The sequence below is a fragment of the Hemiscyllium ocellatum genome, chromosome 2 (assembly GCF_020745735.1).
Source record: "Hemiscyllium ocellatum isolate sHemOce1 chromosome 2, sHemOce1.pat.X.cur, whole genome shotgun sequence".
Classification (NCBI taxonomy): domain Eukaryota; kingdom Metazoa; phylum Chordata; class Chondrichthyes; order Orectolobiformes; family Hemiscylliidae; genus Hemiscyllium; species Hemiscyllium ocellatum.
The window spans coordinates 61873023-61945111 of record NC_083402.1 but is presented as its reverse complement, the minus strand read 5'-3'; the positions used below and the strand labels follow the sequence as shown (position 1 = coordinate 61945111).

Genomic DNA, 72089 nt, shown 5'->3' with positions numbered 1-72089 from the left:
GGGTACAATTACAGCCATGCATTAAAATACTAATTCTTTAATTTTAGTGTCACTGCTGTTTAATTCATTCATTCTTCATAGTTAATATTGAATTTGATTATTTGTCAGGGTAGTTGGATCTTCACTGAAGACATCTTCTTTACCATGTCACCATTTCAACACTACTCCCCTTCCCTTCGACCCTTCCCATTCAATCACAGGAGGCATGATAGGCACCTTTTTATCTCCTCTCTTCCCATTACCTGATGCTCCAAATATTACTTCCCAATGAAGTATCAATTTGCTTACATTATTTCAATTCAATATGTTACATTTGCTGGTCAGCAAGTGCTTTCCTTTTTGCAGAGTTCAAAGGCAGATTGTGTCTGGTTTAAAGAACACAATCACTCAGCCCATAACATGACACTGAGCTCAAAGTTGCTTGTCATTTTAATTCATGACCTCATTACCATTCCGACATTTCGGCCCTTAGCCTGTTCTGGTGTTCTAAAGAATCATAATGAAAGCACAAAGAAGTTAACCTCATCTTCTGATTAGATGACTCCTTGGACAGTGAAGGAGTCCATGTTTAAATGCTGCAAGGTCTGGGCTATATCCAGGCTTGGACTGACAAGTGGTAGGTAACATTCACGCTGCGTAAGTTCCCTCTCTAATTTCATTGTGGGTGTACCTATGGTGCTTCAAGAAGAAAGCTCACCATCACCCTCTCATGGACAAATAGTCACAGGCAATAAATGCTGGCCAGCCAGCAATGCCCACATTCCACAAGTGAATTTTTAAAAAGCAGTTGTTAATGCTTGAAATATCTGTTTCCCTGATTCATTTTCCATTAGAGCTGTGTTACAAAGTACTGGAACTCTGCTCTTGACCACTTTGTTAAAATCCAATGTGCCTCAAGAATTTTCATCTCCTTTGATAGTATTTTTCAATTGAATTTCTGCTTTCAAGCTCCCATCAAAGTTCTGTAACTATCTGATATCTTCTTAGTTTGTTTTGTCCGTGCTATGGTTTCTTCATCCACTAGCTCCTTTCCTATTCAAAAGATCCATATAACGTTAGTCTAGTGCCCTGCTATGTGTTATCTTCATGTCAATGAACTCATAATCATAATTATCATGTGTTCTGGAGAAGAGTCATAAGAGTTAAAATATTACCTCTGTTTCTCTTTCCACAGATGCTGCCAAATTTGCTGAATTTCTCGAGAACTTCCTATTTGTATTTCAGATCACCAGTATCTGCAAATTCTTGTTTATATTTACCTCCTCATCAAAACTATCCACTTCTGTTTTTGCCAATGACTCCTCTTACCTTCTTTTCTTACTTCAGATCACACACTCAACTTACAATTTCCACTTTTCATCAGTATTATTCTTTAACTTCTATAACTTGAAGATCATTGTGACTTTAAATTCAGCAATGAGTATCTTATTCATTTCCATGCCTGTAAATGATGCTGGACACAATCTTTGCTTATTTATATTGAATTATAAGTATGTTGATAAGCAGTTTTTCTTTCATTCATATCTTCATTGTTTTCAAATCAAAACATTTTTTGAAAGTTCTTGCAAAATGTTCTTGGTCTCACAATTTTATAAAAACTCTCCTTTACTTGATTCTTCGAGTAAAGAAGGTGTTTCTGATATAACTTTTACATTTGCATTATATAATCGCCACTTTGTCATTAATCCCATTTTTACAGCTTACCTGAAGTAGGAAACTGGCTTTACCAATATTGATCAATAGTTTATATATTTCAGGTACATCACCCTAAACCATCCAAGGATTAATATCCTCACAACAAAATTGCCTTCTCAGCAACTGTACATTTCAAAACATTAGGTAGTAGCAATTTCGATGATGGGCTGGTGCTCAAAGAGAAATGGTAATAGGATCATAAAATCATTACAGCATACAACAATGCATTTTGGCATATTGTGTCCATGCCTTGCCATTAGAATAAATCAGCTTGTCCCATATCCCCGGCATGTAACCCAGGCCTCCATTCTGCTGGGGGTATTTTGTTGAAAGCTAATTTTCAAGTGATTCTTTTCAGACTGCAAAATTCAAGTCTAATCATTGCTCATAGCTCATTCCATTTACACTTAGAGTCAATTTTATTGGTCTTCTCGGTACCCTTTCCAACTTGTATATTTTTTGAGGAACGGTGACCTTAGCTGAACATGGAACAGTTTCACCCCAGTAGGATACTATGTTTGCAATAAATACATGAATACACTTTGTTTTATTATACTTCCAAGATGTTTGTGCCTTGAGGAGTTTTTTTTATGTAAAGTTAGTTGACAAATCAAAATGTTATTGTTGTGTAAAATACCAGTCTGCTTTTAAAATTATGTCAGGAACCCAATTCAAATAAAATATGACTTAGCATGATTCCAACCCATAGGAGTGATTTGACCAGTGTGTTGGGAAACTCTGGAATAATGGAACTGGTCATTTGTAATAGTTAATGGCCTGCCATGGGACAAAAATTCTCCAGCTAATTTCAAACTGTCAGGGTTACAGCAGTACAAAGTATATTGCTTCCAGATAGAAAAGATATGATTTGAATTGTGGATATCTGATATACGTCCAAGACCACTGACATTTTGTTTAGCTGATCAAATTATTATTTATCAGTTGTTATCATCAGGCAATCTAACAGTGAAACTCATTAGATATAGGATTCTATTCCATAATCATCTGTGAACATTTCAAAAAACAAAATAGCCCTTTCCGTGAACTTTATACTCCCAAAAAAATTGTATTTAAATGCATTCTACTGCTTCCAGTGAAGTGTTCTTATTTACTTTTAAAGTGCAACTCAGGTTAAATCACTGTAATCTTAAAATCACTGTTTGCTATCTGAAAGGGATTTAACAGAAGAAAAACTAAAGAACAGATACTTACTCATTGTGAAAAGCAGACCTTTGGTGGAGAATGACCTGAGACAAATAATGTTCAAATTCAAACAGTCACAAAATGGATCAACTGGTTTCTAAAAATAACTGTTCAGGTGTCATTTTCCCACTGAATGTAGGATCACAAACGCCGATTGTGAAGGTCATCTCAAAAGCAAAAGAACAGGTATGTTTCTCCATAAGGTTCTGCAGCAGGAACATCACATTCATGGCATCCATTCACATTTTTATCATAGAATTCACTAAAAGAGTTTAATTTCATCCATTTTATTCAAAAGTCACTTCAATAGTCTGCACCATATTTATTGTTAATTCAATTTTAATAGTTGAGAACCTGACAACAATGTGACTTTGTACTGAAAATTTATTCTCAAGAGACATATTTTTGTTTTCTCAGCGAAGCCTTCAAAATGATACAATTTACAACAAAGACATTTTAAAATATATATTTATTTCTCCTGACAGTGACGTTAGTTGTTCACATGTTTTGAATCCATCACCTACTCGGAAACAGGTTTGAGCCTTTCTATTTGACAAATTACACTGCACTCCTGCCCCTCAGGCAAATACCAACCATCATGGATATATCAATGACAACACTGCCGTGCCAACATAATAATAACATAATTCGTTATTTTAATTTCTTCCACAATTCATCAAAAATATTGTTCTCATTTATTCCCATGATCCTTGCATAATTGTTTATTAATATAGTAAACAACAAATTTGGAAAGTTGTGGTTAGCCAGATTGGAGTCAAAACAAAAGAGAAAGGTATTAATAAACAAATTGATAAAAACAAATATGACTGGAAGGGAAAATGAAGACAAATCCCAGAGTAAACCAAAAATAAGATTAAAGGTTATAAAAGTAAAGAACTGAAGACTCTGCATCAGCATTCGATACAAAGTAGTGCAAATTAAAATAAATAAGGACAGTGCAATATACTGTAAGTACAATTGCATAGCCATCATCGAAAAATGGCTGCAGGATGACATAGATAAGAAACCTAGATAGTCAAAGGTAAATTATATTTAGGAAGGACCGAAAAGGTGGAACATTGCTCTGTTAATTAATGATAGCATTAGCACAACAGAGAGGGATGATCAAAGTGACCTAGTGACCTAAAACATAGGCAACCAGGATATACAAGTGATTTGGATAAAGATTAGAAATAATAAAGGCAAGATATCACTTCTAAGAGTGATGTAAGCAACACACACACACACACACACACACACACACACACACAGCACAATTAGCTGAAGTGAATTGGCATTTAAGTTCTGAACAAGTCAACAGAAATGCAGATAATTAAAATGGTATTTCAGAATACACGAAATAGATAAATCCCAACGAGGAAGAATTTTTCCAAGGACCAGACCATCGTTCATAGTTAACTAAAAAAAATTAAAGACAATACCAAATTTTTTTTTTAAATAATGACATTGTATAAAGACGGATACCAGGTCAAAATAATGGACAGAATGTATAAGACAACCAAGAATGACTCTATCCTGACCACAACGACAGTCACCTGAGTGAAAAGTACAATGGGGTTTGTGTACTGTTCTACATCCACATGGGTACCTGCTAGCACCACCTGTCTCTTTGTAAAAAGGGAGCACCACACCATTGTGTCCATAGCTTCTGTCCTGAGAACCAATAGTGAAATGAGGGACTGCAGGTATCATTTCTGGTATCATTATATAAATCCTCTTTGTAGACTCTCTGATGCACCTATATCCTTTCTGCAGCATGCCAGCAAATAATGTATAGTGCAATTTCAGTGTGATCTCATAAGGTTCGATACAGGTTTAGCGTAACTTGCTGACTTTTAATTATGATCCATCTAATGTGAATACTGGATAAGTCATAGGTTTTCATTTTCTTTTTACAGTGGCAATCAGTCACTAAACATATACATGACAATGACTGACAATGTACTCTTCGCAGACAAGCTTCTTTTATTTCATAAAAGAACATCATAGGCTATATTAGACTATGCAAGAACTATTGGAATGATCTCAATTACAAATAATAGAAAAAATGATTCAACTGCAGTAAAAATCTTACACTCAAACATCAGTGAAAAGTTACCCCTAACTCAGTGGTAAAGCTTTTTGCTCATTTGGCATTAGCTGTGATGGGTTTCCTTTTGATAAATTACTACACAATTGCTTGATGCTGATTTCGTCAATTAATGTCTTTACCTGAGACCCTTAAGACAAAGTTCTAAGTTAATTACTTGTTTCTTACCATGAGTTCCCTAAATTCTTGTCTTAAACAACCTCATAAGATGTCTTTCTTTCTAATTTCTCCAATGCCTTCTGATTTTGGACCTTTCCTCACACTGATTTTTAAATCTCAATATTTTTCTACAGCTCTGACTGTTTTGAAATGCTAATAACAGCCCCTCTGCTGTTAAGGACCCCTTCTCCATGAAAGAGTCAACTTCTGCCCTCTCTCTTTCTTTGTCTTTCTCTCTCTCTGGGTCAGAAAACGCAAGTTAACAAATACCTTAGCAATTATCTTCCAGTTGGCTTGCTGGTCATTTAGTTCACTTCTTATAAATGCTATTTGAATATATTTTTCAAAATTACTTTCTGGCCTTCAAATCTTTTCAGAACTGGAGTAATAAAATATCTTTTTCTTCCACTTTAAAACCAAAGTTCTGAAATAGCGATTATGTATTATGGGTCTTCATCACACCTCCCTGCAAAAAACACGTATTTTTAAGAGTCATTTTCGACTATATTTTTCTCATCACTATTTCTTCTTTATTTATACAGAGTTTACATTGACAGGAGCAATATAGTTACATCAAATACATAAAAACTTCCCATAGTACTTATATTGTACACATGTCCATTTTAATCATGACATTCAGTTGCCTCCGTGTTTTTCTTTTCATAAAGCATCTATTGTGAGATTGTCTCTTCCTGCTAAATGAACAATGTTTACATTGTGTGGTTGTTGCATTAAACTCCATTGAAAGAGTTTCAGATTCTTAGTGCGAAACTTCGCTAAGAAATTTAAAAGGTTATGATCTAAATAAATAACAGCAGCCATGGAGTATCTGGATGCGTATCCTTCAAAACATTGTAGAGACACAACCAAATTTAAAGCCTCTGTTTCCAATTGACCATTAGTACCAACAAATATTGAATTTTCATGAGAAGTATCCAACTGGTTGTTCAATCCCCTTCTCATCTTCTTTTAATAAAACTGCACCAGCATTGATGACATCAGCATCAAAAATGAGTTTAAATGGCTGTGCATAATTCAGTGCTGCTAAAACTATTACACTAGTCAACACAGCTTTCAAGCTGTCAAAGGCACACAGACAACCCACTGTACGCTCAAACTTGATCAAATTTCTCCTTAACAAAATTATCAAAGGATCCAAAATCCGGAACAAACCTCTGATATAATCCCTTATTGTGTATATACCACAAAATCTCTTGTTTTGACCGAGACACTGGAAAATCCAAAATAGGTTTTCGTTTCGATTCTCAAGATGCTCACCTTATCTCACAGTACGACTGAAATAAGTTACAAGTTCTCATTTGCCAGGTTTATGATTAAATTGGCTCTTTGTCACTGCTCAAACAATTTACAAGTGTTGTAAATGTTCTTAGAAAAGAAAAATACTGTGGAAGCTGGAAATCTGAAACACACGGGCGGCACGGTGGCACAGTGGTTAGCACTGCTGCCTCACAGCACCTGAGACCCGGGTTCATTTCCCGCCTCAGGCGACTGACTGTGTGGAGTTTGCACGTTCTCCCCGTGTCTGTGTGGGTTTCCTCCAGGTGCTCCGGTTTCCTCCCACAGTCACAAAGATGTGCAGGTCAGGTGAATTGGCCATGCTAAATTGCCCGTAGTGTTAGGTAAGGGGTAAATGTAGGGGTATGGGTGGGTTTCGCTTCGGCGGGTCTGTGTGGACTTGTTGGGCCGAAGGGCCTGTTTCCACACTGTAAGTCTAACCTCATAATCTCATAACACTGGTGAAAGCTTCTTCAGCATTTTATCTTCATGAATAATCTTCCCAATTCTAGATGGACATGAACAAATCACCAGTATGTACAAAAAAAAGTTGCACAAACATTTAATGGCCTTGTTGGTTAATCATTAAAAGTTGCTGGTACATTTTTCATTCTGAATGCCATAACATTACATTGACCTAGTCAACCTAGAGTTACAAAGATTGATATATTTCTTTGGCTGCATTGTTCAATGGCACTTGCCAACATCCTTTCAACAAATCAATTTTTGTCACCAACCATGCTTGTCCAATCTTTCCAATACAGTTTTCAGATCATGGTGTCAGATATAAATCCCCTTATTGCAATATTGACTTTGTGAGAATCTATGTAAAATCATTGCAATGCATCTAGTTTGATACCATCATAATGGGTGAGCTTAAGTACTGTGATTTGGTGCAATTATGTCATTTCCCTTCTTGAACTTGATCTCTTCCCTCACATGGGCTAATTCTCTGGGTTGAATTTGTGAGAATCACATACATTAACATCATGTATGATCAAAGGTGTTTTCCCTGCTTTATTTACAAACATTAATTTATGAATAGCTGCACGGAACATTTTAAGCACTTCCATCCTGTCCATTTGATTACTGGGGGGTTAACTTTGAAATGTTCAATTTCTGATTGATTATTAAATGCTCTGATTTCTTGATTTTGCTCCTTACTTCTCTCACCACTGTGAACTCACTCCTCTCATGATTATCCTGCCTGTCATAGTAGAACTTCCACACTCACAGATTCTTCCGCCTGTCTGGAGTATTCACTCCATTTCACATCATTGAATTTCTTTTTGATTTGATATGATCCAGTGAATCTCTTTTCAATGGTTCCCAGAAACAGGCAACAACATCAAAGCATTGAATGGAATTTTCTTCTTCGACACTAACCATCAAGGCGGGTCCGAAAAGCAGAAAGGACTTCTGCTTAAATTCTGCTGAGTTCTTAAAAGCTGATTATATATTTTACTGCTATATTTAATTACACTTAAAAGACACCCAGACAACTTCACTGTCTATCTCTAGGATCATCAAATAAGTTCCCACCCAAACCTGGAAACAATCGAGAAGAGCCAAAAGTCAGTCCGACATTTAGTCACTGCTTCCTTCAATTGCTCCTACAGAGTGTGCATGAATGTAGGAGCATCCTGTTCTCCAGGGATGGAAACTAGAGTTCATTCTGCCTGAAAATTATAGGGTGGGTTGCAGATTGTTCAGGCAGTCAGCAGACAGTCACACCAGACACATGGCATGTTGCTGTTCCATAAAAGGATGAATGAGCTTTGTACTCTGTCAGAGAAAGTACTGCAGTCTACTCATTTCATATTAAGCTTGCCAACACACAAACCATCACAGACACCCTTAGATGACAGACAGCTCAATCACTTGCCTCATGTCTTTCACATTTAATTCTAGTCACATTATACTAACAGTAATGTAGTGATACCATATCTCACAAATCTGCAAGATTATAGATTCATAAAGTCACACAACATGGAAACAGACTGTTTGATCCAAAGAGTCCATGCCAAACATAATCCCAAACTAAACTAGCCCCACCTGCCTGGTCCTGGCCCATGTCCCTCCAAACCTTTCCTATTCATGGATTTATCCAAAAGTATTTTAAACGTTGTAATTGTGCCTGCATCCACCACTTCCTAAGGAAGTTCATTCCACACGTGAACCAGACTCTGTGCAAAAAATTTGCCCTGATGTCGTTTTTAAACATCTTTCTTTTCATGTTAAATATGACTGCTCTAGTTTTAAAATCTCCATCCTAGGGAAAGGACACCTACTGTTAACCCTAACTATGTCCCTCATGATTTTATAAACTTTTATAAGGTCACCTCTCAACCTCAGTACACTCCAGTGAAAAAAGTCCCAGTCTATCCAGCCTTTCTTTATAACTCAAACCTTCCATACCTGGCAACATCCTAGCAGTCTCTTCTGAACCCTGTCTAGCATAATAATATCTGTCCCATAACTTGGCAATCACAACTGGACACAGTATTCCAGAACACGCATCACCAATGTCCTTTACAAACTTAATATGACTTCCCAACTCCTATATTCAAAGGACTGAGCAATGAAGGCAAGCGTGCTAAATACTTACACTTCAAACTGGAAGGGACCTATAGACTAAGCAGCTCATTCACCTGTCATTATAACTAGGATAATCTATTCATCAAATAATTTTACCAAAGTCTTGAACAGCACAAGGAGGCCACTGCAAAACCTTACTTAACGATCAAGACCTCATATGAAAATTATGCATAGATATCTTATGAAGTTTATTTAAATTTCATAATTCCAGATCTTTCACCACACAAAGCCACTTTTCATTCACACCTCATTCAAACACAATGTTCTTCAAGCATTTTCTTCTTACTCAGAACATAGCCAGACAATTGCACCTCTGCAATTTCACAACTGTACCTGTACCTGTCAATACAACAAGTTGTTCATGTTGCCATGTTCATTTCTTAATTCCTCTACCTTTCTACAGGACAGGATCTTGCATAACCAGAGAGACAATACAAAGAAGAGGGCTAGAATGCCCAAGTACTGACTTTCTGACCTTAGAAAGAGCTAAAGCTTTCCACAGGCCATGTTGCATTTTGACACAGACTGCTTCAGTTTCTGAGGAGTTGTGAATGGCACTATACATTGTGTAATCATCAGTGAACATATCCACCTCTGGCCTTAGAATAGGGGAAGGTCATTCATGAGGCAAAAGTAAAGAATGCCGATGCTGGAGATTAGAGTCATGATTAGAGTAGTGCTGGGAATGCACAGGAGGTCAGGCAGCATCCAAGGAGCAGGAAAATTGACGTTTCGGGCAGAAGCCTGATTCCTGATGAAGGGCTCCTGCCCGAAAAATCAATTTTCCTGCTCCTCAGATGCTGCCTGGCCTGCTGTGCATTTCCAGCACCACTCTAATCTTGATCCGAAGGTCATTCATAAAGCAAATGAAGATTGCTTGGCCAAGGACACTACCCTGAGGAACTCCTGTAGATATGTCTGGAGCTAACATTACTGACCACAACCATTTCCCTTTAAGTCAGATATGGCTGCAATCAGTGGACAGTTTTCACCTGGTTCTCATTGATTCCGGGTTTTCTATGACTCGTTAATGCCACACTTGTGGAATGCAACTCATGTCAAAGGCTGTCACTCTCACCTCACCTCAGCTCTTTTGTCCATGTTTGAACCAATACTTTAATGAGGTCAGGAGCTGAGTGGCCCTGGCAGAACCCAAACTGGGCGCCACTGAGCAGGTGCTGCTTCATAGCACTGTTGATGGCACCTTCTATTATTTTCACAATGATCGACAGTAGACTGATGGATAGTAATTTGTTCTTGATTTGTCCTGCTTTTTATGTACAGGACATACCTAGGCAATTTTCCATATTAAAAGATAAATGCCAGTGTACTTTTTAATGATTCCTGAAGAAGGGCTTATGCCCGAAAAGTCGATTCTCCTGTCCCTTGGATGCTGCTTGACCTGCTGCGCTTTTCCAGCAACACATTTTCAGCTCTGATCTCCAGCATCTGCAGTCCTCACTTTCTCCCCTACTTTTTAATGAACTTGCTAACTACTTGCACAACAGTTTGCGAATGATGTAGTTAAACTCTGAGATCCCATGATTGCTCTACCCAACCGAGAGTTTTGCCTTTTGAAATAAAAACTGACCTCACGATTCTCCTACCAAAACATTCAATCTTATGGTTACACCTAAAAGGATCAATGACAATACTTATCCTTTCTAAGAAAACATCCACTGCTGCATCATTTTAGTTTTCACAATTATAACTAATTTTCCTTCATTCTAACAAAAGTTATTACATTCTTTTAGTAGCGTTTTCCTTGCATGCTCTCCACACCGCCAAACCCATACTAGTTATTATGCAGTCAGCCATTACAAATTGGGAAAGAATGCAGGCTTTAACTGTGCATCTGGCTGGTGATATTGGCATTTTAGTCATTCCAAGTGAGGACTCCGATTTTCAGTGAGCAGCTAATTAGACATGTCGTCATTAAAGTGCTACATTGATTATTTTTACGATAGTATCACAAGAGGAAAGAAACAAAAGAAAGTGAAAGATAATAAACAACATCTGATTTGTCCCCATTCTTACTAACACCTCCCTGGCCTCAGCCTAACAAACTCTACAGATCACAACCTCGACCTTTAGTCCAGATTTTCTCAAACCAGAAGAAAGATTTCACAATAATATGTGCTGAGTAAGCTGCTATTAGCAGAGACTATAAAATGAACATGCTTCCTTGTTCCATTAATTTCCATGATAATTGATTTTTCAGCAGACTATTATCTGTCCATCAATGACTCCAATCGTTTACACCTCTGCACTGCCTGAGTAGGGACTGTAGTTCCTCACCAAGCCCTGATGTGCTAAAAACCCAGTGAAAGGGATGAAGTAATTCTCAGCTGTCAGCAGCTTCATTCTGTTGCCATCACCATTCTACTCATAGCCTTGTGATTTAATTCAACATTGGACTCCATTTCCACTGAATCACAAATCACTTCAGTAGCACACAAAACCACTTCTCAGTGATACAGGGTCTACTACTGGTTTGACAGCAGAAGACAGTCTGGAACAATGCTACCTTTGATAGTATTCCTGTTATTTACTCCCTATGAGAATGAAAGCAGGAAAATGAAAAAATGGACATCCCAAGGGAACAAATGAATACAGCCTAGCAAGAACGCCTATTTAATGGGATAACTCACAGTGCTATTTTTCACAGGTCCAGTGGTGTTCAATAAGAGTTGTGGCAGGTAAATAATTTAACAGCATTCTGGCAAAACATATTTCAATCTCAGCAGTGGATCTACATCCTCAATAAGAACAGGACTAGTTGAGGAAAATCAATTGTATTCTTAGGTGTACAAGCAGGTTTCCTTTCAGTCATATTGTAAGCTATCCCTCCGCCGAACTTGCCTTTTTGAGCATGTTGATGCCATTAAACATATGCTATTAGTAACAAGGACCATCTCCACTCAGTGACAACACATGGGAGCAAAGCAAAATGGGGTAAACCCAAACAAAATAGGTTTCTGCCACTTTTTCTTCACATTTGCAACCAAGGAAATGGCTGAACGTATTGACCTCCTTCCTCTGATCAGTGGGGGCACAGAGGGTGCCATCAGCTGTTGCTCAGTTGGCAGCATTCTTACCAGTGGGTCATGAGTCCAACTCCAAGATTTCTAAACAAAATGGTAGGCTGACACTCTAGGTAAGTAATGAGACAGTGCTGTACTGTCAGAAGTGGTGCCTTTCAATGTGAGTGACACATGCAAATAGCACACAGAGCCCCGGTTCAACACTGACTTCATCTACTTGGATGTCACAGGAATACTGGTCTGTGGAAGGCAAATCTGCTGTTGCTTCTACCTCTTGAAAAATCTTGTGGTTAATGGGAAGATATCTGGCTCCCCTTCTGCCATTTTTCCGGCCTCTGGAAGACTGGATTTTGCTCTCTTCTAACCTGTCCAGTATTTCTACCAAAGGTTTTTAGCAAATAAGCTTTTTATGCAGATGCCCAGCAACTGGTGCTTTAATTCCAGTCATCTTTTCAAATGGTGAGATAAATTTCACCTACGCCCTGTAACGATAACAAAAAAAGGGGAATCAAGACAGAAAACAAGGGAGTAAAATATTAGGCGTCACAAAAATAATTGAAGTGGGAAATAACTTCTAACAGCACAGATTTGTTTGGACAAGTTGATGATCACTAGAAAATGACCAAGAATGGAAAAGAAATGGTACAGCATAGACCAAATTGTGATTAGCTTTGTGTTGGTAAAGCACAGTAGGTCAGGCAGCATCTGAGGAGCAGGAAAATCAAGCCAGGGCTTTCGCCCAAAACGTTGATTTTCCTGCTCCTCAGATGCTGCCTGACCTACTGTGCTTTACCAGCATCACGCTAATCTTGACTCCGATCTCTAACATCTGAAGTCCTCACTTTCGCATAGACCAGATTGTCTCAAGTGTTTTTTATTTAAATTGTTCATGGGATGTGGACTTGCTAGGCCAGCAATCATTATCCATCCCTAAATGCCTTGAAGAAGATGGTGATAAGCTGCATTATTTATCCATTACAGTCCATGGAGTTATAGGTGCTGTTGGGAAGGACGTTCCACTACAGGGTCTGAGGCAGCATCTTCCAAACTCATGGCCGCTCCCATCTAGACAGACAAGGGCAGCAAATACATGGGAATACATGTGCAGTCTGGTCTCCAAGCTATAGGAAAGATGTAGAGGCTTTGGAGGATGCCATCGAGTTTACAGGGTGTTGCCTGGATTGGAGTGTATTAGCTGTAAGGAGAAGTTGAATAAACATGGATTGTTTTCACTAACACATCAGAGGCTGAGGGATAAGCCGATAGAATGACATAAAATTATGGAAGGCATGAATAGAGTGGATATTCGGAATTTCCTCCCAGAGTGGAAATGTCAAATACTCAGAAGCATAGGTTTAAGCTGAGAGGGGGAAAGTTTAAGGGAAAGGTGCGAGGCAAGTTTTTTTGTACAGAGGCTGATAAGTGTCTGGAACATGCTACCAGGAGAAGTGGTACAAACAGATATGATAGCAATGTTTGAGGCAGACATTCGAGCAGGCAAGGATTAGAGAGACAAAGACCTGGTGCAGAGAGTTGGGATTAGTTTTGAATGGCTTCAGAAATGGTGGGCCAAAGGGTCTGTTGCTGTACTGTACTGTGTTATTGACTTCATTCCTTCAGTGTTACTGGGTCAAAATCCTAGAACTCCCTCGCTAACAGCATTTCGAATCTCCCTACAAGAAATGGACTGCAGCAGTTCAATAAGGCAACTCCTCAAGGGTAGAAAGGAAAGGTCAATAAATGCTAGCCCAGCCCACGTCTATGAATGAACTTCAAAAAAGTTTGGGCTTAATTTTGGATCATCAGTCTTCAGTGCTATTACGAAAATGATATCAGGGCTGATAAACTTCTTAGTACTTTTATATCTCACTGTGTTAGCGGCTGTGAGTCAAGCCCTACAGAATTCCTCAATTCGCCACCATCAGACCTAGATTGACCGAAAGTACGTCTACCTGGTCCTCTCTATTCAGATAAGATTGTCTTCAGACTCTGCATTACAGATGAGATGCGATGGCAGCAATTGCAATGAGGAAGTATTACAACAAGTTCTGCAAGAACTACAACTCCCGTAATGCAACGAGCGAGGTCATGCGCTTACATTTTAAAATTTCTAATTTTCTCTTATTTCTCAGTTTAATACAAAAGAAGGTTCTAATTTTTAAAAAAAAAGACCTAGTGTATTATCTTGAAAATGTTTGGCTGTGCTCTGATCTGTCAGCTGTAACCTCGGGAAGCTCTTGTGAGGTTTCACATTGACACATTGACGGCTCTCCACAGCCTGATATTTCGTGCTCGGTTTTTACTGTAAGTTTGCAGAAGCGCCTAGTGTCATTTTATGTTGTATTCGCCCGGCGCCTTGCTGTCCTTAAGGGGAAATAATGATTCGCCATAAATTTTAGTTAACCATTAATTTATTGTTCAAAAGATAATCTCAAACTGGAGCAGATTTAACCTCTGCCTCGATTATTAGTCCAGGAAGTTCATCCAATTTCATGGCCATAATGCATTGCAGGAAGAGTGAAGTTTTGGAGGGTTGCAGCAGGAGCTGGGCTGACCTGACCTGGAAAGTGCTAACTCGGTTTTGCTCTCAGCATTGAGCTAGATGGAGAGAGTAATCCTCAAGTTACCGATTGAATCGATTGGTAAAATTCAGGAAATAGCCAACGTGGACTTTGCAAGTTACGCATATTATCTAAATGCAGGGACAGATTTATATATATAAACGTGAAACAAGGTGTTTCCTTCCATGATCGAGTGGCGAATCGATTACTTTGTTTGTCATCCCACCTCATTACACGCATTGGTTCCCAGCAGGCAGCTTTTACTGTCCGTATGTTTCTGCTGAGAGACCTGCTCTCTATCTGACTGGAGTAAACAGAGCGGACTGCAAGACTAGGAAAAGCCCAACTGCGGGAATCCGCACTAAAGGTAGCACTGAGTAAGACAGACAGCATGGGGGGTAGGGACATAGTGGGATTAGCAAGCACTTCGGGTGTGAAAGTCAAGATTTACATCTTAAATGCTTATCGAGCCAGGGAAATGGAGGAGAGGCAAGTGAGCACATACAAAAAATTGTAACATGATTATAAGAACAGGACAGTTTAATGGCACAAATAAATAAATTACAGAAATAAAATATGTATTAGTCAGACAGAGCGGGAAAGCAACTTCGGAAATCCATTGGGTTCAATTATCTGTAGCTGAGGGGAAAACATAAAGGTCGATGCCAAATCTACCAACTATCCTACCAGCTGTGTAGGAAAAATCACCCCCATTCCATACCCTCCATACACCAATCCTGCAATACCAGACTCCTTTTGAAGAATAAAAAGGAAGCAGTGGTTAAACTGCTAAACTGTTAATATTAAGGCCAATGAGCTACGAAAAAAGAATTAGATGCTGTCCATCAAGTTTCATTCCAATAGTATAGAAATTCAAGGATGGAGTTCAATGTCACAGATAATAAAAATGCAAAGTGGAGCAGACTTGCTCTGCAATCAACCATATTGTTTGTCTCTCCAATGTGGATGGGTCCACACTATTGATTAGTGAATGCAAATATTAGTTTGGCAAATGTATGAGTCAATCGTTGTCTCACCCGGAAGAATACTTGAAGTAATTGGTTATTAATGGAATGAATGATAGGTGATAAACTAGTAAGAAAATTGTTTAAACTAAGAAAATGGCTTAAGCCTATTACACCAGGGTCGCTAGAGTTGTAAAAATCCCAAATTCACCTTTTTTTTGCATATACAACACAATTTTTAAATCATATAATTCATTGTAGATATAAAGATGATTTAATTTTAAATTAGTTCTTATATACTGTGATATTTTGATCTTTAGTAGATGATTTATATATATTTTAGAAAAGAAATTGGTAAATTAAGAAAAGTAAGCTGTAAAATAGTCATTGTTAGCAATCAGTTTTAAAATAGAAAAAGGACAGAATTTGTATGTTGACACCATTCTGTGTACAAAATGTCCATCGAGGAATCTTACTGAAATAAAAAATATGAAATGGTGGACATACACAGCAGGTCAGCCTGCTGTATTTGGAAGAGAAAGGGCAAGTTAAATTGCTGTATGTGATCTGTCCTTAAAACTAGAGATTGTTGTTTTGAGAACACGTCTTGCCTGAAATATCCTATCTTGCAGTTCCGATATTTTCAACATTTAAACTATATTTCTTGTATTTTTTTCTTTTCTTCATTTCTAAAGGATTGTTTCTGTTCATCAACAAAAAATGTAGTATTTGTATACGTTACACCTCACATTAGTTCCTCATGTGCAACAGACTATGTTACTTGCATTGAGTGTAGTTTACTCATTATATTTACTTTACCAGTTTAGGTGAAATACAGATGGCGGAGGTTGAAAACAATCCTGAGAAAGAAATGATTACACAGTTCCACAAGAATGCGGCTACAGGAAATGCAGCAAAATTATCAACTATGTTAAATTATTCAACCTCTCTCATTAACAAAGTGGATGAAAAAGGCTGGACTGCCTTGATGTATGCTAGCAGGAATGGACATTTTGAGGTTACTCAGCTGCTTCTTGAAAAAGGGTAAAGTAGCAGTCTTTAATGAATAGTTTGGGTAATTGCTCAGTGATAGCTATGGACATTATGCTGTAGCTAGGCTTGCTAGTTCACATTTGATAAAAAGACTCCTAGTTTAAAGTAACTTTTTTGCAATTGAATATTACAGTGATGACCAAATCAAGATTGAGGACTTCTGAAACAGCATCTAAGCATCTCTTACTGCCATAACATTCTATCACATGAATTAATTAACCGAAAATTTGAGAGGTATGTGCCATTTTCTGGTGGCACTGCAGAAATCAGGGCTCTACATAAAGAGTTCACAAGTTGGAACTTTACAAAGGAGCAATTGAGTAAAGTTCTTGTGGAATTTTTGTACAAAGCCTGAAATCTGCAGAAGAGTGGTAAACTGAACTGTGAACTGTAACAAGTTAATTAATTATATTTAGATTTATTTGAAGTATAAAAGCAAGCTCTTGAAACAAATCCCTGTTCTAAATAGTACTGGTTTATTTTACCGAAGTTTGCAGTTTCTCACCAACTTGCAATTCAGGATAGGAACATGATTATAAACTACTTCCTAGAATCTTCACCTTACATCATGGTTTCAACACAGCTTTTTTTTTAACTGAAGTTTTCTGTAATCTTTTGAAAGCTTTGACATCTCAATAAATATGTTTCAAGCAATGGCATATAAGATATAGTAACTTGTACAGCTTATAGTTAGTTACAAGTGAAGCTTGACAGTGAGTCACATTTGATCTTAAGGACATGCTGCATTGCTTCTGCCAGTTCTATTATAGCAAGTTTCTGTGTTAAAGAGACTGGAATGTGAGAAACCTGAGTGATTTGCAGATTTGATGTAGTTCTAATACACTTGCAGCCAGCGCTGAAAGATGGGAGCATCCATCTTTGTAAGACTGTGCTATTCATCAGATAAATTTGCTGAGTCACTGAAGACCATACAACTTAATCCATAACAATTTACTACTTATTGTTTATACTGATTGTTCTGTAGAGTGTTCTAGTTGTTTTGGCCACATTGCTAAAACAAAGTCCAGTTAAAACACTTCAGTAGTGACCAGCAAAGTTCCACGAGTCTCCGAAGTACCAAATAATTGGCTGATAGTGCTATTTGTAATCTCTTTACCATTTTTGTTTTCCTCTAGGTGTGATACATCTATTTCAAATAATTCAGGACAAACGGCAGTGGATATTGCAGAATTCTGGGGACACAAGCACATTGCTGATTTGTTGGCAAATCCTAAATCTGATGTTAGATCAAAGATGTGGTGTGATGGTCCAGAAGAAAATGAGAATTACTTTGGCAGAACTTTGCTCAATAGTTTAAGTGTAAAAAGGACCAATTCTAATTGGATAAAAAACAAGCAGATACAACCAACCACTGTCTACATTGTATTTTCCAATCTAAATCCATTAGTTATTTCTGCAAAATGTGAAGACTCTGGAAAGACTGGCATCCACCTCTGCAGGTTGCAGTATGAGGATGTAGAGCAGCTCTTGCTCAAACCAGAAGTCACTTCTGTTTTCCTTGGAGCGGAGCTCCAGAGTGAAACTTGTGCTAAATTTGCATTAGGCAGTGCCTTAGCAGAAGATGATGGGCTTATTGCTTGGTTTGCAGTAAATGCAGAATTTATTGCTCCAGAAAATTTTAGGGTTAAATACCCAGATTGTTGTTTTCTCCAGCCACTCATTCCACATCTATTGAACTTCTGTAAGGAGGAAGCTGGTGAGTACCTGCAGTTTGTGGATGTGAATAGGAAAATTAAACAGTCTGTGTTTTAACTTAAGTTGTGCTTGAGCTGTAAAATTACAATGAAATACTCAGTTAAGAATATTAAAAGCATAGAATAAAAAAGGGTATTGGCGCAATCCTTTTAAATGTCCTGAAAATAGGTTCTGCAACATTTCTTCCTGACCCTCCCCAGAGTTAATTTGGAACTTGAATTCTGTATAATGTATTAACTAGTTGTCTTCCATGATGTAACATTTCAATGAGTTCAAAATGCAGAACCCACAATTTTCCATAACCCAGTTACTTATATTTTCTATTTTATCCTTACATATGTCAGTTCCTAAACAGATCGTTCTTGAAGATCTTTATCAGTACAGCTTTAACTATTGTATCTCAGAGTATAATCTACCTCTCAGAATTAGAAAATCGTTATAGCCCAGAAGGAGATTATTTGACTTCTGGTGTCCATCAACTCTTTGCACAAGCAATCCAGGATCCACGTCCACACCCACACCTTTTCCCTGAATCCCCAAAAATCTTTTCTCATCAGATAATGATCAATTCCTTTCTGAAAGGTACCAATTGAATTTGTTTCATCGCAGTCTCAAGCAGCACATTCCAAATCCTAACCATTATTGAACACAAAAAGTATCCTCATGTTGTCTTTGGTTCTTTCTTCAATCACTTTAAATCATTGTCCGGTGGTTCGCAACCTTTCTGACAGTGAGAATAATTTCTCCTTATGTCTAGACCACACATCATTTTGAACACTTCTCACATATGCAAAACTCAGAAGGGGGCCCTCCTCATCTGGAATTTTTTAAAGATATGTTCTCTTTATTCTCATGTCCTCCAGTTCTACAGTCAGAGTCCAAATGCCAAGATTTTTGATTCTGTGTTATCCCCTTTAGCATTTGTAAAACCTGGTCTATATTTCCTCTTTTCACTAATGAAAACCAGTTCAGTTCCACTACACATGATTGTTATGGGATAAATATGGCTTCAGTGAGAGGGATCATGAACACTCATGGAAACATTTTACATTTATAGTTTGAAGTTGCCCATTAAGTTAGCGCTTTTATAGCCATATTCAATTCACTGTCCTTGTAAATTATTAATGATATTATACTTAGAACACGTAAATGTTGAAGGCCCTCTTTTGAAGATTAGTTTTATGGCTTAAGTTCAATCTTATCCATCTCTTGATTCATAACAGCCTACTCGACTAGGAATCTGCTGGGTATTCAGTACTTCAGTCAATTTCATGTTTTTTAAATACACTTACTTAAATGTATTTCGGTGCTCATTGCTTTTTGTATGTTTGAAGCATATTGTGATTGTCACAAGTAGAATCAGTAATGCTTTAACATTTTTTGAACCAAAAGCAGTATTGTTATCACAGAGTCCACTGCATGCGCTTGCCATTTCCCAGGAATCTTCTGGTACAGTGACAAATATAATTAGCCCATCATTATGACGACAGTGGAAGTGAATATCAGGCATGGTCCAAAATGGGCAACAAAATTAACATGCATCCATTTCATATTACTGGTACGGTTCACCATCAGTGTTCCATTTAAGGCATGAACATTGTGCATTAGGTATTTATAGTATAAAAACTGAGATTCATTCGTTTTTGGTCGCACTAACATGACCATATATAAAACAAAATAATTTTGCAAGCACTCAACAGGTCAAACAACATCTGTGCAGAGAGAATAATAAAGTTAAAGTTTCAGGTCAATAATCTTTGAAAGAGAAAGAATATGTTATCAAAGAAAAGTTATGAGTTTTTAGTGAGATACATAGCCAAGGTTGCAGGAAAGCAAAGGTCTGTGATTAGATGAAGAACAGGAGAGGATAAAAAAAATGAGATAACTCATGTTGGTACATGGTAACAATAATGAAAGAAAAAACTTGCATTTAAATAGCACTTATTACAATAACATTCCAAAATGCTTTGTGACGAATTAAGAAATGTAGTCATGGTTGTAGTGAAATATGGCAGTCTATTTGAACAAAGCAGTCTTTGAGAAACAGTAGTTAATTTAGTTCTACTAATGTTTGTTGAGGCATAAGTACAGGTAAAAGTAATGTAAAGAGGGGTAACTCCTCTGATATTCTTCAAAATAATGTTATAGATCTTTTACACCATCTGAAAGAACAGTGTCTCATTGAAAACTCTGACCCATTACAGTCATTTATCAGTACTGCCCCAGAATATCAGATTCCATTTTTGTGGTCAGGTTCTCAAGCAGAACTACACCCCATAACCCTTTGACTCAAAAGTCAAGTGTTCTGGCATTGAGCCACAGATGTTACTTCAACAAGGGGAGACATTACAGAAATAAAATGTAGGTCCAGAGGATGTGTGAACAGTTACAGCAGAATAACACTGAGAAATGGATGCATGGAAAAATCTGCCAAAGTGGAGAAGACCCCCACAGCCCAATGTCAGGCCTGGAGAAATATGATTATCAATCATTTACTCATTTCTGTCAGTTATTTACCTTTCCTTTAGCCAGTCAAAGACCTTTGCTTTTCTTGCACTTTTCCCTGTCTCTGTAGCCAGATTTTCCTGACTGAGCTGAAAATATCAATCCTCTAACTCTCTTTGTCCAAATGCTATCTCAGCTGGTGAGTGTTTCCAATACTTTGTGTTTACTTCTGATTTCCATTTCTGATATTTAGTATGATATGTTTAGGGTATAGGTTTGCTCGCTGAGCTGTAGGTCTGATATCCAGATGTTTCATTACCTGGCTAGGTAACATCAGTGGTGACCTCCAAGTGAAGCGAAGCTGTCTCCTGCTTTCTATTTATATGTTTTTCTGGAGGGGTTCCAGGGGTTTGTGGTGATGTCATTTCCTGTTCATTTTCTGAGGTGGTTGGGGTGTGTGTGATGGTTTCTTCTAAAAGTGTGATACGTGTTTCCTTTGCCAGGTCGATGTTGATGGAGGTGAACTACTAAAACCCCTTGGAATCCTAGTAGCACACAAACTCACCAACACTTTCAAACAAAAACTAACAAACTTAAAAGACCCAGTACAACCCATGGACAAAACCAATGTCATCTACAAAATTCCATGCGAGGACTGCCACAAACACTACGTAGAACAAATAGGAAGAAAGTTAGCCACTAGGATACATGAACACCAGCTAGTCACAAAAAGACACGACCCTCTCTCCCTCGTAGCTCTACAGACGGATGAAAAAAACCCACCATTTCGACTGGGACAACACATCTAACTTTGGACAGGCTAAGCAAAGACATGCCAGAGAATTCCTAGAAGCCTGGCAATCCAACCACAACGCCATAAACAAACACATAGATCTAGATACCATCTATCAACCCCTCAGAAAACAAACAGGAAATGACATCACCACAAACCCCAGGAACCTCATCCAGAAAAACATATAAATAGAAAGCAGGAGACAACAGCTTCGCTTCAGTTGGAGGTCACCACTGATGATGTTATCTAGCCAGGTAATGAAACGTCTGGATATCAAACCTACATCTCAATCTGAGCTACAAACCTTCACAAACCTTGCAGTATGACATGTCAGTTTTGTATGTGTTTTGAACTGTCCATTTGTTGATGTAGGTTGAACATAATTTCTTTTTTATTCAGGTGTGGTGGCACAAGCCAGATCTGTCCTTGCCTGGCATAGTCGGTACAAGTTCTGTCCTACCTGTGGAGGTGGCACAGAAGTTCAAGATAGTGGTTATAAGAAGATATGTTTGCAGAAAAACTGCCCAAGCTTCCAGGGAATCCATAATACTTGCTATCCACGTGTAGGTACGATAAATGATGCACAAAGCAAGGGAATTTCTCAATATTTGTTTAAAGATTACTGCTAATTGTACAATTTAATTTCAATTTATTATTAGTTTATAACTTAATTCTGCATTTTAATATTGTTCATTTTCAGAGAAATGCTTATAACAGGGGTCAGGTAGAAAATACAGGTTCAGAGGGGAGGGAAAGAAATATATTAGGGAAGAAAACAGCAATTATGAGAGAAGAGTGGCAGCCAACGTAAAAGGGAATCCCATAGCCTTCTCTAGGCATTTATGGCATCTTATGAACCAGCACTTGATAAAACAATAAAAATTATATTCATGAAATATCAGAAATTTACTGTATTATCGTGATCTCCACAATGGACCTAGTAACAGGCAGTTGAGAGTGCGAGTGAGAAGGATCTTTGTTGGTATGTTTTATTTAGGGCAAAGTTGCATTATTATTGAAGTGATTTATGCTCTAAATAAATAACAGTGATGCGTATACAACCTGCATTACATTTACTATGCAGTGTGTGTTTTTACATTGATTATGGGGACCTCTTGATCAATCAGAGCATTTGATCAGCTGGCACTGTCCAGGTCCCATTGATGCTGGTTAATAAAAGGTTTGCTGTAAATAGGAAAAGAATAGTAAAATAAGGAAGAAGGCCAATCAGAGATCAACAAGAAAATTTACACATGGAAACGGGGTGCATTAAATGAATATTTTGCATGTCTTTATGGAAGAGGCAGATGATACCCAAGCTCTGATAAGAGCAGAGGAAAGTCTGACCCTAGAGAGTTTAAAGCTGATAAGGACGACATGGAGTTGTACACATGGAAACAGACCATTTGGTCTAACTTATCCATGCTGACCAGATGTCCTAAATTAATCTAGTCCCATTTGCCAGTATTTGGCCCTTAGCCCTCTAAACCCTTCTTTTTCATGTATCCATTCAGATGTCTTAAATGTTGTAACTGTACCAGCATCCACCACTTCCAATGGCAGCCTGTTCCTTACGTGCTCCACTCTCACATGAAAAAGTTGACCCTTATTCCCTTTTAAATCTTGCCCTCTCACCCTAAACTTAAGCCCTCTAGCTCTGGCCTCCCCTACTATCTACTGGAAAAGACTTTGACAATTCACCTTTTCCATGCCAGTCACAACTTCATACATCTCGACAAGACATCCCTCAACTTCTGACGCTCCGGGGAATATAGTCCCAGCCTATTCAGATATTTGGTAATTGAAATTAATAAGGCACTAGCACCAGATGTGATGCATCCAAAGATGTTGAAGAAAGTAATAATGAAAATTGCAGGAACATTGGCCAAATTCTTTGAGTCTTCTTTTGACTCAGAGGCCAGAAGACGGAAGTTGAAAGTAGGATGTTTGGATAAGCCCAGCAACTGCTGGCTCATTCATTTAACTTCAGTGCTGGCGTAGCTTGCAGAAAGTTATCAGGGATAGAATTAGTCCTCATGTGGAGGAAGAGCCAGCATGGAATTCTAAAGAGGAAATCATGTTTAACTAACTTACTGGGATTTTTCGAAGAAGTAACAGAGAGTGTCGATGATAGAGTGCCAGACAACAGACTTCTGAGAAAAGTTTTACTTCATGGAATAAAACAGATAGCAACAATATGGTCACAAAATTGACTGAATGACAGGGAACAGAACGTAATGCCAGTGGAAATTTTTAAGACTGGGGGAAGGTTTGTAGTGGAATTCTTCAGGGCTTGATAATGGGACCCTTGTTTTTCTAGATATATATTATATAAGTAATCTAGCTTTTGGGTGAGCGGGGACAATTTTAAAGTTTGCTTTAAACTTGGAACTTTCATAAACTGTAAGGAGAACAGTGTGGAAATCTACTACATCAAACCACCTCAGTTATCAGGACATAGACAAATTAATGAAGTCGATAGATAGGTGGCCAGTGGAATTCTAAATGCAGAGAAGTGTGAGGTGATGCATGGAGGAAGAACATGGACACACAATATTAAAAAAGCGTACAATTCTAAAGGGAGGTGCAGGAGCTGAGGGAACCTGGTATATACGTGCACATTGTCAAAGGTGTCAGGACAGGTGGAGAGAGCAGTTAATAAAATATACGTATTGCAAGCTTTATCAATAAGGTCAAGAGAAGAAGGTGAAGCTGAATTTGTATCATACACTTGTTGGATCTCAGCTTGGGTAATGTATAGAGCTCTGAGTGTCACATTATAGTAAGTTCTGGAGCGAGAGCAGAATAGATTTATGAGTATTATGGCAGGGCTGAGAAACTTCAGTTATGAGGACAGATTAGAAAGATTGGGTCTGTTCTCCTCAGAGAGAAGACTGAAAGTACATCTGACTGACTGCTTCAAATTCATGAGGGGGCTGGACAGTAGATAGGGAGAAGAAGTTCCACTTTAAAAGTATCAGGAATGAGAGGGCCCAGATTTGATAAAGAAGTAAATGTGGCATGAGAAAAACCTTTTTCAGAGAGCAAGTGGTTCGAGTCTGGATTGCACAGCCTGGAAATATGGTAGACACCAGTTCAACTGAAGCATTTAAAATGGGATTAGATGATTATTTAAATAGAAACAATGGGCCAGGTTTCAGGGAAAAGGCAGGAAATTGGCATTAAATCAGTACACTCATTTGCAAAGCCAGTGTAGGCATGATGGGCCAAACAGCCTTCTACTACATCAAACCACTTCTGTGATTGTGTATAGTACTTTAGCAAAACAAAACCCTGCAAATGCTGGAAATCCAAACTAAAACTGAGGGTGTGGAAAATAGCAGCATGCTTGCACATTGAGAAACTAACTTGGCAAACTAGTTGGCAGGCCAGGGGGACAAAAGTTTCTTCTCCTTGCTCAATTGCCAATCTCAGCAAGGCTGAAGGAGGTTCTAAAGCAAAATCATGTGGTCTTCACTGGCACACATCCTGCTCCTGGATCAGACCAACATTGACAGAAATCTATCAATGGAATAGACAGAGTTACTGCAAAATCCAAAAATATCAGGATTCAGCTAGGTAGTGAGCAAATTGAATACATACCATCAACATTATGGAGTAGTGCCAATTTTTATTCTCAATAATCATGCATTAAGGGAAAGGAGCATGATAGATAATGTTTTGTGACGTTTTCAAATTGGCAGCATGTTAGAGGAAATGCAGCTTTAGTTGACCATGTTCAAGTTATAACTTTTTGTCCAAGAGGTCACTATTATCATAGAGCATCACCATCTTGTGGATGCGATGGAGTCCAATTGATTATCAGAGTTCTGGGGGATCCAGTTGTTACCGACACAGTTACTCCTTCTTGAATTAATCTCTCAAGTTATCATCCAGCAATTGATTCAGTGGCTTCACACAACAAATTTTAATGCTGTATTTCCAATACAGTCAATACAACATGCAGCAAGATCCCAACAACAAAAATGAGGTGAGTGGTATTTTATGGGAAAATATTGTGAGGACTCAAAAGTAAATCAAAATGCCAAAATTAATCGATGGTTGAGAAAGTGGGCATCAGAGAATTAAGGTCACTATGTTGTTGACTAATCTCTGACCCATGCTATTTCTGGATAGGGGTCAATAGTAGAAAAATGGGTTTTCTGAATGTATCTCTTGGAGAATTCTCTTATAAAAGTGATCAACAGATTTTAGCTGCCACATGAGCAGCCTGAGGTTATTTGTCCTCTATTTCATTATTTTGTTCCGAAAGCCATAACCTCTTTATCCTACATTGGGTAATCAATCTAGAATATGTACACAAATCTTGGAATACAGCTCAAGTCCCTACCTTCTCACTCCAAGACAAGGGCTCTGCCAAGAACTGTAAGATTCATCCATCTTAAACTTCTGTTAATTCCTTCTGTCATATTTTCAGTTACATCCATTCTTGGAACAAAGGATGGATTGTACAGTTGACTGTGTAAAGTATTCTGGTATCATCCTGGATGTACAAGTTTTGAATATGTATCTTTGAAAAGCATTTATCAGGTTCAGGCGTGCATGCACTTTGTAAAACTATAATGATATTTTTATGTCGCGTAGATCCAGTTGTAATAATGCTGGTCATTCATCCTGATGGCAATAATTGTCTTCTTGGAAGACAGAAGCGTTTCCCTCCAGGAATGTTTTCGTGTCTGGCAGGATTTATTGAACCAGGTGAGAGAAGGTTTCATGTCATTAAAAAATCAATTTTGCTGTTTTACTTTGAAATGTCTGTATAAAAGCAATATGGTTTAACAAGCTTGGAGAAAGTCATAAATTTGACTGCTTGGACTTATAATTGTGGAGCTCTGCTGCTTTATGACAGGTTTCTCAGAAATAGCCAGATCAAGGAAAATAGTAGAAAATTGGTCCCTTAACAGAGACCGTTATAATTCACGCCACCAATGGTTTAGGTTTTGCAATCAATGTTACTATAACATTGGAAGTAATCTATTTCTGTTATGCAGGTATTAAAATACTATCAGGCAGAAAATATATGCAAATCACCCGTGTTGCAATATGTAGGTTAATAAGGCTGTAAAATTGCGAATCAAACACAAAGTTAATTTCCACAAAAAGAAAAATAATATATAGAGCACTAATGTTAAACCTCAATAGAACCTTCCTTGAATTACTGTGAATGGATTTGAACTCCATGATATAAAAATGATAAAGAGGCATTGAAGAAATTGCAAAAAGGTGATTTACAAGGATAGTACCGGAGCTGGAAGGTTATATTTATCAGGAAGATTTGAACAGACTGGGACTGTTTTTATTAAAGAGCATAAGTTTGAAAGGTTGCCTGATCAAGGTTTTTAAAATTATTAAAAGTTTGGATAGAGCAAATTCAGAGGAAATGTTTTCATTCATGGAGGATATGAAACTCAGGAGCTATAAATATTAACATAAACACAAATATATCTGAGAAGGAATTCAGAATGTTTTTTTTAACGAGGATTGGATACCAGAGATGAGCAGTTTGTCTTATGAAGAGAGATTGAGCAGTTTAGGTTTGTACTCTAGTATTTCGAAAAATACGAGGAGAGCTAATTGAGGTATATAAGATGCTAAAGGGATTGACAAAGTGACATAGAGAGAATATTTCTTCACATGGGGCAGTCAAAAATGAGAAGGACAAGGGGCAGCAGATTTAAAACAGAGATGAGGAGAAATGACTTCCCTCAAAGGGTCATGAATCTGTGGAATTCTTACCTCAGAGAATGGTGGATTCTGAGACATTAAGTTTAAGGAGGAGTTAGACAGATTTTTAATTAGTAATGGGTTGAAGGGTTATTGAGAGCAGGCACTAAAATGGAGTTAAGGCCGAGATGAGATCAGCCTTGATCATGTCAAATGGTAGAGTAGGCTCAAGGGACTGAACTGCCTCCTCCTTCTCCTGATTCTTAGTTGTGATGTTATTATGTCTCGTCAGAATGGAATTGAGTGTGTTTTTGCCACTTTAAGTGAAATAACTCCTCCACTTCTGGCACATGTCCACAAGCTGATGCCAGCAGATCCGACTTTTGACATTAATTTTCCATCATGATAAACAAATACAACAGCACGTTTGTTTTCTTTAATAAGAACCAGTGCATAATCCGAAGCATTTAACAGGCCTATGCTTTAAAAAATGTTAGAATAAATCTGATGTTTCACATATAAGTATAATTTTTTGGGAAGTAAATATAAGGAAATATAAAAAAAACTGCAGTATCTTAAACAATGCTCAATTGACAGTGGAAAATAGATCATGAAATAATTCAATTGATGAAATCTAAAGGTGGACCCTGTGTAACTGAAGTACATATGAAAGACAGTAGATTAAGCAGATCAATGTCAGATGAAGCTGAGACAGAATAAGGAGAAGAAATACACAGGTAAAATTTTAAAAAGAGGAGAAGAATAGGGCCAAAGCCAGCAGGTCCAGCAACATTTGAGTCATAGTGATGTACAGCATGGAAACAGACCCTTCGGACCAACTTGTCCATGTCAACCAGATATCCCAAATTAATCTAGTCTCATTTACCAGCAATTGGCCCATATCCCTTTAAATCTTTCCTATTCATATACCAATCCACATGCCTTTTAAATGTTGTACCACCTTCTCCTGGCAGCTCATTCCATATACACACCACCCTTTGCGTGAAAAAGTTACCTCTTTGGTCCCTTTTAAATCTTTCCCCTCTCAACCTAAACCTATGCCCTCTAGTTCTGCACTACCCCACCCCAGGGAAAAGACCTTGTCTATTTATCCTATCCTTTCCCCTCATGATTTTATAAACCTCTACAAAGTTACCCCTCCGATGCTACAGGGAAAACCTGATTAGCTACCTGATCTGGATTACATATGACTCCAGACCCGTACCATGTGGTTGACTCTAAACTGCTCTCTGGGCAGTAAATGTTGGCCTAGACAATGACATCCTCATCCCATAAATTAAAAAAAAACGACATCTTTTGATGTCACTGCTAAGACACAAGTAGAATTGTATCTACTTTTGAGTAGAGCATCTAGGAAGCATGTCCAAGTAGAGGGGCTGCAGGTGAACTTTGGCCCTGTACCTCCACAAATGTCATCTACTGCATCCATTGCACCCGATGTGTCTCCTCTACATCGGGGAGACATGACACCTTCTTGCGGATCGCTTCAGAGAACATCTCTGGGATACCCGCACTCACCAACCCCACTGCCCTATGGCTGAACACTTCAATTCCCCTTCCCATTCCATCAAGGACATGCGGGTCCTGGGCCTCTTCCACCGCCACACCATTACCACCCGATGCCTGGAGGAAGAATGCCTCACATTCCGCCTTGGGACCCTGCAACCACACAGGATGAATGTTGAATTCAACAGCTTCCTCATTTCCCCACCCCCCACATTACTCCAGTCTCAAGCCTCCAACTCGGCACCGCCCTCCTGACCCGTCCATCACTTCTCCCGTGGACCTATCACCTTCTCCCCACTTTCATCTATCTATTGCTTCCTCAGCTTCTTTCCCCAACCCCACCCCCTCCCATTTATCTGTCAGCCCTTGGCCCACAAGCCTCATTCCTGATGAAGAGCTTATGTCCGAACCGTCGATGCTTCTCTGATGCTGCCTGACCTGCTGTGCTTTTCCAGCAACACACTCTCGACAACGTTCACCTTTTGTCATGATGAGATACAAACCCATATCTTTCAAGTTTTGTAACTTTGAATTACTAGTCTTTTACACTTGACTATTCCAAAGCACTCCTACTTGGTCTCCCATATTTTATTCTCTGTAAACTTGCAGTTATCAAAAGAAACCTGAAGCCCATGCCTTAAATCACAGCAGGTTCCATTTCCCTATTGCTCCTCTTGCTCACTAACTTACACTGACTCCTAGTCAAAAAAGTACGGTGTTTTCAAATCCCTTTGTGACCTTGCCCTTTCCTACCTCCATACCCCCCTCTAATTTCACTATCTCCATGATATCTGCGTTTCTAGTCTCCTGAGCCTGCCCAATTTAATTATACCACCATTGATGACTGAACCTTTTGCACTGCCAAACGCCTTGGAATTCCTTGCCTAGATTTCTCTGCCTAGGTATCTGTCTTTCCTCTTTTAAAACACACCTTAAAACCTAACACTTTAAGCACTTAATTACTCCTTGCATGGCTTTGTGTCATATTTTGGTTTGTAATGCACCTTGTGACATTGCACAAAACGTATTGTTATAATGGTTGCACATTTTATTAATTTTTTTGTTGGATTGTGATACTTTACAGAACATTTGTACTTTAGGTATATCAACATCCTGTTTATCCTCCAGGTTTTCACAAATATATCAGTAGAATCGTTTTGATAAAAAGCAGGGAGTTATCCCCACTGTCTCAGTCAATATTTCTCCTTCAATTGACGTCATTAAAACAGACTGACTGGCCATTGTTGTGTGTGGGAACTTGCCGTGCACAAGTTGGCAACTGCATTTCCAAATTATAACTGTGATTAAATACCAATAACATACTTCATTGGCAGTAAAGCACTTTGGGATCTCTGCCAATCACTTTATTAATGTAAATTACTTTCACTTTCGGAAAAATGCACATATATTTCACACAGTTCTCCAAATTTCAGTAGCTTTACGCTTCAACAGGGCCACGTTATTTTTGGACTTGGTTGTAAAGTTGCAAAATACATAGGCTGCTTGAACAGTGGGTATGGTAAATTTATACTACTGTGAATGTCTTGTGGGCTACTTTCCCTCTCATTTCTGCAGCTGCTGCATGACCTCCCATTGCTCAAGGGCATTAGTATGACAGTGCTATGCATTCGTTGTTTTCAGAGTGTTAGCTAAATTGAGTCTGTTCACAGAACCATAGCCAGGTGATTTTGCAGTGTTAAATGCAGTCTGTCTGTTATTTGCTTACATTGGATAGGTTCTATCAGTAAATTGCAGGAATTATTTGGTAGTTATAGCTGGAAAATTCAGATATTATGCTGAATGCTTGAGCTTTTACCATAGATTATGCCATCTGAGTTGATCATTGAGTCTCCAATATTCTTTTAAAAACTGGGGTTGACTTGTATACCAAATATAAAATGTGAACCACCAGTAAGGATGACCATGTTTATAAATGCGGATAAAAAAAATTAATGCCAGTAGTTTATAATGAAAGAGAGTGGAATGATTTAATAAATAAATTAACTCTGTAAAGATGCCCTTAACCACAATCAAAGCATTTCAAAACATGTCAAATCCATCATCTACTTGACCTGACTGAAGTACATTGAAATCCAATTGAGTCACATTAGTTAAGGCATCAGCGTAGGATCCCACACAGATTAAGATTTGATGCTTTTGGTTTCATAATCATCCCTCCACAACAATTTATCTCCCTCTCCATCATATTGGATTGAATATTCTACATTTTGGATATTCTGCAAGAATTTGTTAACAGTTTGTGCACTAATACTATCCCATGATTTGATTGAAAAGTAAATACCAGAGATATCGAGGAGGCAGTAAGCATATGTTTACTCTTTGTGAAGGTTTTATCTGAGACAATATCTGCTTCTACCAATTCAGCAGGACCATCATCCTTAATTGGCTTGGTCCTAGAGACAGCCAAATGTTCCACAACAGCTAAAGTATTCTGAAAACCTAACAACCAATGGGGGACAAAGAATGAGGAGGATGCGTAAGAGTCCCATCATTGGAGGAGTGCCAAGTTCTGAGATGGTCTTGGACTAGAGGAAGTTATAAGAGATGGAGAGGTTCAATGGAGGGATGTAAACGCATGGATGAGAGTTATGAAGTTGAGGTTTTGGTGGACTGGGAGCCAATGCAGATCAGCAAGCACAAAGATGATAATAAAGTGGTATTTAGTGATGGTCAGAAATTGAGCAGCAGCATTTTGCAGATGCCAGTTTTGGAGAGCCAGTTCACAGAAGATGGAGAATCACAATAATAGTTGCCGAAGTTATTGCAAAGAAATTGTACTTGCAGTTTCCTGTTACTGAAGAACTCTTCAGAAACAAATCTTTCTTGTACACATGCATAAATCGGCAATGGAAAACGCATGTTTGGACTGTAATTGCTTAATTTAATTATCTGTATATTGAGGCCAACACTGCATGAAGCCATGAAAACACTTACAGTTTTACGTTCTTTAAATGAGGTAGAAATTTGTCAATGTCTGAGAAAATGGTGTGTGTGCATCCTTTTGCTTTTGATTAAAATTAAGTACGTCAAAATAGAAAAGCAAAAATCTTGGGAGTTTCTGCGGATTCTCAAAATCTGGTAGAACACCAATTTGTGTTTATTTCAGGATGTGACAAAGGGAAAGTCTTAAGTACAGAACAATCAAGACAGCTTTATTAACGGTGTTCATTCTGGAATGCTCCAGGCATATACGACCAGTAAATAATGTACAATCTACTCACTTACCTCTCGCTCTAATGTAAAATTCTCCAATTATAATCAAAATTTGATAACTCATTTGAATTTATAAGCTTGAATATTACCAAGGGAGCAAATTAGGTAGAGGGCAAACCTTGTGATAATTTTAATGAAGCATTTTATTTTCATTAACAGGGGAGACAATAGAAAATGCTGTACGAAGGGAGGTTGCAGAAGAAACTGCTGTCAAGGTTGGGAATGTTCAATATGTTTCCAGCCAGCCCTGGCCAATGCCTTCATCTCTCATGATTGGTTGCCAAGCTATTGCTGTAACAACAGAAATTATTGTGGACAAAAACGAGATTGTAGATGCCCGTTGGTTCAGTCGGCAGCAGGTACATCAGACTGAAGATTCTTGAAACAAAACGGTTTATTGGATGCTGTTATTTTGTTCCTAACTGTGTGAAATAATAGTGTGACCTGAGATAGGATAGTTAGTTCATCAAAACCAAGGAAGGAACAATTCATCTCATGCTGCTCCATCACCTTGGCCCTGTAGGCCGACACGTTTTTCCTTTTAGAGTAATTTAATTCCCTTTTGAATGCCTCAATTAAGCATCATCAGACGTCTGTAGACAAGGAGAGCAAGGTAAACAATTAAAATTATAGGACACTGGAGACCAAGGGTCATATCTTGTGGACTGAGCGTATTCTCTGAAGTGGTCATCCAATCTGTATTTATTTTCTCTGGTGTAGAGCAGACTGCCTTGTGAACAGCGAATACAGCATGATAAATTGAACTTGCTGTATTTCATTCTGTTAGGTGCAACGGTAACATTGCCATCAAGTCTGCTGGCAGGGATGGCGCTGTTGCTATCTGGCAAAGTGACCTCATAAATCACAAAAAGTCAAATGCCAACTTTCCAAAACTTCTCCTTTCTACCTCCTGGATTACATCCCCACTACCATTGTATCAAAGCATTGTATCAAAGATTGTCACTGATCTCACCTCTAAAGATCTTCCCTCTATGGTGTCCAATCCTTGGTCCCACAACCCTGAGCTACCTCCACTTCTAGCTCCTTCCCAAGAGGACAAACCTGACCATCCAGATAGACCGAAAGTGTAGTGCTAGAAAAGCACAGCGGCTCAGACAGTATCCGAGGAGCAGGAGAATTGGCGGTTCGGGCAAGAGCCCTTCATCAGGAATGTGGCTTGTGAGCTGAGGGGGATGAGAGATAAATGGGGGGGGTGGTTGAAGTTGGGCTGGGAGGAAGGTTGCTGAGAGTGTGATAGGTGGACGAAGGTGAGGGTAATGGTGATAGGTCGGAGAGGAGGGTGGGAAGGAAAGTGGACTGGTCATGAGGGCAGTGCCAAGTTGGAAGGCTAGAACTGGGATAAGATGGGGGGAGGGATGGTTGGCGGGCCCCAAGGCTGAAGATGAGGCACTCTTCCCCCAGGTATCGGGTGGTGAGGGAGTGGCGATGGAGGAGGCCCAGGACCTGCATGTCCTCGGCAGAGTGAGAGGGGGAATTGAAATGTTCAGCCATGAGGCAGTGGCATTGAGTGGTGCGGGTGTCTCATCCAGATAGACTTGCTATTTCAGCCTATTCCTGCTCATTGAACATATGTCTCCCTGTGTCGACTCTATTTTCATTCCCCTAGACTGTCCCTTGCTACCTACATTGCTGACATTTCTGATGCCTTCCTCACTCTAAACTACCTGATCTCAATTATCCTCTTCACAATTTTCACTCAGAAAGTTGAGAATTCTCTCCCACAGAAGGCTGAGAAAGACCAGTCTTTGAGTATATATAAGGGAGAGATGATAGATTTCTAATTACCAATCGCACACAGGGTTAAGGAGATGGATGGGTAAAAAGCACTAAGGTGTTCATTCAGCCATTATCAAATGATGGAGCAGGCCCATCAGGCTGCATCATCTATCCCTGCTTTAATATCTTCCTACATCACAGAACAGACCAATGGGTGGCACGGTGGCACAATGGTTACTGCTGCTGCTAGTAGGGGAGACCAAACTAGAGGACATAGGTTTAAGGTGAGAGGGAAGAAATTTAGAAGTGACCTTAGGAGCAACTTTTTCTCATAGAGTGTGCTGTGTGTGTGGAATGAGTTGCCAGAGGAAGTGGTGGAGGCTGGTACAATTACAGTATGTAAAAGGTATCTGAATAGATGTATGAAGAGGAAAGGTTTAGATTACGTTAGATTACTTACAGCGTAGAAACAGGCTCTTCAGCCCAACTAGTCAACACTGACCCACCGGGATATTGGCCAATGGTACTTGATTTATTTAGGATAGGTGGTAAACATGAATGAGTTGGACTGAGGGGTCTTTCGTGCTGTACATCTCTATGCTTCTCCTCAGAGTTACCTCCTTCACAGCCAGAAACATACTCTCTTCAGAAATGAAGAGAGAGATCTTGGTGCTGTGTCCTCAAAAAATTCATCAATTTTCTTCCAAATTCCACCATTCTCTAACCTTCACTTGGATCAGCTCCAACTTTTCCCTTCCCTGATTTCTCAGTCTCCATTTATGAAAATATTCGAGCAACATGTATTCACTGTAAGCCCATTCTCTCCCTTGGTAATTTGACTACACTCTACTGCTGTGAGGACTTCATCTAATTATCTACCATTTAACTCAAAGGTTCTCCATTCCATTTTAAATCTGTTCTGAAGATGCAACCTTCCACACCAGCAAAATTTCTGATGTACTTTTTCCCTCAACCAAGGATGTCTACCCCGCAGTATTCTTGACCACAATTGTACCATTTCCTGCATTTTTGGTTATCTCTTCCCCTCCCCCTCAAACTATGACAGGGTTTCCCGTATTTTTACCTTCTACTATTCCAGCCTCTGTATTCCACATAGCCACCACCAAATAAACCTCTCCTCCCCATGTCTTTCAGCATTCTTCAGAGACCATTCCATGCACAGCACTGGATCCACTCATGAGTCACCTCCAATTTGTCATCCTTTTTTCATGGCACCTTTCCATTCAAGAAATGAATAGTTGTCTTTTATTTCCCCTCTGTTTACCATCCAAGGCAATAATTTCTCCAATGTTTCTCAGTGCACACATCCCTGAAATCCGTGCATGGCAATGATTTTCGAAAGCAGAAATCAATGCAGAGGCACCCAAGTGTGCGCAGGCCTTCGGAGGAACCCTTAAGCCACCATGCAGCCACACAGCTGCACACCTTAGAGGGACCACTGTCCTAAAACTCCATCCCAAAAATTCCTTCCAAGTGAAACAACGATTTAGCCCACCATGCTCACCATTTACGATGTGGTCTGCGCTATTTGGGAGACTAAATGCAGATTGAATGTCCAGTATCCAGAGTACCTCCATTCAGTCTGCAAGAGTGATCTTTGATCTTCCAGTTCCCCGCTGTTCTAATTCTCCACCTTGTCCTCATGTTGACCTCTCTATCCTCAAACTCTTGCATTTTTCTAAAGAAGACAAGCAGGAAGCTAGAAGAACATAGCAAGCCAGTCAGCATCAAGAGGTAGAGAAGTCGGTGTAACCCTTCTTCAGGAATGGTGGTGGGTATAAGGGGAGCTGCAGATAAAGGGGGTGGCGGGGGGCAGGGCGGTGAAGTGGGAATATAGAGGGTACGACCTTGCTGGTCAATGGAAGGGAGTCGGGGGAATGGAAGGGAAAAGTTCTCCAATTTCAAAGAACCTTCCTCCTCAGCCCCTGCACCTCCCTTCCATTCCTCCCAGCCACCAACCAGGTTCATTCTTCCCATTGAACAACCAGGTCATCCCCTCTACCTGTCTTCACCTATCTCTACTTTCCCACTCTGTCCCCCCATCCGCTTTATCTGCAGCTCCCCTTAAACCCAACCTAGTTCTGAAGAAGGGTTACACCAGAAATATTTTCTCTTAACTCTTGATGTTGTCTGACTTGCTGTGTTCTTCCAGCCTCCTGCTTGTCTACCTTGGATTCCAGCATCTGCAGGTTTTTTTTATTCTAAAGAAGCTGTATGTCATCTGGGAAACTGCACTTCAACTTTTGTTTAGGCAATATACAGTTTTCCAGACTCAGCATTAAATTCAGCAATATCTGATTATAATCTATCCTCATTTGTTTTCTGTTTATTTGCATATTTCAGTTTTAGTCTCATTTTTCCCATGTTTATTTCGATGGCAGCTGTTTATCATTTTGCCATTCCCTCCTCTGGCCACATCTTTTATTCCTTATCTATTCCAGTGCCGCTCCCTTCAACCCACTCTACCATCATTTTTTTTATTATTTAATCTATCCCATTCTGTCATTGAACTTTCCTTCTCCATCTTTCCCCTTTCACTTTCTTAAAACAATTATGTTTCCAACTTGACCTTTTCAACCGCCCTCCAAAGATGCTGTCTGACATGTTGAATGCTTCCTGCATCTTCTGTTTTTATTTCCGATGACCAGTGTCTATAATTTTGCTCTCTCAAGAGCTAATTATTTTTGTTTCTTTTGATTTAGTTGCAGAGCACAACTTCAATTGTATTTCTGACGAAGCCTTACTAATTGACTACTTTTATCTGAAGTTTATAGAAATCCTCATCTCAAGCAAGCTAATTCTGTAGCTAAATTATATAGATAAAACTTGCTCATTAGAAAATATTGTCCATGAAACCACAACTGCACATAATAAAATTGCAAAGCAGCTTCAATTGTTAGTGGTTAAATTAAATGAATTTTGTTACAGCTATTAAATATTGAAGATGTTATCTGAAGATCAAGTTAATAACATTTCCTAGAGAAAATTGACTTCATTCAAAATCTAATGTGTTTTCTTTTGTTTGTTGATATCACAGATTACTGAAATCCTGACGCATGAGAATCATCCAATTAGCATTCCGCCGCAGCAAACTATTGCACATACACTAATTAAAAAGTGGCTTGTAAAGAATGCACACCTCTGAATATACCGCTGTGATTACATCATCCTATTGACCTGCAATTAAATCAGTTGATCTGTCAATCTTTGTGAGAAGACAGCAGTAATCTCCCCAAAAAGAACATCAATGAAGTAATTTTTCCACTCATTACAATACTGTTAATTCCAATGAACATTTGTCAATTGTTGTAGTCAACAGACATTTTATCAACTGGCCTCTGTGGGACCAAGAGTGGTCCAGTTGATCAAATATTCTAGGAAATCAATAGGTATGCTGACCAAGTGAAGCTTTGAGGCATCAGCATCCCTCACCAAATCCAAATAAAAACATTGATACATTTCCTAAAGTGTAAAAACACACAGTAAGTAATATAAAGGTAACGCAGGGGTTATACACATCACTGTTCTACTTTACTTAGTGATATTTTAGATAACTAATTTTTCCTAGTTTATTAAGAATGCCAGTTGAAATGGTGCTGGTTAAAACAAAGTTTGCTGTATTTCATTTACAAATAAGCTAGTAACATTAATTTGAAGTGATTTTTGATTTGTTTATTGAATGAGGATATATTTTCAAAATAATTCACATTGATTTACTACTTATAACAAATGAGGGTGATTTCCCCTGTTCTCAAGTTAGAGCAACTTCGCAATCCAGAAGTATTTGACACTTTTCCCTGACATCTGGATGCATTCCTTTATGATTGTCAGATCCTTACATTTATTCCACTTTCAGAATTGCTTTGCCTCAAATACTAGATTAATAAAAAAACAATTTAAAGCTGTTTGTCTCTTACAAGTTCGAAACATAGGCAACCAGGCTTCATCTTACCCCTGTGGAGAAAAGTACAATAAGCAATCTGTTTGCACCTATGAATCCCATCAGGAGTCGTTTTCACATGTTGCTCCAGGCGAATAGAAGTTAATTAACATCATAGGGAAAGGTGTCAGGAGAAGTGTCAAGAAAGACTGCCAAGTTGTTGTTCCTCAAGATTCACCTGACAGCTGTAACGAACATTACCTCGTACCTTATAGGGTATATGCTGATCCTTTGAAATAATCACAAAAACAAGTATTGTCTTCATAGTGCATGGCTAGAAATGGCACATGGTTGATACACCCCAATCTTGTCCTGAGATCTTGACCATCATAAATGCCAAACTTCAGCCAATTTAGTTTACTCCATGTTACATAAAGAAACAACTGAGGAATGAGATCGAGCAAAGGCTGTGTGCCATAACAACATATTGACTTTAGTACGAAAGACCTGTCCTCCAGAATTAGCTGTACCCTTAGCCAAGCTGTTCCAGTGCAGCTACAATAGTGGCAGGTACCTGATAAAATGGAAAATTGACCAGGAGTTCCCTTCTGGAAACCACATGACAAATCCAATCTAATCAATTGCCACCTTCCCACTAATCACAGTCGTCACTGAGTTAATAGAGGGTGCCATTAGTGCTGTTCGATAACGTTATTACTTTTCAAATAGCCTGCTCCTCGATACTAAACAATGAAACTACGTTTTCAACGAAGTTCTGTCACACACCCATTCATATTTTTCATTGTTACTATGTTCGTTATACAATTATTGACTATCCTACAAAAAATGTCATTAATCTGTCTTTGATCAATGCCTCAGTGTTAATTAGCAATATATTTCTTAACAGCACATTCAAATTACAATTCTTTACGAGATTCTTTAATATTTTAAAACTCTTATTCAATGACCTAAAATAACATTTAAAACTCTGATAAAACATGAAAGATATAAATTATAACTGGTCAAAATTGATTTCTTCTTAGAATGTTATGTCCATTGTCATGGTCGAAAAGTGTGGCACTGGAAAAGCACACCAAGTCAGGTAGCACCCAAAGAGCAGGAAGAGTTGACATTTCGGGCATATGCCTGACCTGCTGTGCTTTTCCAGTGCCACAGTTTTTGACTCTGATCTCCAGCATCTGCATCCCTCACTGTCTCCCTGTGCATTGTCATGTATCTATGGTAAAATGAAAAATAAATACATGCAGAATCAAGTGATCTTGCTCCTTTCTCTGCAATGAAATGAAATTGCTTGAGATTCAAAGTAGCCAGATTGGTCAGAACATGAAAAGATACTTTTGAAATATTCCTTTGAGAAGAGGTTAAAAAGTAACAGAACGATATTTGTGGATCTAATAGCTATTATCCTATCAGTATTTAGAGAAACTGTTGCACATTTACCACAGGCTTAATTGCTGCAGAGTGGGTCTGAGGGGAAACGACAAGGCCAAAATTAAGCCCTATCGGTTGTCAGGCGTCATCTGTGAGAACAATAAGAACACTAAATCAGAAACATTTATTAACTCTTCAAAGCAGCTTTGGGTCAGTCCGTTTAGAAAATAAAGAAACTACAGAGGGTAGATATCCCTCAAAGCAAAGGCAGATTCTTACCTAGAAAGTACCAAAAGGCAGAGTGATCTGGTCTTTAACTTGAAGATTTGAAGAACCAAATACTATCTTAAATATAGCAGCTCTTCTATAACTTTGGCAGGAGCAAAGCCAGAAAGATATTGTTGAACTTATCACTGGAAACTTCCAACCTCTGTTTTCTAGCTGATCTAAAAGAATATCAGACTACAATGTTTTCAGCTTCTTTCCCACAACGCCAGAGTATTAGGGATTTTCTGGACTTTTCTAAAAGCAAAAGTGTGTGCTACCTCCTTTGTATCTACCTTTACTCGCACACACAGGTGTGTGTAAGTAAAGGGAGTGCATTCTGGAAATCTTTGATACAAGTAAATGGATGTTATCACAATTACATTTGTGTGCTGAGTAATAAATATTTATCTTTTTGAACCTACATGACATTGTTTCGTTCTTAAATGTCACAATGCTCAATGGATTAAAACGCATCTTCTTGCAATTAGTCAAATGATGGAAGAAAGGGGAACCATCTTACCAACTCTGCTGGTCTGTAACACCTTCCAAACCTATTCCCACTCCTTCCCATATTATTCTGTAATCAAGAAGTTGAGACTTCTCAATTAACACAATCTTTTCTGGACTTAAAAAAATGGAATTACTGGTTAAACATCTGCTAACAACATTTGCAGTGGCCTAGACAAAGGACTGCACTGGATCTTCATGTTCCTGTTAGAAACGCTCTCTGACTCCATTAAATTGAAGTTCCAAAGATACAATCTCCTTCAATACTTGTGATATCTATCGAATTATATAGTACTGTGTATTTAACTTTTTGAAAAGGGACAAAATTGCCTAGAACATTTAAAATTCTTTGAATGATTGATTCAGATTTCACTAGCTATTTATACATATGAACCTTTTTTTACAAGGCCATACTTCAAGCAGACCCTGATAGCTGAAATGTGCATTGTAATGTAACCTGGATTTGTAGAATGTGCAGTCTGGTTTTCATTGCTCCTTCAAGCTCTCAATTCCAGAAAAGTAATACCTTCAACTTCTGAAAGATAACTTCAAAGAACGTTTAAGTAACAAAAAAAAACAGTTGGTCTTTAAATTCTGTTAGTTGTCCATCCTTTCAATACGCCCTATCATTTCAGAATCATAGCCGAAGATTAAAGTGAATTCATTATAAACAGCTGTATGTGGCAATGTTCTTTTGAGAGGTATTGCTGGTTTCTATTCTTTGAAATATCCACTTGATGTCAACTGTCAATTTTTGCACCAAGTAGCAGTTGTACATTTTGCATTTAATTTTAGAAATTTAAACGATGGTGCTGAAATATCTGTGATCTGCGGATCCACATTCCGTGCCAAGCTTATTGATCTTAGCAGTGGAAACAATAGAAATCTTGCAACTAGGAGTTTCTAAGTCCTATATCAAACAAGAATATTGTGCATCTGTGTTTGATTTTCAGAAACATAGGCACTTGAGGGGATATTCGTAATGACTGAATTATATGTTGACTGTTCTTATCTACTTTTCAGTGCCACTCTGTATAGTTATATGAGGCTTGGGAGAGGGATTTTCAAACATGCCCTCTTTGTGGAAAAAATATAAACTGACAATAAGTACAGAAAGCTGACTAATAAAATTAAACAACTCAATTTATTATATTCAAGAATAGCAAACAAGTTGCAAACAGGAATAAATTGAAAATTGGAATAAACATGCAATAGTTTAAACAATGGGCATTAATATTTCAGGCCTAAGGGGTTAGAATGGACAACAAGCAATGAGCCCTAAAATGTTTCAGAATTCTACTTGTTGGTCAGAGAAAGTAAAATATGTTATGAATACACACGGCTGCTGGTTGAGTGTTTCAACTCACTGGCAATACAAACTGAAATCCAGATGTGTACTGCAATCAGAGTATGTGAAAAAGTTGTCTTGTACATTACAAAAACTACATTACAAAATGATTAAAGTTTTACAATTGTGAATGTGGCCTTCAGTGTTACAAATGATCTACCTAATTCAAGTGAGCACTACACCAATATTATGACCATTTTGTTAATATTATTGGGCTAATTTTGTACCAGCAGTGAATAAGATTGTACTACCAGTGATACCACCTCTAAGGCTGTAGAACGGAAATTCAGGCATATGCTGTGATTTTCCAACCATTTATGTTGATGGTCAAAGAAAAAGTCATACATTACACCTTCGTAAATGTCTAGTATTTTCCCATTGTAAATAATCTGTAGATTCATTACATGAATGATGTGATATGGAATTGCACCACATAAAAGTTCTTTCTTGCTTTTTGTACAAAGTGTTGACAGAGGAATTAAAAAGGACTGTTAATATAAAGAGTTCAATAGAATTTCACGTGACGTACAGTTATTGACCGGTTTTAAATTTAATTTTGTCCAGAATCTAATTGCAGTTGATGAATGTGTGATTTCAGAAATGGATCCAATTGATTAACTTGTTCAGTCTTAATAGACTGTCATGGTGAAGTAGCTGTTTGGAGGAGAAAAAAGAATGATTTATCAAAAGATTTAAATAGTTTTATGATCAACATGGTTGCATGACTTGAAACAGGAAATTCTGATCATAGCAATAAATGTTTCTGATTTTACATTGGTTAAATGGCTTTTTGCAGTGCCACCAATGACCCCCAAAGATGTCGATGCACTTTACAGCCAATGAAATACTTACAAATTGTGATCACTCTTCAATATAGCACTACACCTATCCCATTCTCCATTGCTCTTCTGTAACAGACACAGCATCCAAACTGTAACAGTTACAGCAAGCAGGATTATGTTATAATTTTATTATAATATTATCAATGAATAAGTAGATTTTGATTTCAAATTATCACAATCACTGATCACGAACTCTCATTTCCTACTACTAAACTCCTGTCAAATGCTGATTGCAGTGTCACAATGAAGGGGAAGAGGATCAGATTTTGGAAAATTAAACCTGTTTTTAGGGCTTCAGCATCATCTGCAGTTTCCACAAATATTTAGAATTCAAGGGGATTCAGTGTTTGCTCTACTTTCTCCTTGCCAGTCTTTGAAGCACATGCTGGCACTCTTTATTCTTTGATGGAGACTTTGATGGCTAAGCCAGCATTTGTCACCTAGCTCTAATTGTCCTCAGCTATCTGGCATGTTCAACATTGCAGAGGGGAATTAAGAGTCAACTGCATTGCTGTAGAATTTGTTTCCTTTAGACCATACACATCTGAAATTTCCAAAGATTCCACCAGTGAGAAGACATATAAAAAAATTGCTTCATCATTCAGTATGATCTTGACTGTTTCAATATTCCTCAAGTCCAATTTCCCCATAACCCTTGATTCTCTTGCTGATCCAGAAACTATCTCAGCCTTAAATATACACAAGGACTCTGCCTCCACAGTTTTCTGTGGCAAGGTAATGAAGCAACCATCAATCCTCAGAGAATATATTCTTCATCATCTCAGTCTTGAATTTGTTCCCCTTTGTTCTGAGGCAATGTCTTCTGGTCCGAGGCTCTCTCAGAAGGGAAACATCCCCTCAGCAATTCCTCTGTCAAGCCCCTTAAGAATCCTATATGTTTCAATGAGATCACATCAGTCTTCTAAACTCCAGGGAGTAGCATCCCAAACTGTTTAGCCTTTGCTCATAAAACAATCCCTCCATACCAGGGATCATTCTAGTGAGCCCCCATTGAACTGCCTTCAATGAAATAATATTTTCCCTTAATTATGGAAACCAAGACTGCTCATCCTACTCCAGTATAGTCTCACCAGTACTTTTTACATTAGCAATAAAGCATACCCACTGCTTTATTTCAAACCCCTTGAAATAATGACCAACATTCCACTAGTCTTCCAGATTACCTGTGTTTCATACTAAAGTTCCTTTGTGTTGCAGAATTCTGTAGTTGTTCTCTATTTATAGAATACTGTTCTTTTGATCTCCCTTCCAACCACTTTTTTCCCCACATTGTACTCCGATTGCCAGCTTTTTGCCCACCTACTTAACCTATCAACATCCCTACATATACTATTTGTACCCCTCTCACAACCTGCCTTTCCATCTAGTTTTATGTCCTCTGCAAATCTGGTCAATTCACTTCTTTCAGGTCATTAATACACATTGTAAACAGTTGCAGTCCCAGTACCTGTTCCTTTGGAACCCCATTGGTCACCAATCTGAAAAAGAAACCCTCATCCTTATTCACTGTTTCATACCCATAAGCCAATTTTCTATACTATCTCCATCATTATGGTTTCTTATCTTATGACTTAACTTTTTTTGAGGGTTCTCATCATACAAAAGGAAGTCCAAATGTAATAGCTCACTGCTTGCTCCTCTCAGTCTCCATTTTGATAGTAGTCCCCAACATTTTGGGGCACACTCCATGGGCAACAACTGCCCATCCCCCTTATCCTTGGAGCTCATCAGCACTTTTCATAGTAATACTGCTGCAGGAGTCATGTGTGCAGGGACATGCACCTAACTTAACTCATCAATGGGACCAGACCACATCTCATGGATCCCCTCACTTGCTCTCTTCATGCTCTCACACTTTGGACCTACTTCAATGCTCTGCCTTGTGCTTTGTGCTTTGCGCTTTGCCTCTCAATTAGAGCTTAAAGATGCACACAGTGCTTTGTCTTGCATTACTGGTTACGCATATACAAAGCCAGGCAGATTGTCATGGTTGCCAGCTGTGATCAGTCAAGGAAGTGGACATGTTGCTGTGTCTCAACACCATGGGCTGGCAGCTTATGTAGTAAACACACTGAACATGGCCATGGTGAATGGCTATGTTTCAAAGTCTAAGGGGAGTAGACATTATTCATTCAGTAAGTCAAAGGCACAATTGGGGACAGTTTAGCTGGGCTGTTAGTTATACTGGGCATTAGGTTAAGATTAGCACTCAGGCAGGCTTCTAAGATAAGATGACATTATAACCAATCTGTGTCGCTTGGTTCTGAAATAGCAATAGTTTTACAAATGTATACTTTTATTTGCAATGAAGTATCAGTCTTGCCACCTATGTGCACTGAGAAATTATTATTTTGGTTCCCCTCCTAATGCATGGTGAAGGGCAATTCCTGGTTAGTGCACAACTGAGCTTTAAAAACACTACCAGCAACATAGCCTCTGGCGAGAGACAAGAGAGTGTAAGTTGGGCACCATAGAGGAGGGGTGCATAGTTACTGAGGTGGGTTTCAGAGAATAGTTGCTTAGATTCAGTGAGAGAAATTCTCCATGAAATTTGCTAAGATTGACACTTGGCTGATTCCTGGCAAATTCCAGCCACTTTTATTGATATAAGTAACACCGATGGGAGTCGTCGATCCTCAGAAAGAGTATAAGAAAATCACAATATTACTTCAGTCCCGAATTATTAGGAAAATAGTCAGTTAAATCAGACAGTAGAGCAAGATATTTTATGATAAAGAATTTATAACTTTACCTGGCAAAGTCAGGCATTTTTGATGCAATATGATGGAATTCTGAAAGGTTTATACGTTCATCACCATCCATATCAATATCCTCCATGATCTTAAAAACAACAGTATGAGAGTGTTTCATTCATATAATCCATAGGTATGTTTACATTTATTTACTGAAAAACATTCTATTTCAAAATTTGTTCTGATTTAGTTAGGATTCAATCACATCACGTAATATATTTTAAACTAGGGCCATCTGTTGCAAATTACAGCTTGTGTCTTGTTGCAGATGTTTGAATTTCAATTTGCACATGAAGGGCCCTGTTCACATCAGTAATCTAAATTTGCTGCAGCATGAAAAGGGAATAAAAAGGCTTTATCAGCTCTAATTAAGGCAAATGTACATTTAATTTCAATTCTCTTCAAAAGGTGTTGGAAATGTGGGACATTTGGAATATGTTTTCCATGATTTGTTTGAACACAAACTTGAAAAACCTCTAACATTTATATATCAGAAACAAATCAATCAATTCCCCAACAAAGTAATACAACAAAACAAACCATGTCAATAATGATTCCCATCTCCGTCTCATTAAGTATCTTGTGAACCTCATTTCCAGTAATTAAAGTCAAGAATTTGATCAAATCCGAGCGATCTATTGTACCATTGTCATTGAAATCTGTTCTAAACAGAAAACAAATTAATATCCACTTTATCATTTTAATTGAAACATATGGATTCAATGGGATTGCTTTTAATACTTTGGAATACAGTACACTAGACAAAGCTACTCTGATCTTTGAATGTTTTATTAGAGATTGAAAATCTAGCCTATTTGGTAAAGTTCTATAATTATTAAATCAAACTGGCACATACCAGGACCCTAAAAAGCTGAGTAGCAGCTTTCTTCATCAGTTTCCATTGTCCTTTGTCTGGGGACAAACCTTCACAAACATGAATACTACTTCCTTTCAGAGCTATGATTCCCCGTCCTGTTCTTGTTGGAAATGTGTTCTCTTCAGATCACCAAGTTTTGCCACTTATCGTTCCTCCTGTCACACTGGAAAACTATTGCTGGGATTTTATAGGCAATCGAGAGCAAGCTAGAAGGCAGGACAATGAAAATATGGGTGGGTTGGCACACGCATCAACTTCCAACCACTGGTGGCATTTCACAAACAGCAAGGAACATGGCACAGGGCCCTGCCACCCTTAGGCCCTTACGTTCCAATTAAGATAGTTTAGCAGCAGTGGGTGGGCAGTGGGAGAATGCCAAGTATACCCAATGCCCCTCCTGTGAGCTCCGTGGGTGCCCTCATGATTAGTTACCTACTGATTCAATGCAAGTGTCAAGCCCTCAAAAGCAACCTCTCAGCCCTTATGATTAACTTTCTTCACCCCACACCATTCCCACCTTACTGAGGGTTGACTTTGGCAAGTTCGACCCATTGGATTGAGAGATCTGAGAGCTCCTCCATTGAAGCTGCTTTCCCTGCCCATTTGCAGTACCAATAGTGTCCACTAATCCCAGTGGCACTGTGGGGACTTAAAAGCTGCAGGCCCTTCAATTGGCCAGCACGTCTTGAGAGCAGGACCCCTTTCTATTTAAAAAAAGAGAGCCCCTGACTTCAAAGAGCAATTTCTTGCAGTTAGGGCTCCCAAAACCAGGTAGGTAGAGTTACCTCAACGCATGGATCAGACCACCACCACAGTCAGGGAAAATAAAATGCAGCCCCTTGTTTCATTTTCAGGAAAAGAAGTGACAGTTGATTTTTGAAACCAATTATTTACCTCATGTCTGTTTAGCTGGCAAAACTAATCGTTCATAGTTTACATCTTAGAGACACAAGAAGGGATAGGAAAACAGTGTAATACAGTTTGTAATTTAGTTTATTGCAAATATAGAGTAATACACTGAATTCTGAAAGTAAGTAAAGCATTTTTGAGGCAAATATTTCAGTAAAAAAATCTGAGGGGAAAAGGAAAACCATGCTTCTGTCTTCCTGGTATCCAACTTTGTGGTGAATTTGAGAGTGAATTAAAGAAGTAGTAATTGAGGGGAGTAACAGCAGAATCTGATGGGCAGAAATGCTGCATCTTGCCACAGCTGACAGCAAGTATAAAGTATGTGGCTCCTCCTGTCTACAGCAAACCACACTACACTATATAGTCATGATTCAAACGTCAAAGAAAAGGAAAATATAAGAGACAAGCTACAAAGTAAAGAATGAGGAAGGAATCAGGTAAACACATACAGAAAGGAAATTTAGAGAAATATACAACAACTGGAAGTCAGAAAGGGACCCTTCACTCTGTTCTAAAATTATTTGTACATGCTTACAAAGTTCCCACTATTGAAATGTTAAAAGATAGAAAAAGAGATCCCTTTTTATAGCTTAAATCATCCAGGCAGATCACAGGAGTTTATCTAGTAATGCTTTAAAATTTGTTTGCATTCAATTACCTTCACAAACACAAAAATTCTTATCAATAAATAACCTGGAGCCATTCTTACCCAAGATTCGGAATGCATATTCAGCTTTCACATTCGCTGGAGCTGCTTCACTAAAAGCAGAAAACATATCAAGGAAATCTTCAAAGGAAATGCTGCCATTATTCAATTTGGACGTTGAGAATATTCGACAGATACGTCTCTTAAATGGATTTGCCTGGAATTGGAAATGTTTTGTACGTGTCAAAAATAGAATAACCACAGAATCAAGGAGAAAAAAAATCAGGTGCTCAACAAGAAAGCATTAACAGAAAAAATATGTAAAGGTATAAAGGACAATAACCAGCCATTTTGATGTACAGTATATTTAGGAGTAAAGGTACAGAGGGACATTGCACCACTTACTCATGACACTGGGGAAGTACTCTCTGAGGATGGAAGTTGATAAAATAATCAAGCTAGTCTATGCCATAAAAGGGAAGGGATACTGAGCAAATTGAAAAACTGCAAGACAGCAGGCTAAAAACCTTTCTTATAACAAAGCTTGCTTAACATAAATAGAAAGCACCACTACACCAATTGCAAGTCAAGCATGTGGCACGGTTGCTCAGGGGTTAGCACTGCTGCCTCACAGCACCTGGTTTGATTCCAGCCTCAGGCAACTGTCTGTGTGGAGTTTGCACATTCTCCCTGTGTCTACACGGGTTTTGTCTGGGTACTCTAGTTTCCTCCCACAGTCCAAAGATGTGTGGGTCAGGTGAATTGGCCGTACTAAATTGCCCATAGTGTTAGGTGCAAGTGTCAGAGGGAAATGGGTCTGTGTGGGTTACTCTTTGGAGGGTTGGTGTGGGCTTGTTGGGCCAGAGGGCCTGTTTCCACACTGTAGGGAATCTAATCTAAAAATGAGACTGTGAAGTTAGCAGATCCCATCCCTGGCTGATAATCTGCAAAGCACGATGAAATCAGGTAACAAATTTCTAATGAATTAGAACATAGCTCTTTATCATGTTGCAAAGCATGATCTTACAGATATAGTTGTTCCTTGTGGTTCCCAGAGTTTGAAATCCTCACACTTTTGAACTTAGTACTGGAGTTTCAATGAACATATTTCTAAGATTACAAAGTAGTACTGTACTAATGTAGTGTTGGTTTAATGTCCAGACTATTTTATAGTAATGTGATGTGGTGGGATAATTATGTATATAAACGCATGCAAATACAGCTTCTTTATATCATTGAAATAATGTATATCAATGTAACATTTTGTGAGCCTTATATCAAATTAGGAATGGCACAAGGGATCAGCTAGAAGAACAGTAACTGATTAGAGAACCAAATTTAGTTCAAAAAGATCAAAATGTATACATTTTGCTGAAATTCATTGAGGAGGTTATAGTTCTGGTGGATAGGAAGAGGCTGTTTTTTCACTTAGAATTCAGAAAGACATTTAATTCTATCTCACATACCAATGAAAATTAAAAATGTAGGATTCTTTCCCAAGGTTCTTGGCATTACTTATCTTCCAAACTCATTTACTTGGACTCACTCAGGCACAAACATTGACCACTGCATTCCAGCTTCAAAGATCACAAACAGAAGGTCTTATGTGAACTTTTTTCAAGGAGTGTTTTAGCACTAGCATTGTAAAACCTGACTTTTCTGTTAACTTTGTATGCTCTAAAAAGAAAAATGTGGCTGCCCAGGAAGCTTAAAGGAGAAGAACGGATTTTAAAATATTGACAACCATAAACACAGCTCCATCTACTTCATGAGATCAGTTAGTGAGGTGCAGGAGAGACCAGTTAGAAAGTATGGAGAGCGTCTGAAGAACACCACATGCAGTGGAATAGCAGAAGATTCAACTTAGTGGTTATAGACTCTGCTTGTGTACTTCTGTCACTACTGACTTTGAATTTCTGATGTGATAGGACTTTCCTACAAAGCAGGTTAGCAATGAATAGTGACAGCTTAGGCAGCCATTTCACAATATGTCAAATGTCACGTCTCACTGGGGTGGTGCACCGGAAATCAAGACCTTCTTAGAGTCATCAGAGTTAAAGATTATATCGACGTAGGCAAAATTCCATAACCGTTCTGTCTTTTTAGGCTCACGTTAACAACAAAGACAAAAGAAGTTTCTGTATTTAACAAGAATTACTATTTATTACAAGTAAATGGATTTTAGCTACAGGTAAAGAAATATGAACTGTCAATAGGAAACTCTTACCCTTAAAATTCTCTTCCCCTTATAAACCCCCACCTATATACATATGCAGACTGACAACACAACAACCCATTGGTGTTATAGGTGGAGGAAAACAGAGGCAGCATTTCAATAGTCCCTGTCCACAGGGTTTACTGAGATGCTTATAATGATTTGCTGTTCCTCCATCTCTCCTTTCCAGGTACTTTCACATGCATGTGACAAAGAGCAATTACTTCACAATTTATATAGTCTCTGACTTATTGGTTAAAACACAGCCCACAGTAACTAATGATAGGAAGTAAACTGGTTTTCTTCAGGCCTTAGATATTTCTTACTATAGACAGACAACAATTCCCGTTCCAGAAATCCAAAGACTTCTGGGCTACCCAGTTGATATCTACAAGCTGTTCAGCTACTAGGAAGCCAAACACGCAGTTGTTGGCTGGCACAAGGCCTTAATCATTGATAACTGGTTGCCGTGCCATAAACCAATCAGATATTTGTTGCCAGCCAAGTCTCCTTTCACACACACCTGCTGACTCCAGCTCTGCTGCAGTAACTCTCTCCCACTCCTCCCCCAAACCCACCCCCACCACCACCCTTGACTCTTTGAACAAACAGCTATGTAAACAGCACGTACAGTGAGTATTAGTAAACTGCATTCTAAAAGTGTAGCAATCCTTTCACAGGCCTTGTTTTTCAGAAGTCTTTTATGAAAGTGGCCATGTCAGTGAAAATCACTCTTTTCCTCATATGCCATGCAAACAGCACAATTTGGAGCATTTCTAAGCCACATTCCAGTTCTGAAAGAGGACACATTTCAGAAGAAAACACCATTTTTTGACCTCCACTAAGCAGAAACATGGAGGGAAGGTACACAAAACAGAGCAACAAATTTTGAACAAAAATTCGGATGACTGGAATGATCATTTACAAACTCACACAGCTGACATCAAATATCCAAATTCCAAAATGCAGAGATATGGCACTGACAATCAGGACATTCCCTCTCTGCATAACTTGTCTTAACTTTGAATATCATGGAGTAGATTAAGATAACAGAAAACATATTGTTACACTTACAGTTTTTTTTCATAGGCATGAGAAAAGATCATAAAAAGTATAAGAACTAGGAGCAGGAGGAGGCCATCTGACCCTTTGAGCCTACTCCATCATTCAATTAGATCCTGGCTGATCTTTTCATGGCCTCTCTCCACTTACCTGCGCTCTTACCAAAACCCTTAATTCCTTTACTGTTCAAAAAAATTATCTATCTTAGCTTTAAAAACATTTATTGAGGAAGCCTCAACAACTTCACTGAGCAGGGAACTCCATAGATTCACAATTCTTTCGTAATTCAGTCCTACATCTGCTACCCCTCAATTTTGAGGCTATGCCCTCTTGTTCTAGTTTCACCCACAAGTGTAGACATCCTCTCTACTTCTATAATATCTATTCCCTTCATAATTTTATATGTTTCTACAGGATCCCCCTTTCATTCTTGTAAATTCCAATGAATATAGTCCCAGTCTACTCAGTCTCTCCACAGAAGACAACCCCCTCAACTCTGGAATCAATCTAGTGCACCCCCTCTGCACCCGCTCTAGTGCCAGTACATCCTTTCTCAAGTATGGAGACCAAAACTGAAGGCAGGACTGCAGGTGTGGCCTACCAACACCCTATACAGCTGCAACATAACCTCCCTGCTTTTAAACTTAATCCCTTTAGCAATGAAAGACAAAATTCCATTTGCCTTCTTAATTATCTGTTGCGCTTGCAGACCAATCTTCTATGATTCATGCACAAGGACACCCAGGTCCCTCTGCACAGCAGCATGCTGCAATTTTTTACCATTCAAGTAGCAGACTGTTTTACAGTTATTCCTACCAAAATGGATGATTCACATTTACTAACGTTGAAGGTAATGCTTTATTCGATGAATTTCACTGTCATGTCTCATGTGTTGCAATTATTTAAGTAAATATGTCAGGACAGGATATCCAAAGGACATTCACAAATTAATCCATTTTAAGCAAATCAGTACTTTATCACTTTGATCCTTACCTTTAACTCATTGATTTGTATCATTTGTTGCATAGGAGATCTTACAGTGCGTCGAGTAAAATCTTTAATATGTTCTGGAACTAGTTCTTTAAATCTCTCACAAGCTCTGAAAGATAACAACCAACAATTAGGCATCTTCGTGTTACATCTCTATGTGTCTAAGCATAAAAATTATCAGTAAATAGATTATGTTTTTCAGACTGCTTGTAAATTATATGAAGGAAGAATATGATACTAGGCACAAAGGAAGAGAACAATTTTCATTCCTGCAGCATTTTGTATTGATCTTAGTTATGTAGCAAACTCGTATACAGTATGGTCTGCTATAACCCACGTTTCTTCAACACAATTAGCTTTAATGTGATTGAAGAAATTCTACCATTATTTACAGAATGCAAACTTTCCTTAACTATATTGGCTATAACTTGATTCTGACCCCAATGGCTTTTGCACGATTTTCTTATAATGGGAGATTGCACGAGAATGGAACTATTGCATTATATCAGAACCGACTGTACAAGCTGTCATTTACACATAAGATTCCATAAACAGAGAATTAGCTAATTGATCATTTAAGCTGTTTTAGTCAGGGACTGAATATTTACCAGGCCATCAGAAAATCTCTGTTTCAGTTCTAGAAAGTATCATCTAGAAGTATCAAGTAGGCATGTATGATATAACAGCTACAAAGTGTAGAGTGGATCACTGACAACAATGCTTCCCTCCCTGATGAACTCAGTGCAATCTATGCTCGTTTTGTACGGAAGGTCAATGAAATGATGTCACCTGCCTCAAGGCCATCAGGGGCACCTGTATCCATGGTCTCAGCCGCAGATGTCAGATCGTCCTTTTTTTATTAGATATTTTATTTGAAAAAATAGATTTTTTAATATTACAACAAGTACAAAACAATACAATTCAAAACAGTACCAAAGAGTAACAGTAAAAAAAACCCAAATAATTTGTACCCACGTACAAATGTATAAACATATATAGAAAAATATAGAATTAAAAAATAGCCAAACTGGCTATTTAACTAAATAAATAAATAACCAACAACAAACTAATAAATTGTAATAACTCAGCCCAGCCAAACAAAATCTCATACACTCACAGTTCCTCCTCCCTGGATATTGGACTCGTAAAGTACAAATGTTATGGCTGTATAAAAGCCCTTGTTAGTGTGGCAGATAAAACTGTGTCAAGATATTCCAAAAAGGGCTGCCATGTCTTGTAAAAATTCTCAGTTTTGTGGTGTACCATATTTGTGAGAGAATCCAGGGAAATATGCTCCATAACAATCTTCCGCCAACCCGACAGGCCTGAGGGGTTTTCGGATATCCAACCTAGCAAGATATTCTTTCTTGCACAGAATATGAGAATACTGAAAAGTTTTTTCTTATGCACATCTGCAGGAAATACAGTGATCAGGCCCAAAAGGAGAGGGATAGGGTCCTTCTCCACCTTTACACCCAAAATCTTCTCCATTACGCCGGCCACAGCACTCCTATATGTTTGAAGCCTATCGCAAGGCCAGAGACAGTGGGTAAGAGTGCCCGTGCAGACCTTGCTCTTGGGACATAATGAAGATACCCCTGGTTTAAATTTTGACAAACGGTCCAGAGCCAAGTGGACCCTGTGGAGAATCTTCAACTGTAAAGCATGGGTCCTACTGCAAATTGATATCTTCCTTACATTCTCCCAAATATCCTCCCATGCCTCTGAAGAAACTTCAACACCCAGCTCTCTTTCCCACATCTTGCAGAGTCGATCAGATTCATCTAAGGTGGCATCCCCCAAATGATGATATAAAGTAGAGAGTGTACTCTTAGCACCTATCACCCCCCTTTCTATGTTAGATTTGTAGGGATAAAATCCCTAACTTTAAAAAAACAAAAAAGGTTTCTATTAGATAACTCATACTTCCGTATTAACTGATTGAAGGATTATGTTTCCTTCAAATAAATTGCCCCTAGCTGCCCAACATTTAAATCCTGAATCTATCATATCCGGTCAAAAACCCAGCACACCCACTAAAGGTGTAAACAAAGGTGTTTTTCCAATGCTGCCTTCCCTCTGCTGAATTGCCCTTCATACTTTAACAGTATTGATAACTATTGGGTTATGGAAATATTCCCTAACTGTCCTCATTTTGTCCAAAAACAGCAAAGTGGTAAGGGGGCACCTTGCCTGGGAGGCTTCAATACCTAGCCATATTGAAAGAGGATCTCCACAAACCCAATCACTCACGTAGGACAAAAGTGAGCTTAATTGGTAATTTTTAATGTCTGGAAGGTCCACTCTCCCTGAGCTGTGAGGCAACTGCAGTTTGGCTAATTTAATGAGGGGTCACTTACGATGCCAAATAAAGGAGCTGACCCAGCCGTTCAGCCTCCTGAGTGTTTGCTTATTGAAAATCAGGGGACCATTCATATAGGGTATAGCAAATAAGGGAGAATATTCATCTTAATAAGTGCTACCAACCCAACGATGAGACTGGAAGTGTCTCCCATCTTTGAAGGTCTTGTTTAATTTTTCCAAATAATTGGATAAAATTGGCTTTGAACAGCCAACCTAGAACTGGAGTAATGAATATGCCCAAAAACACAAAACCCCACCTGTGAGCACCTAAATGGGAATCTATAGTCGCCCTCAAGAGCTAGCTCCTTCGTAAGACCACACACAGGCATAGTCTCTGATTTAGCAAAATTAATCTTATACATTGAAAAAGTGCCAAACATGCAAATTGTATCAGGCAAGGCACTGAAACTGCTGGATTTGTCAAAAAAATTAGGATATCATCTGCATACAATGAAATCTTATGTAACTTTGACCTCACTTCTGGAGCTGACATATTGGGATCCCCATGAATGGCCTCTGCCAACGGTTCAATTACCAATGTAAAAAGCAATGGCAAAAGTGGACAACACTTTTGGCTGCCCCTAAAAATATTAAAATTGCTTGATCGTACTCCATTGTTCATAACTGCTGTGAGGGGGCCACTGTAGAGAACCTTTACCCATCTTACGAAGACTTCGCCCAAACCAAACCACTCTAGAGTATAGAAAAGGAAAGGATGAGGACGTTGACCCAGACCCGATCTCCACGCTGCAACCTGGTGAGCCCTCTCTACCTTCAATCCCCTCATGCCAGCCTCCAAGTCAAGGAATTTCGGGCAGCCAGTCCTCAACAAATTCCGCAGGCCACTCACCTTCCTTACCCTCAGGAAGACCGATGATCTGAATGTTTTTTCTCCTGCCCCTGTTCTCAAGATCATCTGCTTAGTCACACAAATTACGGACCTGCGTCTCCAGGGCTTGGATCCTATCCTTGGATGAACTGGCATCAGCTTCCACCATTGTGAACTTCTGTTCCATCTCATCCGTCCTCTTCTCCAGGTCTCCCAGCTGCTACTCATGCTTCTGCAGCATGACAGAGATTGGAGCCAGCTTCTCTTCAATCTGTTTCCCCAAAATCTTGCAAGATTTCAAGAGCTCATTCACCAGGGCCTGGAAAATAATCGGCTCTGAGGCTACTGCAGGTTGAACTGCAGACCCATCCTCGGATGCTCCTCCTCCCTTTTTTGGCATCTCTGGACTTACACAGGTAAGTTAGTTTTTAGAAGTTTCTTGGGACTCCGTTATCTTTCCGGAGTTCCAAGATATCGGAATGGCCTGGGTTGGTCGGGTTAAAGGATCATCCTGCTTCTGGTGCAATGCGAAGCCCTGTAGTGCGATATTCTCATTTTGGATCCCCCAGATCAGCCTTCTTGAGGATGAACTCAGATGGAGTCCCTGGTTGTGCACTAAAATCCTGAGTGGGCCAGTTGGCATGAGTTTTCACAGATGTCTTTAGCCTCTACGACTCCGATGTGAGGTTCCCACCTGCTTCAAGGAGACCACTATCATCCTGGTGCCAAGGAAAAGCCACGCAATATGCTTTAATGACTACCACCTGGTACCCATCATTATGAAGTTTTTCAAGACGTTAGTAATGGTACATGTCAACCCCAGTCTCTCAGATTGCCTTGATCCACTACAATTCGCCTACCTTCACAATAGCTCCATTGCAAATGCCATCTCCCTGGCCCGACATTCATCCCTGGAATATCTGGATAATAAGGACACTTATGTCAAACTCCTATTTATTGAATTTAGCACCACCTTCAAAATTATAGTTCTAAGCAAATTCATCTCCAAAATTCTGAGACCTAGGACTCTGCTCCCCATCTCCCCTTGTATCTGATCCTCAACTTCCTGAGCCATAGACTGCAATCACTAAGGCTAGAGGACAACATTTCCTCCACAATAATCCTCAATACTGGTGCCCTACAAGGCTGCGTACCCAGCCCCTTCCATTTTTATTGTACATTCATGACTGTGTGGCCAAAATCAGCTCTAACTCCATTTACAAAGTTGCTGATGACACCACCATAGTGGTTCAGATCACAAACAATAATGAGACAGAGTACAAGAAAGAAATAGAGAGCTCAGTGGCATGATGTAAAGATAGCAATCTCTCTCTCAATGAAGGAGACAGTCATCAACAGCAGAGTGGAGGACATGCCCCTGTCTCCGTCAATATTCCTGAGGTGGAGGTGGCCAAGACCTTCAAGTTTCTAGGAGTAAGTATCATCAACCATCTATCCTGGTCCATTCAAACCGATGCTACATTACAAGGAAGCACACCAGATGCCTCTACTTCCTCAGAAGGCTGAGGAAATTCAGCATGTCCACAAAGACTCTGACCAATATTTATAGATGCACCAAAGAAAGCATTCAATCCAGATACATCACAGCTTGCTATGATAACTGCTCTGCCCAAGACGGCAAGAAATTACAGAGAGTTGTGAAAGCAAGCCCAGTCCATCAGGAAAATTTGCCTTCCTTCCATTGACTCTATCAACACTTCCTGCTGCCTCAGGAAAGCAGCCAGCATAATCAAAGACCCCACCCACCCCGGTTATACTCTCTTCCACTCTATTCCATCTGGCAGAAGCTACAAAACTTTGAAAACACATACCAACAAATTCAAGAATAGTTTCTTCCCTGCTGTTATCAGACTTCTCGTATATCAAAGTTGAGCTATCTCTGCATCTTCTCTGTACCTGAAACATTATATTCTGCATTCTGGTCCATTATCCTGATGTACTTATGTAAGGTATGATTTGTCTGGAAGCACATAAAACAATACTTTTCACTGTATCGATACAAATCAAATCATCATGTGTTCTAACTCAAGAAATGGAAGTCTTTGGGATAATATTTTGTTTAAATTCTTTTAGCTGAAAAACAGTTGGTGAGTGAGATGCACTCAGCAGTGAGAGGTAGGAAATTCCCTCATGACCTGCCTGGTCCCCTTCTTCTGTCTGGTGGTCACCCACTCATTCTCTGCCTGCACTTCCTTAAGCTGTGGGATGTTCACCTTCTGAAATGTCCTATCCACAATCGTCTCAGCCTTATGTCCGCCCCAGCTGCTACTACAAAGTCAAAAAGATAGAGTTTGAGTTGCTCCAACCACAGGCACCTCTTGCACACTTGACATCCATTCGACCAGCAGGATTTCCCATCTGGGACTTCCCATATAGTGCAGGTTATCTAACTCAGGACATGAGTTCCCCAAACTTATTCAACTTAGTTAAAATATGGGCCCTTGCTTTTATTTTATGCTTACTCCGACTTAAGTATTGACTGGAAAAATCTTATTTTTGTTTATGCCAAGCAAATAATCAGAAAGCCTCAAATCTACAAAACGAAGAAATTTACATTTGAAGTTCTAAAATATTTATTGTCCATGTAACATTTTTAAGAAGCAATTACAGTGTCTATTTAAATCAATATCCAGTCACAAGAGACTAGAGAGAAATATCCACCAATTACCTACGTGCTCTCCTGTGATGTCATGCTTTGCATTTGTTGAAGCAGCTCCACCCCTTTTTTTAAATTTGGGATTGTTCTGTACTCACTTTTAAACTCGCTGCCACCTCCCCAGAGTCCTACACAGCACTGCCCTCAATCTGTCCATTTCTGAGATTGCTCTGTGCCCACTGCTCATTTTAACTTCACTGCCACTTTTCCTGAGTTGCATATCTTTTGTTATGGATCAGTCAAAACCCCCTCAAAATATATTAGGAAATAGCCTAGGCCAACTTTTTTTTATTTTTAAAGGCAAGAGTAAGGCATTGTGTTCCAGGTGCAATTCTATTAGTCAAACTATCAGGCTTGAAACAAAACACACTTTGTTCTCACACTGCAGTTAAAATACAGACAAATGAAAGAACAATTGAATAAATTAACTCTATTGGAAAACGTAAAAGTGTAATAATTTAACTACTAAACAGCAACTGTTCCAATATAGTAACACCCCATAAATACACCCCTGGCAAAGACAAATTCAGTAAAATACACCATTTCACATGCAATTCTCCAGTCCAGGAGGAAAAACTTTCTGAGAAATCTGAGAAAGAATACTCAGGTGTATTGTTGCAGCAGAGAGAAATGTATAACAACTTGAAAACCCTAACAGCTGCTGAAAATTAAGCTGTAATTCTGGTTCTGTGGGAGTTTGACCCCACCCCTTCTTGCTGCTTCTATTTTTCCAACTTAAAAAATCCAAGGCTTCACCAGCTGTTTACTTTATTTGATTAGAACAGAGGGCTTGACACCTCTGTGTCAAACAACCTTCATAATAAAACCAGGTCAAAATACACCTCTTAAAGCTATACTACTGTCAAACTTCTTCTTGACAGAATTCAAACACCAGGGGTGATTTATAATTCCCTACATATTTTTTGCAAAACTTTCCATTGCAATACCCAATGATACTGCAAAAAATGCAGGCCTACAAACTACTCATATCACTGAAGCAGCCACAGTGTCGTTACAATAAAGAAAGTCCATCAAACATGTAATAGACTAAGTAAGAGGCACAAATATGTAGAAACAAATTGAGAGGGATTTTATTGAGTTTCCAAAATACTCAAGGGAAAATGCTGATTAATCCTAAGGAACTGTTCACTATAACCTTAATGAATAGCTACGAGTGAAAATCTGATTTGACTGTTTGATCTCATGATGATAAACCTTTGAAATGAATTACCCAGAGGGTCAATTCAACAGAAGAACCTAAGAGAAGGAGCAGGAGCAGTCCATCTAGCCCCTCAGACCTGTCTTGCCATTCAAAAAATTGAGGCTGATCAGCTTCAGTCTTCGTCTTCTCTTTTGTGCCAGATCCTTAATGTCCTTAACTCCTCAATATTTCAGGAAATCTACCTCCCTCCTCTTTAAATACTTCCAGTGATCTAGCCTCCACAATACTCTTAAGGTAGAGAATTCCAGACAATCACTACCCTTGGAACAAGAAATTCCTTTGCATTGCAGTTTTAAATGAGTGTCCCCTTCTTTTGTGAATATGCCCTCTAGTTCAAGATTCCTCCATTAGTGGAAACATCTTCTCAACATCTATTCTGTCAAGCCCTCTCAAAGTTTTATATATTTGAGTAAGATCACTCCTCATTCTTCACCAACCTTTCATCTCAGGGATCAGTCTATTGAGTCTCTTCTGTCAATATATCCTTTTGAAAATATTGAAAACAAAACTCTATAAAATAGATTATAGCATTCAGTCTTTTTAAGAGGTAATTATCCAGAAGTGAAAATAAATTTAAAAATATTAGTAGCAATCTGAGACCTCAATCTTTCAATTAATTGATAGCTAACTGAATCAATACTATTTCTTCTGCTTTCCTCAGATTTCTTGCAGTTCTTTGTTTTATATCCTCTGGTCCTGTTTTGTATTCTTATCCGTGAGATAGTATAAGTACTAGTATGAAGATTCTATAATATCCAATACTTAGAGAACATTTCATACCTTGCAATATAGATATCACACAAATCATAAAATTTGAAATGTTTGCACATAGCAACATATTCATGAAACCACTTTAATTATTTCAAATAACTGACGTTGCATTGACTTGCAGAGCGGAATTACACCCATGTAGCCACTAGATGGAGTCTGTGGGCTAATATTGAATTATAAATTAGAAAATATTACATTAAGAACACAACTGGGTCATGCATGTTACATAAGTGCCGCTTAGTGGAAATCAGTCTCATGATCCATCCAAAGAAACAAGCTTTGTTTATCTTCTCATTACTAAGTTTCTGACAGTCCACAGTTCTAATCAGAGATAAAGAAGAACATTGGACTTTAGTCTTGAAGTTGCCTTTATTATGGCAGTTACTTTTTTTTAACCCTTCCAATACTAAATCACATTATTAATGAATATAAGATGAAGAACTAAATGTTGAGATTCTTGCGAATATTTTAATGGTCAAGCCCCACACTTGGATTTTAGACCATAATAAAGCTGAAGTGTCCATTAAAGGAGAGAGTCCTACGTTCTTAGGACAATCATTCAAACCCAACGTAACATTTCATGCATTGAAAAGTAGGGTGCATAATTGAAATGTTGACAAGACAGATTCCTAGATAATACACAACTGACAGCCCTTCAAGACTCTAGCAAACCACAAGAACCTTGTTAGTATGACAATCAGGAAGGTGCTAGATGGAATAATAACCAATGAGGAAAGAAGGAAGGAAGGAAGAAGAATAGAGTTGATAAAGTGACTTGCACTGCTGCCTCACAGCAGCAGTGTCACTTGGGTGACTGTGTGGAGTTACAACATCATATCCCACTGAATATCTCTCCTTCCTCCAATACAAGGAAAGATCTGACGAAGGATACACTTCATTCAGCACACACATAATAGCACAAACATAGGTAGAATTGGCAGACATTGGAACTATCAGAACAGTGTAGCAGGATACACTAGAGTTAGGAGTCCAAAGTCCACTAAGTCCAGATTTTTGACAAGAAGACCTGGTAAGATGTTAATTTTTTTTGGATGTTCATTAACTCCTTTACTTTTAATCCCATAAATTTGATATTTGATGAGACTTAATTAAAATGGGCTCTAACTATTTCTTTGAAGTTGTTAGAAGTATTTAAAATTATGAAGGGTTTAGATGGAGTAAACAATGAGATGAAAAAAGAGAAATAGTTTCCGATGGCTCTTAACAGTTAATGATCAGTAGATAGAGATTTGAGGGATAAGCAAAACAAGAAGAGATATGAGAAAAATCATTTTTAATAAAACAAATGATGGACTCATGGAAAGACTGAAAGATATTTGATAATAACTTTCAAAAGATGCGAGTGAAAGAAGCAGAAAGTGAAATTCTATGATGAAAGATTGGAGCTTGAGACTGGAACAATTGCTGTTTGGGACAGCCTTGTGCAGAGTCGAACTGTTGGAAGGTTGGTGCCCTTTAGACTATATCTGTTTTCACGTCTTATTGTTTGCCCATGACTCATACTATCATCAGTGTTTACTCATGCTGATTTGTGAGGTGTGAATTATCACATGACAACCAAAATAAATTATCGCTGTATTCACGAGTATCTGTGCTGATACAAGGCTGTGGGTTCTATGCTGACACACCCTTAAAATGAAGACGTCAGTGAGGAATTGTTCTCCTGGGACAATTGCTGCAGGACTGAAGGTCCTGAAAGATAATAAGGAATGGATCATTACCTTCAAATTCTATTGCGGACTGCCCGTTAAGTATAGCTGAGATTGCATCATACCTGTTGCTCAACCTGGGAAAGCAACACAGATTCAAAAATAATGGGCAAATTTAAGTAAGATCACAGTCTCTGATCCACTCAGTTGATTTTCAGGTTATCCCTGTGCAGTTTCAACCCACCCTCCAACTGCATTCACCAGCTACACAGAGGTCAACTCAAGATTAATAATCAGGTCAGTAACAGGAAGTTAGGGTCCAATTGTTTTTTTAGAAGAGAATTGCTTGAGCAAAGTAGAACAACTTCCATATAAAATAATACATCTAATATGAATAGGAATAAAGTATCCCTCTAATAGGAATAAAGTATCCCTCTAATAGGAATAAAGTATTCCTCCTGATAACAAAAAAGTGATTTTTTTTTGTGCAATTACACCCTGAGGCAAAACATTTCAACAATTCTCTTCTGCCTGAGTAAAGTGGCCATAAAATTGTGCACTTTAACATCAACTTGGAAATGCAATAAGACTTAGACAGCAGAAAGGTGGTGGCAATAAAGATATATGTTCATTCAAATAATACTAACTAAAGGTATCTGAAGATAATTCTTTTCAATTTTAGCTATGTCCTTCACAGAAGTCTTTAAAAATAATAATCCTCAAAGAGAAAAAAGAATTGCTAAGTGTTTTGCTGGGCCATGCCAAACTAGAAGATTTACTTTACTCGAGGAAATTTAAACTGGGTTTTTACTACTTCTTGTTTTGTTCATTCATGAGAAGAGGGGTTGTCACTGATCAGACCAGCATTTATTGCCCATCCCTAATTACCCAAAGGGCAGTTAAGAGTCATCCACATTGCTGTGGATTTGAAGTCAGATGCAGTCCAGCTCAGGGAAGGTTGGCAGTTTCCTTCCCTACAAAACATTAATGAACCAGATGAGCTTTTCTGACAATTGTCGATGGTTTAATGGTCATCATTAGACTCTTATTTCCAGATTTATATTGAAAACAAATTCCACTATCTGCTGTGGAGGATTCAAACCTGTATCCACAGAGTATTACCTAGGTTTCTGGATTATACCACTAGGCGTTTGCCTTTCCATTAACTTTACAGCAATTAGAAGAAGATATGAGCTTGTAGCTACATAAATCTCAATGGAACAAATTGATTATCATTGAAATTTTGGCAGTGAAAGAAACAAATTAATTAATCAATAATACAATACCAATTCTAACTACATGCTGTAATTTCACTCCAATCTCATGGTTGTTCTCAGTAGCATAATGTCTTTCTTTTGAGATTGTTTCAGAATATTTATATGGATTGCAGGAAATGATAGCAAAAGGGACTTCTGTGCACTTCATGCAATTAGGGAACATTATTCCTATTTGCTCTATTAACTTTGAAAGCACTTAGATCATATATAAGCAAAAAACGTTACTTTGTTTACACCATGTGGCTAACTTATTGGAACAAATCACAAATACTGTGATAAATTATTTGAGTTTGGCACTATTTTGTCCGGTGAATATGAAAACTATTAAGTAGGAACATAGGAGCAAGAGAAGGCCATTCAGCCTGCCAAGCCAGCTCTGTCATCCTATACAATCGTGGCTCACCATCTATTTCATTTTGTCACATTATCCATACATCCTCTTACATTCAGTGTTATTTAGAAATATGTCAATCTCTATTTTAAACATAATGAATCACTGTATCCAGCCTTCTGGATACAGAGTTCAAAAGATTAACAACTCTCTGAGTAAAAGCATTTATCTACATCTTAGCGCTAAGTGGTTTCAAATGAATTATATCTGAGTCTTCAAAATTCTAAAAAATACTGTCCTAGTTTCTCCACTTTCTCTACACAGGACAGTCTGAGAATACCAGGAACCACTTTGGTCATTTGCAATAATATCGTTCCTAAGGTAAGAAAACTAAAACTGCAGACAGAGCTCCAGATGTGGGCTAACCAAGGTTCTGAGCAAGTGAACAGGCTTTCACTATTCTTGTACTTAAATCCTCTTAATAAATGCTGATGCACTATTTACCTTCCTACTTGTATCCTGTACCTGCATTTTAGTCTTATTGACACAGACACCCATTTACCTTTGAACCACTACATTATCTAATCTCCAACAATTTAATAAATACAATTACTCCTATCAAAATGGATAAGTGAAATATTGCTAAATGGAGGAAAGAATTTGAAGCTTTTTATTTTGTTCTCATCAGAACTATGACATAAGAAACAAACTCGAGGATAAAAAAGACACCATTTTGTACAGCATGAGAAGAGAGTACTGATTGGCTGGGCCATCACTGACATGGACTTGCAGAAAGAGTCATAGAGTCATAGAGATGTACAGCATGGAAACAGACCCTTCAGTCCAACCTGTCCATGCCGACCAGATATCCCAACCCAATCTAGTCAGACCTGCCAGCACTGGGCCCAGATCCCTCCAAACTCTTCAATTCACATACCCATCCAAATGCCTCTTAAATGTTATAATTGTACCAGCCTCCACTACATCCTCTGGCAGCTCATTGCATACATGTACCACCCTCTGCATAAAAAAGTTGCCCCTTAGGTCTCTTTTATATCTTTCCCCTCTCACCCTAAATCTATGCCCTCTAGTTTTGGACTCCCCGGACCCAGGGAAAAGACTTTGTCTATTTATCCTATCCATGCCCTTCATAATTTTGTAAACCTCTATAAGGTCACCCCTCAGTCTCCGACGTTCCAGCCTGTTCAGCCTCTCCCTATAGCTGAAATCCTCCAACCCTGGCAACATCCTTGGAAATCTTTTCTGAACTCTTTCAAGTTTCACAACATCTTTCCGATAGAAAGGAGACCAGAATTGCACACAATATTCCAACAGTGGCCTAACCAATGTCCTGTACAGCCACAACATGACTTCCTGACTCCTGTACTCAATACTCTGACCAATAAAGGAAAGCATACTAAATGCCTTCTTCACTATCCTATCTACCTGCGACTCCACTTTCAAGGAGCTATGAACCTGCACTCCATGGTCTCTTTGTTCAGCAATACTCCTTAGGACCTTACCGTTAAGTGTATAAGTCCTGCTAAGATTTGCTTTCCCAAAATGCAGCACCTCGCATTTATCTGAATTAAACTCCATCTGCCACTTCTCAGCCCATTGGCCCATCTGGTCCACATACTGTTGCAGTCTGAGGTATCCCTCTTCGCTGTTCACTACACCTCCAATTTTGGTGTCATCTGCAAACTTACTAACTGTACCTTTTATGCGCGCACCCAAATCATTTATGTAAATGACAAAAAGTAGTGGACCCAGCACCGATCCTTGTGGCACTCCACTGGTCACAGGCCTCCAGTCTGAAAAACAATCCTCCACCACCACCCTCTGTCTTCTACCTTTGAGCCAGTTCTGTAACCAAATGGCTAGTTCTCCCTGTATTCTATGATATGTAACCTTGCTAATCAGTCTCCCATGGGGAACTTGGTCAAATGCCTTATTGAAGTCCATATAGATCACATCTACTGCTCTGCCTTCATCAATCTTCTTTGTTACTTCTTCAAAAAACTCAATCAAGTTTGTGAGACATGATTTCCCATGCAGAAAGCCATGTTGACTATCCCAAATCAGTCCTTGCCTTTGCAAATACATGTACATCTTATCCCTCAGGATTCCTTCCAACAACTTGCCCACCACCGAAGTCAGGCTCACCGGTCTATAGTTCCCTGGCTTGTCTCTACTGCCTTTCTTAAACAGTGGCACCATGTTTGCCAATGTCCAGTCTTCCGGCACCTCACCTGTGACTATTGATGACACAAATATCTCAGCAAGAGGCCCAGCAATCATTTCTCTAGCTTCCCACAGAGTTCTCGGGTACACCTGATCAGGTCTTGGGGATTTATCCACCTTTAACCATTTCAAGACATCCAGCGCTTTCTCTTCCGTAATCTGGACATTTTGCAAGTTGTCACCATCTATTTCCCTACAGTCTATATCTTCCATATCCTTTTCCACAGTAAATACTGATGCAAAATATTCATTTAGTATCTCCCCCATTTTCTGTGGCTCCACACAAAGGCTGCCTTGCTGATCTTTGAGGGGCCCTATTCTCTCCCTAGTTACTCTTTTGTCCTTAATATATTTCTAAAAACCCTTTGGATACTCCTTAATTCTATTTGCCAAAGCTATCTCATGTCCCCTTTTTGCCCTCGTGATTTCTCTCTTATGTATACTCCTACTTCCTTTATACTCTTCTAAGGATTCACTCGATCTAGCCTGTCTATACCTGACATATACTTCCTTCTTTTTCTTAACCAAACCCTCAATTTCTTTAGTCATCCAGTATTCCCTAAACCTACCAGCCTTCTCTTTCACCCTGACAAGAATATACTTTCTCTGGATTCTTGTTATCTCATTTCTGAAGGCTTCCTATTTTCCAGCCATCCCGTTACCTAAGAACATCTGCCTCCAATCAGCTTTCGAAAGTTCTTGCCTAATATCGTCAAAGTTGGCCTTCCTCCAATTTAGAACTTCAACTTTTAGATCTGGTCTATCCTTTTCCATCACTATTTTAAAACGAATAGAATTATGGTCGATGGCCCCAAAGTGCTCCCCCACTGACATCTCAGTCACCTGCCCTGCTTTATTTCCCAAGAGTAGGTCAAGTTTTGCACCTTCTCTAGTAGGTACGTCCACATACTGAATCAGAAAATTGTCTTGTACGTACTTAACAAATTCCTCTCCATCTAAACCTTTAACAGTATGGCAGTCCCAGTCAATGTTTGGAAAGTTAAAATCCCCTACCATAACCACCCTATTATTCTTACAGATAGCTGAGATCTCCTTACAAGTTTGTTTGTCAATTTTCCTCTGACTATTAGGAGGTCTATAATACAATCCCAAAAAGGTGATCATCCCTTTCTTATTTCTCAGTTCCACCCAAATAACTTCCCTGAATATATTTCTGGGAATATCCTCCCTCAGCACAACTGTAATGCTATCCCTTATCAAAAATTCTACTCCCCCTCCTCTCTTGCCTCCCTTTCTATCCTTCCTGTAGCTTTTGTATCCTGGAACATTAAGCTGCCAGTCCTGCCCATCCCTGAGCCATGTTTCTGTAATTGCTATGATATCCCAGTCCAACGTTCCTAACCATGCCCTGAGTTCATCTGACTTCCCTGTTAGGCCCCTTGTATTGAAATAAATGCAGTTTAACTTATTAGTCCTACCTTGTCCCTGCCTGCCCTATCAGTTTGACTCACTTCTGTTCTCAGTACCAATCTCAGATTGATCTCTTTCCTCACTATCTCCCTGGATCCCATCCCCCCACCTTACTAGTTTAAATCCTCCCAAGCAGTTCTAGCAAATTTCCCTGCCAGTATATTAATCCCCTTCCAATTTAGGTGCAATCCGTCCTTCTTGTACAGGTCACTCCTACCCCAAAAGAGATTCCAATGATCCAAAAACATGAATCCTTCTCCAATACACCAGCTCCTCAGCCATGCATTCATCTGCTCTATCCTCCTAGTCTTGCCCTCACTACCCGTAGCACTGGGAGTAATCCAGATATTACTACCCTTGAGGACTTGCTTTTTAAATTTCTGCCTAACTCTCTGTAATCTCCCTTCAAAATCTCAACCTTTTCCCTTCCCATATCGTTGGTTCCAATGTGGACAATGACCTCTTGCTGGCCCCTCTCCCCCGTGAGAACATTCTGCACCCTCTCTGAGACATCCTTGATCCTGGCACCAGGGAATCAACACACCATTCTGTTTTCTCTCTGCTGGCCACAGAAACATCTGTCTGTACCTCGGACTACACAATCCCCTAACACAATTGATCTCTTGGAAGCCAATGTACCCCTTCCCTTGTTGCATTAGAGCCAGTCTCAATACCAGCAACGTTCCCCTGAGAATCTATCACCCCCTACATTTTCCAAAACAGCATACAGCATAGACTCCTGCACTAGCTGCCTACCTCTCTTACCTTTCCTGGAGTTAACCCATCTATGTGACTGTATCTGAGACTTTCTCCCCTTCCTATAACTGCCATTCATCACATACTGTTGCTGTTGCAAATTACTCATCACTCCTATCTGTCTCTACAACCAATCCACTCAATCTGATAAGATCGCATCCAACAGCATTTATGGCAGATATAATGCACAGTAACCCTTAAACTCCCTTTAAACTCCCACATCTGACAAGAAGTACATATCATTGCAATGGCCATTTTTGCTCCTTCACAATCTACAGACCCAGAAAATAACACCATCTTATTCCTCTACAAAACACCCTGCACCAGGTTAAATTAATAGCTATGGCTTATATTTTAAGTTTAATCAACAGACTTATTTCCAATCAAGAAAGAACCCACTGTACTCACTAATACAGCATTTCTCTTGGACAGACTTAAAACAACAATTAACTTATCTGATTCTCTGTTGTGAACTTTGCCCAAACCGGTTCCTCCAAGATTAATTGTGAAATTCACTGTTTGTTAATTTTCCCAGATGCACTCCGATGTCCAACGACGCATGAATTCAAAAACAGCAAAGGCAGTAACTGTGCAGGTTTTCTCTCTCTTTCTCTCTCTCTCTCTCTCTCTCTCCCTCTCCCCTGCTCTGTCCTCACCATGTGCTTCCTTTGTCTGCTCTTCTCCCTTTTAAAACTGCTGTTGTTTTGACTTTTTTTCCAAAGTTCCAAAACAATGCAGCAGCATATAAGACAGTAATTGCTGCTCCTGGAATTTGAGGAAATCACCTCCAGCACCTAAAATACCTCAAAGAAAAGGAGGAGCTCTTACAGCCAGAAATCCTTCACCTTGGATTACGGACTCTGATTGGTCAGGCCATTGCTGTGGTGATGCAGAGTTTGGTTATTTCTTTGACATCTATTTTACTGAAACATTGCCATATATCTACAACCTCCTTTCTCCTACATAAAACGAGATCCTGTGCTTCTAGTAAATTGGTTTCCAGGTAACTCTTGGCATAATCCAGATTATTGAATAAATGATTTCCAATAGGAGAATCATATCTAATGGCAGATATACTTTTCTGTGGTTTGCAGGCCTGGGCTGGTTGAGCACAAGCAGTATGCTGATCACTGAGAATGGTCAACAGAACATACTGTTTGATATGGCCTCCCTGAATACTTGGCATTACACTAGCAATAAACTCATATCACATTACGCATTTGTAGCGTAGGCAAAATGTTTTTTTTAGCTTGATGGTAACATCCTGTTAATAGAGTGGATTTACTTATGGATTAACAACATTGTTCTAGTGTGAGTCAACTTGCTTCAACTGTTCAAATTTTTGAGATAACTTCACCTTCAAGGGTAATTTGAGGTAGACCAGTCACCTATCAGGGCTAGAAGTAGTGAACTCTGTCTACTGTGTGTTTAACTAATCCTCAGTCCATGCACTACATTACTGCCAATGCCATGAGCTTCTATTTTGTGCAATAACCTTTTTTATATGGCAGCTTATCAAATGCCTTCTGGAAATACAAATGCACCATGTTACTGGTTCCCCTTTATTATTTCAGTTTGTTATATGCATAAAGAACTGTAGCAAGTTTGTCAGGCATGATTTTCCTTTCACAATATAATATTGACTGTTTAATTCTGTTAAGCTTCTCTGAAAGTCCTGCGATTTCTTCCTGAACAATGCATTCCTTGATTTCTCTCCACAGATGCTGCCAGACCTGCTGAGATTTTCCAGCTGTTTCTGCTTTACAGCATCTGCAGTTCTTTTAGATTTTTACAGACTGCTTCAGTATCTGAAGAATTAGAATAGTACTGAATAATATACAATCATCAGCAAACACCTCTACTTCTGACCTTGCAATGGACAGAAGATTATTGATGAAGCAGCTGAAGTTGTTTGGCCTAGATCAACTGCCTCCACCCCTGAGGAACTCCTGCATTTATGTCCTGGGACTGTAATGATTTGGCATTCACACTTCTTGTCCATGTTTGGTAAAGTAACATAGCAGACCAAAAGTTGGTTATTTAGTTCATTGAATCTGCTCTGCCGTTCAGTGAGATCTCCACGTTTCTGCCTTTCCCCATAACCATTGAATCCCTCACTGATTAAAACATCTGTCTATCTTAGACTTGAATATATTTAATGACTCAGATGTGATAGCTCACTGTGGTAAAGAATTCCATTGATTCACTACCTTCTAAGCAAAGAAATTCTTTCGAATCTCTGTCCTCACTGGGTGACCCCGACTCAGATTGTACCCTCAGGTCTTAGACTCACCTATAAGAAGAAATAATCTCTCCATATCTATTCTGTCAAGCTCTCTAAGAAATTTATATGTCTTAATATATTCATGTCCTCAATCTTTTAAGTTTAAATGACTACAGGTTCTACCTAATCAACTTCTCCTCAAAAGAAAATACCTCCATACCCAGGATCAACATAGTAAATCTTCACAGGACTACCTCCAATGAAGGAAACCTGATTTAGACTGAGGCTGTAATGAGCTCTGGAGACAATTGGCACTGCAGTAGAAGCAAAATGAGCAATGATGAGGGTGTTGCTGTTGAATAAGATCTGCTTGATTGTTGTGTAAATGACATCTATCATTTGTTGATAACTTGAGAGAAGACTTATGGGGCAGTCATTGGTTGGATTGTATTTGCCACACCTTTTATAAGCAGACATACATACAATGTTTCAGGTGATTGGTAGATGTTGCTGTATTGGAACAGTTGGGCTAGAAGTTCATCTGGCTCTGGAACATCAATTTTCAGAAGTATTGTCACGATCCCTCCAGTGTACACAGCTAGTCCTTAACATCATGAGAATCATATAGAAAAAAAGTTGTTTTTTGTAAAATTCGGCCCTTAAGAGGACATTGAGATGGATCACCTGCTTAGCACTTCTTTCCAAAAATGGCTGCAAATCTCTAGCCTTATCTTTTGCACTGATATGATAGCTGAAAATGTGTTGCTGAAAAAGTGCAGCAGGTCAGGCAGCATCCAAGGAACAGGAAATTCGATGTTTCGGGCATAGGCCCTTCTTCAGGAAAGCCCATTCCTGAAGAAGGGCTTATGCCCGAAACGTCGAATTTCCTGTTCCTTGGATTCTGCCTGACTTGCTGCGCTTTTCCAGCAACACATTTTCAGCTCTGAACTCCAGCATCTGCAGACCTCACTTTCTCCTCACTGATATGATAGACAATGTCCTGCCCCTACCTGCCACTCTCATCGAAGGTGGGGTTGTACACGAAGCCTTCTTCTCTGGTTATTTTGTTTCAGAGACACAATGGAAGTGAAATACAAGCAAATGAAGCAGATGTATATTGCCAACATACTGTTGCCTTTCATAGATGACATGGCCTTCAAAGAAAATTGATGATGCTCAAACAAAGTCGATTCATACAGATTTCATACAGATTCAACTGTATGAAATTCTGAGACTCATCAGCTCAACAGAGATACAGAATCTCAAAATCAAGCATCTCACTCAGAACAAGCAAATTACATCATAAGGTGCAGTGTTTCAGAGAATAGTGAAGAAACAATGGCTTGAGACCATAAAGGTGTTGCCAGAAAATATTGGACAGACAGAGATGAAGCAATCAGAAAGGAACTGGAATCAGATGAGAAAAGAGATGGTCGAAGCAGATCCATGTAATCTATGAAAGGCAAGAGAAATTCTCTACTGTCTCAACAAGAGAAATGAGATTAAGGACCACATCAGCCAGTGCAGTGCTCGTAAAGAAAAACCAGCTCAGCAAGCTAAAGAGTTGTTTATGACTCATAACATCCTGAGACAGATCATGGGTGAAACTTGAATGAAATATTTCTACTCTCATTGGTGCTCATTACCCTATCACAGTTCAGTACTATTCAGATTGTTAGTAGTTAGACAAGATGAAGTCAATGAGATCATAGATTACCTGAAAGTATACCTCAGGTTTCTGGGATTTCCAACATTGTGATGAACAACATTGCTTCAGAAATGATTTGGAAATTCAGCCATCTCTTCACAATACCTTCATGCTAATCACAGACAAAATTAAAGGCTGGATCAGCAGCAAAAATTGCCAAAAATGATCAACAAAAAATTCATTAGATCCAGTGCAGATATTTTTGACAGAGTGAAGAAACACTCCAACTGAAGGTGTGGAAAGTAATATAATTCCGTGAATAATGGCACACTGCACCCGGAATACACTCATACACCTGAAAAATTACAAAAAACCAGAAAATAACATGAGTAACAATATCAAAATGAAGTGATAAGAAAGTCAAATTATACTTTGATAAAGCTACTAAATCACTGTCACAATTGACAGTTGGAGAGAAAGTCTGAGTAGAAATAATCAGCATGTCTAACAAGTCAGACTATGTCACAATTTAAGATCTGTGTCAAAGAATTATCACCTCAACTATACAATGGTGAAATTGACCAACCAGATTTGACATCGTAACTGCCGGCATCTACCTACAACTGGGGAGCTGCTCTTTCACACCAGATAAGTGATGAACAACATTACCTCACAGCTATGTGCTCCAAAGTTCCATGAACAAGCCGTAGCATTGACTCCTGATTGTGAAAATAGTTGCCATGAATGGAATTTGGAGGCCCACCAACCAAAAACAAAATTAGAGAGAATACTGAATAGGCATCATTTTATTCCCAGATGTCAGGATTGAATTATGAAAGGAAATTCGGGAAATTGGCCCGTATTGTTCACTGTTTCAAAGAATGAGAGGCGATCTCATTGAAACTTATAAAATTCCAAAAAGATGTGGCAAGGTGCATGTAGATGCAATCTATCCTCTGTTTGGTGAATCTTGAACCAGGGAAATAGTTTCAGAAGCAGAGGTTAGCTTTTAAAACTGAGATAATGAGAAATTTCTTCAATAGCTAGGGAACCTTTGGAAAATCTATCCTTTAGTGCTGTGAAAGCTCAGTCAT

General features: G+C 38.8%; 1 protein-coding gene across 6 annotated transcripts; it reads left to right on the top strand.

Moving 5' to 3' along the window:
* Positions 1 to 14358: 14358 nt before the first annotated feature.
* Positions 14359 to 39802, top strand: nudt12 (nudix (nucleoside diphosphate linked moiety X)-type motif 12). 6 transcript variants are annotated; one of them, XM_060837140.1, is made up of 7 exons: positions 14359 to 14409; positions 16459 to 16675; positions 17821 to 18401; positions 22038 to 22205; positions 26244 to 26357; positions 32244 to 32443; positions 36880 to 39802. In XM_060837140.1, the coding sequence occupies exons 2-7, from the start codon at positions 16470 to 16472 to the stop codon at positions 36985 to 36987; spliced, it is 1377 nt and encodes a 458-aa protein (XP_060693123.1). In that variant the 5' UTR covers positions 14359 to 14409; positions 16459 to 16469; the 3' UTR covers positions 36988 to 39802. The 6 variants fall into 6 exon arrangements, with proteins under 6 accessions (XP_060693123.1, XP_060693096.1, XP_060693088.1 ...); XM_060837113.1 differs by having other exon boundaries at positions 14370 to 14409; positions 16454 to 16675; XM_060837105.1 differs by lacking the exon at positions 14359 to 14409 and adding an exon at positions 14634 to 14747.
* Positions 39803 to 72089: the final 32287 nt, after the last annotated feature.

Bases quoted from the DNA above. Each gene is read 5' to 3' on its own strand.
- nudt12 (XM_060837105.1), top strand. From the start codon at position 14,708: ATGGAGAGAGTAATCCTCAAGTTACCGATTGAATCGATTG. The intron at 14,748-16,458 runs GTAAAATTCAGG...TTACCAGTTTAG, and splicing joins GTTACCGATTGAATCGATTG to GTGAAATACAGATGGCGGAG. The intron at 18,402-22,037 runs GTGAGTACCTGC...TTTTTTATTCAG, and splicing joins CTTCTGTAAGGAGGAAGCTG to GTGTGGTGGCACAAGCCAGA.